Here is a 72,089-nt window from a genome sequence, read left to right on the forward strand (position 1 = left end):
GTTTGTTTTCATGTCTGTATTAAAGAGCACACATCACTTTACTATGTAAGTTTCTATTCCCTCGACTAAGTTATAAAGTTTTTAAAATGAGTAAGTGGCACATAATAGATTATCTGATGGATTTCTTGATGCACTAAATCAAAGAACACAACCTTGCCTAAAAGAAAAAGTCTATGTGATTGCTCAGCCTATGTTAGAAAATTGAGAGTGAGAGAAACAAAATTAATAAAGTAGGTGGTTGCCTTCAATAACCAATATTTGACATGTAAAACAGCACTAATACATTTCACTTGGAAGAGAAACCAGTTTTGATGGAAGGCCCTTGACTTCATTATTTGTGGAGCTCAGCTCAAAATAAAATGTGCAGCCCTTTATTCACCAGCAAGAAAAAAGTGCCACTAAAGGTACTAAAATATAAAGATTTTTCTTTTCTTCTGCAGACTCTTTTCTTTATTCAGCATGGTGTATTTTATTTACTTTTTAATATAATTATAAATAAGGAAAAATTAAAATCTTTGACTACTATGAAAAATTGTACCATTTATCAATATATTGTGCAAGCCTAGTTTTAAATGCAGATATAAAATATTTAACCAAAGGTCCAGGACCAGATGGCTTCACAGGAGAATTCTATCAAACATTTAGAGAAGAGCTAACACCTATCCTCCTGAAACTATTCCAAAAAATTGCAGAGGAAGGAACACTCCCAAACTCATTCTATGAGGCCATCATCACCCTGATACCAAAACCAGACAAAGACTCCACAAAAAAAGAAAATTACAGGTCAATATCATTGATGAACATAGATGCAGAAATCCTCAATAAAATGCTAGCAAACCAAATCCAACAATACGTTAAAAGGATTGTTCATCATAATCAAGCGGGATTTATCCCAGGGATGCAAGGATTCTTCAATATCCACAAATCAATCAGTGTGATACACCACGTTAACAAACTGAAGAATAAAAACCATATGATCCTCCTCAATAGATGCAAAAAAAAGCTTTTGACAAAATCCAACACCCATTTCTGAAAAAAATCCCTCCAGAAAGTGGCATACAGGGAACCTACCTCAACATAATAAAGGCCATCTATGACAAACCCACAGCTAACATCATTCTCAACAGTGAAAAGCTGAATGAATTCCCATTGAGATCAGCAACAAGACAAGGATGTCCACTCTTGCCACTGCTATTCAACATAGTTTTGGAAGTCCTAGCCATGGCGATTAGAGAAGAAAAAGAAATAAAAGGAATCCAAACTGGAAAGGAAGAAGTAGAACTATCACTATTTTCAGCTGACATGATACTATACCTAGAAAATCCTAAAGACACAACCAGAAAATTGTTAGAGCTCATAAATGAATTTGGCAAAGTCACAGGATACAAAATTAATACATAGAGTATGACTGGGTCACTTTGCTATACAGTAGAAAATTGACAGAACACTGTAAACCAGCTATAGTGGAAAAAATAGAAATCATAATAAATAAAAAAAATTAATACATAGAAAGAGACTGCATTTCTATACACTAACAATGGAAGACCAGAAAGAGAAATTAAGGAAATAATCCCATCTACCATCACAGCAAAAAGAATAAAATACTTAGGAATAAACCTACCTAAAGAGACAAAAGACCTGTACTCTGAAAACTAAAAGTTGCTGATGAAGAAATCAAAGATGACACAAATAGATGGAAAGACAAACCATGGATTTGAAGAATCAATATTCTTGGATTAGAAGAATCAATATTATCAAAATGGCGACACTATCCAAGGCAATCTATAGATTCAATGCATTCCCTATCAAATCACCAAGGACATTTTCACAGCACTATAGCAAAATATTTTAAAGTTTGTTTGGAAAAAAAAAAGTTTGTTTGAAAGCACAAAAGACCGAGAATAGCCAAAGCCATTCTGAGAAAGAAAAATGGAGCTGGAGGAATCAGGCTCTCTGACTTCAGACTATACTGCAAAGCTACAGTCATCAAAAACTATATGGTACTGCCAGAAAAAAAAAAAGAAGTTTAGATCAGTAGGACAAGATAGAGAGCCCAGAATTAAACCCACACACCCATAGTCAACTAATATATGGCAAAGGAAGCAAGAATATACAACGGAGAAAAGATAGTGCCTCCAATAAGCGGTGCTGGAAAAACTGGACAGCCACATGTAAAAGAATGACATAAGAGGACTTCCTAACACCATACACAAAAATAAACTCAAAATGGATTAAAGACATAAATATAAGACCAGATGCTATAAAAATCTTAGAGGAAAACATAGGCTGAACACACTCTGACATAAACCACAGCAATATCTTCTTAGATCCATCTCCTAAACTAATGATAACAAAAACAAAAATAAACAAATGGGACTTAATTAAACTTAAAAGTTCCTGCACAGCAAAGGAAATCCTAAACAAAATGAAAAGACAACCCACAGAATGGGAGAAAATATTTGCTAATGAAGCAACTGACAAGGGATTAAACTCCAAAATTTAGAAACACCTCCTGCAGCTCAAAAGCAAAAAAACAAACAACCCCATCAAAACATGGGCAGAAGATCTAAACAGACAATTCTCCAAATAAGACATACAGATGGCAAAAAAAACACATGAAAAGACATTCAACATCACTCATTATTAGAGAAATGAACATCAAAACTTCTATGAGATACCACCTTACACCAGCCAGAATGACTGTCATCAAAGAGTCTATAAATGCTGGACAGCATGTGGAGAAAAGGGAACCCTATTACACTGTTGGTGGGAATGTAAATTGGTGCAACAACTATGGAAAACAGTATGGAGACTCCTCAGAAAACTAAAAATAGAATTACCACTGGATCAAACAATCCCACTTTTGGGTATCTATCCAGGGAAAAAGATACATGTACTCCAATGTTCATTGCAGCACTATATATAACATCCAAGACATGGAAACAACCTAAATGTCCATTGACATAGGAGTGGATAAAGAATATGTGATACTTATACACAATGTAATATTACTCATCTATTAAAAAAGAAAGAAAAAATGGCATTTGCAGCAACATGGATGGACCTAGAAATTATCACGCTAAGTGAAGTTAGACAGTGACAACAACGTCATATGCTATCACTTACATGTGAAATCTAAAAAAAAAGAACACAATGAACTTCTTTGCAAAACAGATACTGACTCACAGACTTTGAAAAACTTAATGGTTTCCAAAGGATACAGGTTGGCGGTGGAGGATTGGGCTGGGGGTTTGGGATGGAAATGCTACAAAATTGGGTTGCAATGATCATTGTACAACTATAAATGTAATAAAATTCACTGAGTTATAAAAAGCATTTAACACAGAAGCAAAATAACCAAAGTTAAACAATTTGTATTTTGTAACTCATACATGTGTGTGTATTTCATTCTTACCAAAACTGGAAACAATGAACAAAACTAACTCATTTCATTTCAATTTTTGCTATGTACAGATTCTCCTAACCTTATCTTCAGCTTACTGATGAATAGTGAAAGACTTAAAGATTAACTATGAGTTGCCCTATCTTTTCCTTTCCCTCCTAAGTCACCATTTTCGGCTTCAGTGTTTGGCTGATACGAGGAAGTAACACAAGTAAGAAAGAATATGGTAAGATTCCTTGGTTGTTCCTCTTTCTTAGAAGGTCATTGCCTTTTTGCTACATTTGAAGCAAATGAAAAACACTGTCTCTCAGCACTGCCCATGGACTTGCTTATTCAGTCTTAGGCAAAACATACTTACTTTGTACTGTACTCACTGTAAGTCTGGCTGAACTCCAGGGCATTAAGGGTCCACTACAATTCTGTGTTCATGGGTCACTGCATACATTATACATGAATGGGGTGGCAACAAATGGCAGATGTGCATTTCACATGTGCTTCATTGTCCCATTGAGTTTCATTTATGAAACATAAGTTCAAAGATAAAATTATCAGTAAGTTCAAGACAGTAACATCAGAATATTCAACGAAGCAGAGACCCATCTGAATTGCACACCCCTGGACCAGATTGACTGATTAAAGCTCTACATAATATGAGCTCATGCCTTGGTAGTCAAGTACTCTGAACCATGCTGATTTCCCACATTTCTATCAAAATAGAATTTCATGCTACCTCCTCATGTTTGCTTTCAGGTGAAAATGTCATCCTCCACTCACACTGGACTTCTGGCATTTTGGCACAAATAAGGGCTGAGAAGCATTTGGGCCATGCTGAGCATATTCCTAGTTCCAAAGTTCTCACTGCCTTCAGCAGCCTGCCTTGCTAAGCAGAACATTCCACAGCAGAGTGCGGTGAGAAGGAGCGCAGGCTGCATGAAGCCCACGCTGGGATTCTGCCTCCCTAAGCCCTGTTGAATTCTCATTGTGAGCAGGAGACTGCAAGCCCCAAGTTGTTAAGCACGGTTAAAGAAGAAATCTGGAGGTGGAAACCTTGTCAATCACTGACAATGGCGCTTGCTCAGCTGATAATAGAACTACTGCTGCTGCCTAGGAAAGATTACTGTTAGCATTTTGGAAAAGGCAGCAGTGACCTTTCTTTCTAAGAGCCAATGACCCAAAGTGTCTGACAGCTTTGCTGATGGATTTTTTTCTTCTTCTTCCTCTTTCTTTCCACACCTGGGATTCAAGAGGCTTTAAAGCACTTTTAAGCCAAGGGATCTGTCCTCATCTCCATGGAGCTTTTCACATTGCATTCTACCACTTAGCAATTAATTAGGTTATGACTGATTATTATTTACTTTTCCTGTCACTTCATTCTACCAATAGAGGTTTATACCACCCTCCCAAAGAGTGTTTATGTTTACAAATATGCTTCGCTTCACTTTGGGGGAATGTTAGATTTCAACAAAATGTGATGAATAAGATGTAACACCAGCATTAATGTCAGTTAAAACAAAGAAAGACAAAATAATGAAGACTATTTTTTGCTTCCGAAAAAAGTTAACCCAGTATGGGTGGCTGATTTTTTTGTCAGTTTTGTTGAGGTATAATTTGTAATAAGATCCACCAATTTGAAATACACATTTCAATGAGTTTTGACAAATATATAGCAACACCACAAGCATGGTACAGAACACGTATTCTACACACACTTCACTCCTTTGAAGTAAATACATCTGATTGCTACCACTATAGTTTTGCACTTTCTTTCATACAAATGGATTCATACAGCATATATTCTTTTATGACTGGCCTCTTACATTTGACAAAGAGGTTTTAAGCATCATCCATGTTGTATGTGTTAGTTTATCCCTTTCTATTAATGAGCGCATCAACTGTCTGGTTATAGCGCAATTTGTTTATCCATTTGCCTGTTGATGAAAATTGGATTTATGCCCAATTTGAAACCATTATAAATAAAACTGATATGAACGTTTCTGTTTTTTTGAAGAGATGTATGTTTTTATTTCTTTTAGGTAAAAATATAGGAGGAGATTTGCTGAGTCATTTGTTTAACTTTATAAGAAACTGTTTTCCAAGCAACTGTATCATTTTTCATTCCCATCAGCAGTATATGAAGTTGTTACACTTCCCCACCAAAAGTTGGCACTTCCAATTTTTTGGATAAAAGCCATTCTGGTAAGTGTGCACAGGTAGTTCATGGTGATTTTTATGTGCATTTTCTTAATGATTTACTATGTTGAGCATGCTTTTATATGTTTATTGGCCACCTATGAAATGTCAGAGTAAATTTTTGCCCAATTGTTCTTTTAGTAAGCTATCTTCTTATTATGAAGTTATAAGAGTTCTTTATATACTCTAGATATAAGCTTATATCAGATGTATGTTTTGCAATATTCTCTTTCAGCCAGTGCCTTGACATTTTATTTTTGTAGAGTCTTTTGAAGAGCAAAGACTTGTAGTTTTTATGAAGCACAATTCACTCATTTTTTAATACTTTATACTTTTAATGTTCAATGTAAGAAATATTTGCCTAACACAAGGTTATAAATATTTTCTCTTATTTAAAAAAAGTTTTAAATTTTTATATTATTATTATTTTTCTTTTTAGGGCCACACCCATGGCATACGGAAGTTCCCAGGCTGGGGGTTGAATGGGAGCTGCAGCTGCTGGCCTAGGCCACAGCCACAGCAACTGAGGATCCAAGCCATACCTGCAACCTACACCACAGCTCAAGGCAATGCTAGATCCTTAACCCACTGAGCAAAACCAGGGATCAAACCTGCAGCCTCATGGTTACTAGTCGGATTCGTTTCTGCTGCCCTACAATGAGAACTCTCTAGAAAGTTTTATATTTTTAGATTTTACGCCTAGGTTCTTGATCATTTTTTAGTTAATTTTTACTTATACAAAATTGCACAGAGGCGTCTGAAGAAACATTAATATTTTGGGGGTCTTTTTTAGCCTATGGGTAACAGATTATTCCACCATCATCCATATTATGCACTTGGTATATTTTATAATATAATCAATCAATGCTATAAAATTTTCCTTCTAAGCACTACTTTACCCATATGCCATGCATTTTGATGTTGTACTATTTTAATATTTATTAAGTTCAAAATGTTTGTATGTTCTCTTTTAAGTCCATCTTTGATTCATGGGTTAATCAGAAGAGAATTATTAACTCTCAAAGTATTTGGGACTTTCCAAATATCAGTAATTCATTTCTAACTTATTTATTTTAATAAGAGAAATATTTTGTATGATTTCAATCCATGCCTTTATTGAAAACATGCTTTATGGTCTAGAATATTTTATACCTTGGTAAGTGTTATATATGCACTTCAAAAGAACTTGATTTCTGTTGTTTGAGAACACAGTGTTAAGTAAATGTCAATTAGATTAGGTTAGTTGATAACCTTGTTCAAGGTTTCTATATTTCACAGATTTTCTTTGTGTTGGTTAACTCAGTTACTAAAAAAGAAATGTTAAAATATTCAACAATAATTGTACATTTATCCATTTCTCCTTTCAATTCTGTCAGTTAATTTCATGTATTTTGAAACTCTGTAATTGGATGCATATATAAATTCTCTCTTTTTCCCTGGTAATATTCTCTACTTTGAAATTTGTTACAAATATAGCCAGTCTAATTTTCATTTGACTGTTTGTATAGCTCCTACTGCTTTTTGACTTCAATCCTTTCCAGGTCTTTATATTTAAAATGGGCTAGCCTTTAGACAGAATATGGGAGAATCTTACATTCATACAGCAATCTCTGCCTTTTTATTGGAATGTCTAGACCATTTATATGTAATGTGATCATCAATATGATTGTGTTTTAATCCACCACAGTGCTATTGTTTTTTATTCACCCCATCTGTTTGTCATTCTTTTTTTAATGTTTTTTGTTCTTTTGTCTGCCTTCTATGTAATCAACTATGTAATTTTGTTTTTCTGTTTTATCTCTATTATTTTCTATTATACATTTTGTTTGATTTTTTAAATGACTCTCTATGGTTTAGAAACATTACAAGTTAAATGTATTCTTAACTTATCAGAGTCTATCTTCAACTAATATAGCACATCACATAGTATAAGAAGTTTAGGAGTTCCCGTCGTGGCGCAGTGGTTAATGAATCCGACTAGGAACCATGAGGTTGCGGGTTTGGTCCCTGCCCTTGCTCAGTGGGTTGACGATCCGGCGTTGCCGTGAGCTGTGGTGTAGGGTGCAGACGCGGCTCAGATCCCGCGTTGCTGTGGCTCTGGCGTAGGCCGGCAGCTACAGCTCTGATTCGACCCCTAGCCTGGGAACCTCCATATGCCGCGGGAGCGGCCCAAGAAATAGCAACAACAACAACAACAACAAAAGACAAAAAAAAAAGAAGTTTAGAACAGTGTGTATTTTATCCCACATCCTTCCTTGTGTTATTGTAGTCACACACTTTTACTCTACATATTTTATAATCTTCATATTATTTTTGCTTTAAAAACTCAATAATCTTTTAAGGATTTTTGAACCAAAGAGGAAAAAAAAAGCTTTCATATTTGCCCTCATATTTACTGGTTCCAATATACCTCATCTTTTATATGGATCAAAATTTCAATATAGTATTTTTTTTCCTTCTGTCTGAAAAACTTCTCTCAATGTTTTTTAATTGAAGTATAACTGATGTACATTATATGTTACATGTATACAATATAGTGATTCCACAAGTTTTAAAGGTTATTTTCCATTTATAGTTAGTACAAAATATTGGCTATAGTCCCTTGTTGTACCATGTTTTATGAGAAACTTCCATACCATATTCCACAATGGCTGCATCAATTTGCCTTCCCACCAACAGTGGACAAGGGTTCCCTTTCCTACATATCCTAGCTAACATTTGCTATCTGTGGTCTTTTTGATGACAGCCATTCTGACAGTTGTGAGGTGACAGCTTATTGTGGCTGTGATTTGCATTTTCCTAATGATTAATGATGTTGAGTATCTTTTCAAGTTCTTGTTGGCCATCTGCATTTTCTATCTGGAAAACTCTGTTCAGTTCTTCTGCCCATTTTTCAATTAGGTTGTTTGGTTTTTGTTCTTGTTTTTGTTTTTGATGTTGAGTTGCATGAGCTGTTTAATTCATGTTGGATATTAACCCCTTATCTAGCATTTCACTTGCAAATATTTTCTCACATTCAGCAGGTTTTCTTTTTGTTTAGTTGACTGTTTCCTTTGATGTGCAAAAGTTTAATTAGGTACAATTTATTTTTTATTTTCTTTGTTTTAGCATACAGATCAAAAAAATATTGCTATGATTTATGTCAGAGAGTGTTTTGCTTGTTTTCCCCTGAGAGATTTATGGCTTCCAGTCTTACATTTAGAACTTTCATTTTGAGTTTATTTTGATTTTGGTGTTAGGGAAAATTCTAATTTCATTCTTTTACATGTAGCTCTCCAGTTTTCTCAGCATCACTCTCTTTTACTCATTGTATATGCTTGCCTCCTTTTTTGTAAATTAATTGACCAAAAGTATGTGAGTTTATTTCTGGGCTCTCCATTCTCTTTCGTTGGTGTGTGTGTCTGGTTTTGTGCCAATACCAAACTGTTTTGATTACTGTAAATTTTGTAGTAAAGTATAAAGCCAGGGAGTGTGTTTTTATACTGTACATATCTGCTGGCAAAGGATTATATCAGATATTGCTAGTTTGGGAAAGTCTTTTACTTCTTTTTTTTTTCATTTTTCTTTTTTCTTTTTATAGCTGCCCCTGAGGCATACAGAGGTTCATGGACTAGGGGTCAAATAGGAGCTGCAGCTGCAGGCCTATGCCATAGCCACGGCAACACCAGACCTGAGCTGTATCTGCAAACTATGCTACAGCTTACATCAATGTCAGATCCTTAACCCATTGAACCAGGCGAGGGATTGAACCTGTAACCCTGTAGATACTATGTTGGGTTCTGAACCCACTGATCCACAACAGGAGTTCTTGCTTCATTTTTTCCAAGTTCTTTTTGCTGAATATAGATTTCAAAGTCTATATGATTTTCTGTCAATAGTTTGAAGATGCTGCTCCAATGTCTTCTGGCATGCATGGGTATTTAAAGGAAATATGATGTCATTTTTATCATTGCTGACTAATAAGTAATAAGACTTTTCTCTCAGGCTAATTATTAAATTTTTTCTTATCATAGGTTTACAGAAATTTCAGTATGATGTGCCTTGGCATGGTTTACTTCATGCTTTTTTTTTATTATTTTGTTTTTTTCCTGTTTGGTTGTCAGTGAGATTATTGGATCTGTGAATGTGTAATTTTCAACACATTTGGATAAATTTTGGCCATTAGATTTTTACATGGTTTTTCTGTCACTTATTCTCTCTCATCTTTTCTGATAACCTAGATTAAACCAAACAGTTGGGCCATTTATATGCTCGCATTCTTCTCCCTTTAAATCTCTTTTATCTCCCTATTGCTGATTTTCCTCCTTTTTTTTCTGTTTTCAAGTTTACTACTCTTTTCTTCTGTGGAGTCTAATCTGATGTTAATTCTGTCTAGTTTATTTCTGGTTTGGATCCTGTATTTTTATCTCTAGAAGTTTCATTTGGAAGTTTTTTTATATCTTCCATATCTCAACTCAGCATTATAAGGTTTTTTGTCATGTCTTAAAATATGGATTACATTTATGATAGATCTTCTTAAGTTCTTATGTATTCATTCTATCATCTCTGTCAATTCTGACACTTTTTTCCTTCAGGATTATTGATAGTATTTTCCTGCTTCTTTAAATGCCTGGTAATTTATTACTAAATGATTAACATTGTGAAATTTTTGTTGATTGGTACTAGATTTTGTTGTATGCATTTAAGTACTATTGGTCTTTGGGGATTCAGTTGAGCTACTAGAAATCACTTTGATTATTTTTAGGCTTACTTTTAAGATTTGTTAAAGTGAATCCAAGCTGCTTCCAGTTTATAGCTAATTTGGCCCTACTACTGAGAAAATATCCTGAGTACCCTACATAATGAACTATGTATCACAGGTTTTTCTATTTTATTAGAATAAAAACCATTCCCAGTCCTGTGTGAACTCTGGCTTTTTCCACCAACTTTCTAGTTCTTTTCCCTCTAAACTTGGGTAGTTTCCTCCCATGCATGCCCAGATCAATATTCAGCCAAAGACTCAGGGGATTACCTTTGCAAATCCTCTCTGCATCCACTTTCTGGACCCCAAACTCTACCCACTATGTACAAACTACAAACTCTGACTCTTCAACTCAGTGAAGCTCCTAGGTTCTTTTGAAGTCCTACTTCCCAGCACAATATACTAAAAACCCTTTGGTTAGTTAAACTGGCACAATCGCAGGGTTTGCTTCATTTGTTTTATTTCCCTCCATTATCACTGAGGGGTGTCATTTGTTTTCTAAAATGTTAAGATTGTTTTTCATGTTTTCCCTGTTTTTTTTTTTGTTTTTTTTTTAGTTATTCAAGGTAGAAAGGTAAATATTATCCCTGGTATTCCTTTACACCAGGAGCAGAAGTCTTGATGAGTCTGTTTTTAATATAGGGAAAAGTTTAACAGCAATGTTTAGCATACCTAATGGGAAAACTGTATGTCTGCACTCAGGTATATTTAATAGACAGTCAAGAATGTTAACTCAAGATGCAGTTCATATGGCTGAGTTTTTAATTTGATACAAATACACAGGACTGATGTATGTCCAGGCAAAGTTGCCTAAGTGACATTAAAAGGAGGAAGGATTGAAATTTTCTCTAATGCTCCTTTGCTTCCTTTTGCTAAGGTTTTGATGCCAAGTAAGTCATAGCAATTTAGTTCAAATCGACATGTTATCTATAGTGTCATCTCTAATTTTTATTTACTATTTCCTTATCTAAAAATGGTTCATTAAGTATCACCTATGTGGAATGAAATATATTAACAGCTGGGAGAAGACAAGAGATAAATTAAACATAACCTCAACCAAAAGAGACCTATGGCATAATATTACTCTAACATAGGATAGAAAATAGTAAATCCTATGATGTAAATTGAGGAAATTTATAATGGGTATACAAAGAAAACAAATATTACTCTAAATTAGACCTGTTAATTTGCACTGAATGTTTTCTTGGCTAGGCATTTGGAATGCCCCATATGTATTATCACATTTAATCATCAAATCTATGAAGTAGATGCTACTAATATCCCCATTTTATGCACAAAGAAACTCAAACCCAGAGAGGGTAACTTTCCCCAAATCACAAATCCAGTAAATGAAAAATTAAGAATTTGAACTTAGAAAATCAATTCCAATGCCCTTGTTCTTAAACATTAATTATAGTCAGAAATACTTCATATACATCGTCATTGAAGCTTGAGAGATGGGCTTGGATTGTGTAGGTGGAAAAGTAAAGGGAAATATTTCAGGTTTAGGGAACAGCATGAGCAAAAAAGAAAATGTGATGTAGTAAATATGACTGAAGTTCAAGAAACAGGACTCTTGGGGAAGTAATGTTGGAAAAATAGCATAGTGACCATCAAATACCAGACAAAGGGAATTAATTCTCTTGGAAAATTTTTTTTACATTTTATTGAAGTATAGTTAATTTACAATTTTGTGATAATTTCTGTTATACAGCAAAGTGATTCATATGCTTATACACACATCCATGATTTTCAGATTCTTTTCCCATACAGATCATCACAGAATATTGGATAGTGTTCCCTGTGCAATACCAAAGTTCCCTGTTGGGCAATAATTTCATATACCACAGAGTATACATGGCAATCAAATATCGCCAATCTATCCCTCCACCACCTGACCAATCTAGTAACTGTAAGTAACGGATATTGCAGAAACACACACACACAAAAATAATAATAATAATAAGAGAATACTATGAACAATCATATGCCAACAAATTTGATAACCTAGAAGAAATGGACAACTTTCTAGAGACTTACAGACTGCCAAAGCTGAATCAGGAAGAAATAGATCAACTGAACAGACTGATCACTAGAAAGGAAACTGAATGTATAATAAAAACACTCCCTATAAATAAAAGTCTGGGACAAGATGGCTTCACAAGTGAAGTCTAACAAACACACAAAGAGGAATTGTACCCATCCTCCTTAAACTTCTCCAAAAGGTTGAAGAAGAAGGACCCCTCCCAAAGACATTCTATGACACCACCATCACCCTAATTCTAAAACCAGACAAAGATAACACCAAAAAAAGAAAACTATACGCCAATATCTCTGATGAATACAGACGCAAAGATTCTCAACAAAATTGTAGCCAACCAAAACCAACAACACCCTGCATATATCAAAAAGATCACACACCACGACCAAGGGGGATTCATCCCACGCTCACAAGGATGGGTCAACGATCACAAATCAATCAGTGTCGTACACCACATTGACAAAAGAAAAGTCAAAAACCACATGATCGTCTCAACAGATGCAAAAAAAAAAGCATGTGACAAAGTCCCACATCCACTCATGATGAAATAAAAACTCTCACCAAAGTGGGTATAGAGGGAACATCCCTTAACATAATCAAAGCCATTTATGACAAACCCACAGCAAATATAATACTCAACGGACAAAAGCTGAAAGCCTTCCCACTAAAATCTGCAACAAGACAAGGATCCCCACTCTCACCAATCTTATTCAACATAGTATTGGAAGTCCTAGCCACAGCAATCAGGCAGACGAAAGAAATAAAAGGCATCCAAACAGGAAGAGAAGACAAGACCTAAAACTGTCACTGTATGCAGATGACAGGATACCATACATAGAAAACTCTAAGGACTCAATCCAAAAGCTACTCAACCTGATCAGCAAATTCAGCAAAGTAGCAGGGTATAAGATTAACATTCGGAAATCAATCACATTTCTGTATACGAACAATGAAATATTAGAAAAGGAGTGTAAAAATACAATAACTTTTAAAATTGCACCCCCAAAAAGCAAATACCTGGAAATACACCTGACCAGGGAGGTGAAAGACTTATTACATGGGAGGTGAGAACTATAAAACATTCATCAAGGAAATAAAAGAAGATACAAAGAAATGGAAAGACAGTCCATTCTCGTGGGTTGGAAAAATTAATATTGTGAAAATGGCCATGCTACCCAAAGCAATCCACAGATTCAGTGCAATCCCTATCAAATTACCCATGACTTTCTTCACAGAGCTAGAACAAACAATCCAAAATTTTATACGGAACCACAAAAGACCCAGAATCGCCAAAGCAATTCTGAGGAACGAAAACCAAGCAGGAGGCATGACTCTCCCAGGCTTCAGGTAATATTACAGAGCCACAGTCATCAAGACAGTGTGGTACTAGTACCAAAACAGACATACATATAATGGAACAGAATAGAAAGCCCAGAAATAAACCCAGACACCTAGGGTCAATTAATCTTCAACAAAGGAGGCAAGAACACAAAATGGGGGAAAGACCGTCTTTTCAGCAAGTATTGCTGGGAAACCGGGACAGCTGCATGCAAATCAATGAAACTAGAACACACCCTCACACCATGCACAAAAATTAACTCAAAATGGCTGAAAGACTTAAACATAAGACCAGACACCATCAAACTCCTGGAAGAGAACATAGGCAAAACATTCTCTGACATCAACCTTACAAATGTTTTCTCAGTTCAGTCTCCCAAAGCAACAGAAATAAAAGCAAAAATAAACCAGTGGGACCTAATCAAACTGACAAGCTTTTTCACAGCAAAGGAAACCAAAAAGACAACTTACAGAATGGAAGAAAATAGTTTCAAATGATGCAACTGACAAGGGCTTAATCTCTAAAATATACAAACATGTTATACAACTCAACAGTAAAAAAGCCAACAACCCAACTGAAAAATGCGCAAAAGACCTGAATAGACATTTCTCCAATGCAGATATACAGGTGGCCAACAAGCACATGAAAAAAAAACTGTTCAACATCAAAGAAATGCAAATCAAATTACTATGAGGTAACACCTCACACCAGTCAGAATGGCCATCATTAGTAAGTCCACAAATAATACATACTGGAGAGGGTGAGGAGAATAGGGAACCCTCCTGCACTGTTGGTGGGAATGTAAGCTGGTACAACCACTGTGGAGAATGGGATAGAGGTACCTTAGAAAGCTATACATAGAACTACCATATGACCCAGCAATCCCACTCTTGGGTATATACTTAGACAAAAATTTCCTTGAAAAAGACACATGCACCCACATGTTCACTGCAGCACTATTCATGATAGCCAAAACATGGAAACGACCTAAATATCCATCAACAGATGATTGGATTAGGAAGATGTGGTATATACATTTACACAATGTAATACTACTCAGCCAGAAAAAAAAGAATAAAATAATGCCATTTGCAGCAATATGGATGGAACTAGAGACTCTCACACTGAGTGAAGTAAGTTAGAAAGAGAAAGACAAATACCATATGATATCGCTTATATCTGGAATCTAATACAGGGCATAAATGAACCTTTCCACAGAAAAGAAAATCACAGACATGGAGAACAGATTTGTGGTTGCCAAGAGGGAGGGGGGAAGAAGTAGGAGGGACTGGGAATTTGGGGTTAATAGATGCAAACTACAGCTTTTGGAATGAAGAAGAAATGGGATTCTGCTGTATAGCACTGGGAACTATGTCTGATCACTTGTGATGGAGCATGATAATGTGAGAAAAAAGACTGTATACATGTATGTGTGACTGGGTCACCTTTCTGTGCAGGAGAAAATTGACAGAATACTGCAAATCAGCTATAATGGAAAAAATAATTATTACCAAAAAAGTCTATGAGTATGTTTCCATTCTGTGAATAAAGTTCATTTAATTATTTTTTTAGATTCCACTTATAAGTGATATCATATGATGTTTGTCTTTGTCTGACTTACAGTTATGCATTGACCTAGGTTTCTATACTTTATAAGTTTAAAAAATCTCTAACCACAGCTTGATAAACAAAAAAAGCAACATACTGTGTAGAAAAATGTACTATTATTGCTTTCTCTGGATGTACTGAGTGGAGAACTAAGAATCTTGACATTTTTCCAGCTTTAAGCAACCTCAATAAGTGTACAAAGAATATAGGAATGATAAAGTTATCTTAATCCACCTAAGAGAGATGATGTGTAAAAAGCAGAAGAATTATAAACAAAGGCAACTACTGATGAAACAGTAGAATAATAAACCAGAAATGATTTATTATATTGGGAATTAAGGTGGCACTTTTTAATGTTTTGAGTAAGTTTTTAGTTTTTCCTTTGTGATTTGGCATTTTTCCTTATCTTCTATTTAGGAAATATGTCACCTTGTATTTGAACTGTTATTCAACAAGAAATAGATACAAATACTTCTGACATTGAAAAAATTTAAAGTGTTTTACTTCTGAGTGAACTTTTTCCTGTAAAGACTAATCCTAATAATAGTAACAATTACTTGTATTTGAATAGAGCTTCACAATTTACATTTAACTGAGTTATTTCCTATTTAATTCTTAAAAAGAATCTGTAAATCCCCATTTCTTAGGTGAAAGAATAGTTGAAGTGACTTACCTGGTTTTCCTTAGCTGGCAAATAGCAAAGATGGAGCACAAATATAAAAAATTTGTCTCTATATTCTGTTCTTTCTATATCATATCATAATCTTCCTTCACACCTTCCCTAACAGGAGATAACTCAGGAATTAGCAATCTAAAATTTTTGAGATAACAAAATCTGGTCAAGGCAGAGAACAGAGAGTTTTGCTTTCCACTAGTTTCCACACAACAAGAATAGAGTCAAGTAAGTACTCTGGAAGATATTTGAGGCCTGAAATTTGACGGAGAATTTCTTTTTCCTATTGGACATGGCATGAACATCACCAAGAGCAACTGATATATTCATTGGGACTAGGAGGGTCTAAGAAATACAGTTTCCCTGACCACACTAGATAAAAATGATGTGAAAAGTCAATTTAGTCCCAAATAACTGTTACTCACAGTTAAAGATTTATTACTAGCTTGGCTATGATTTAAACCTTCCATCCAAGCAAAGCATTACTTTTTTATAATTTAACAATTTGTTTGGGAAATATTATTTACTAATATTAAGTAAATCTTATGATAGGCACTGGTATAAAAAAAGTACAGGAAAAAATTCTTTTCCAAATAAAGTTTCAAACTAGTAAAGGAGTTAAGATATATACACAAAGAACTATCATGCCATATAATATGTCACCCACATGATAGGAATGGCTCAAAATAAACCCAGAGAGAGGACTAATATCTTCTAGCTGACATAGTTAAATAAGGTGAAATGAAAATGGTAGCCTTTTACTGTGCCTTGAGATACAGTAAGATATAGACAGAAATGGAAGGAATGGGTAAGAGGTCTGTTTGAACAAAGACAGAATACAAAATGTGGTCCAGGAAGAACATGATGCTGCTCTCAGATGAGGAAGCAAAAATCAGAGTTCAGTATCGCTGAAGTATCTGGAACCTATAGTAACAAGTACCAGAGAAGAATCTACAGAGAGGCAGGTTTCATATGTCTGTGAGTCCTTGCATCAAGATGCCTTCTATCTGTGTGTAAAGCCTAATTCTGTGAGGCCTGAAATAGAACAGTTCCTACAGGAATGAGAAAAAAAGCAGCAATGCTAGAGGTTTCTCTGTGGTTGGTGATGATGGAGCTCTGGCACATCAAAACATCATGTCTTAGGGCAAAAGGCCATAGTCTAGAATACAGGTTACTGTACTTCCAACTTAATAAACTCTAAACTTAAATAAGATCAGGGAGAACTGTCAATATATATGCTTTCCAGAGCAAAATTAAACACTCTTTAAAGAGAAGAAAACCTATAATACGTACTTCTTAGAAGTATTATCTATAATGACCAGCAAGTAATTAAAAATTATAGGAGATGATAAAAAAATGTGAAAATGTAAACCATAATCAAGAAAAAAAGCATGTATTAAAAACAGACACTGAAATGAACCAGAAGTTGGAATTAGCAGATAAGGATTTCAAAATAATTCCATTTATGATCAAGTACATAAAGGAAAAGGTGGATTAATAAATGAACATATGGGAAAATGACAGAAAAATGAAACATTCAAACTGGAAATTCTAGATGTGTAAAGAACAATTCTTAAAATGAAAATAAGGAGTTCCCCTTGTGGTGCGGTGGAAAAGAATCCAACTAGGAACCATGAGGTGGCGGGCTCGATCCCTCGTCTCAATCAGTGGGTTAAGGATCCAGTGTTGCCATGAGCTGTGGTGTAGGTTGCAGATGTGGCTTGGATCCTGTGTTGCTGTGACTGTGGTGTAGGCTGGTAGCTGTAGCTCCAATTAGCCCTAGCCTGGGAACCTCCATATGCCCCAAGTACGGTCCTAAAGTAAATAAATAAATAAATAAATAAATAAATAAATAAATAAATAAAATGAAAAGAAGTTTTGATGTGCTAACAACTTATTGGAGATAAAAGAGAGTAAGCTTAATTGAAGAAATATTCCTAGCTATTATTCAATCAGAAACAAATGATAGATTAAAAAAAATGTTTAAGATAAAAAGACCATTAATCTTGAATTGGAAGAATTAATATTGTTAAAATGGCCATAATATCCAAGGCAATTTACAGATTTAATGTGATCCCTATCAAATTATCCATGATATTTTTGAAATAATTAGAATAAAAAATTGTAAAATTTATATGGGAACCACAAAGATCCAGAATTGCAAAAGCAATCCTGAGGAAAAAGAGCAAAGCTGGCAGAATAATGTTCCCAGTCTTCAAACAATACTATAAAACTATAGTAATGAGAACAGCATAGTACTAGCACAAAAAGGGACATATAGATAAATAGAATAGAGATCTCAGAAATAAACCCACACACCTACAATCAATTAATCTTCAACAAAGGAGGCAAGAATATACAATGGAGAAAAGACAGTCTCTTCAGTAAGTAGTGCTGGAAAAGCTGGGAGAGCCACATGTAAATCAATGAAGTTAGAACACACATTTACATCATACACAAAAATAAACTCAAAATGGCTTATAGGCTTAAATATAAAATGACGTCATAAAACTCCTAGTAGAGAACATAGGCAAAACATTCTCTGATATAAATCATAACAATTTTTTCTTAGTGTCCTAAGGCAAGAGAAACAAAAGCAAAATAAGCCATGGAACTTAATCAAACTTGTAAGCTTTTGCACACAAAGGAAACCATAAACAAACCAAAAAGACAACTTATGGACAGGAAAAATATATTTTCAAACAATGTGACCAACAAAGATTTAATCTGCATAAGATACTAACAGCTCATATCACTCAATAACAAAACAAACAAACAAAAAATTTTAAATGGACAGAAGACCTAAACAGACATTTCTCCAAAGAATACACACAGATGTCCAATAAGCTCATGAAAATATGCTCTCAAAATTACTAGTTATTAGATAAATGCAAGTCAAAACTGCAATGAGGTATCACCTTACACCAGTCAGAATGGTCATCATCAAAAAGTCTACAAACAATAAATGCCAGAGAGGGTGTAGAGAAAAGGGAATCCTCCTACACTGTTGGTGGGAGTGTAAATTGGTACAACCACTGCGGAGAACAGAATGGAGGTTTCTTATAAAACTAAAAACAGAGCTACCCTATGATATGGCAATTCTACTCCTAGGCATGTATCTGGAGAAAACTATAATTTGAAAAGATGTATGCACCCCAATGTTCAATGCAGTACAATATACAACAGCCAAGACATGGAAGCAATCTAAATATTCATTAACAGAGGACTAGGTAAGAAGATATGGTACATATATACAATGGAATATTACTCAGCCATAAAAAAGGAATGCAATAATGCCATTTGCAGCAACATGGATGGACCTAGAAATTATCATACTAAGTGAAGTAAGTTAGACAAAGACAAATATCACATGAGATCACAAATCTAATAACTAGAATCTAAAAAAAAGCAATACAAAATAATTGCCAAAACAGAAACAGATTCAAAGATCTTGAAACCAAATTTATGGTTACCAAAGGTGAGATGCGGGGTGGGAGGGATAAATGAGGGGGTTGAGAGTGTCATATGCGCACTACTATATATAAAATAGATAGGTAACAGGGACCTACTTATAACAGTTGATCTACTCGATACTGTGTAAAAACCTAAATGGGAAAACAATCTGAAACGGAATGGATATATGTACATGTATAACTGATTTGCTTTGCTGTACACTTGACAGTAATACAATTTTCTAAGTCAACTATACTCCAATAAAATGTATAAACAAAACTTAAAATAATCTGAAAAAAGCATACAACTAATAAATGTTGAAGAGGATGTGGAGAAAAGGGAACCCTCCTACACTGTTGAGGAAAACTGGTGTTGCCACTGTGGAGAACAGTATGGAGGTTCCTCAAAAAAATAAAAATAGAGTTACCGTATAATCCTCCAATACCACTCCTGCACATCTATTTGGAGAAAAATATAATTTGAGAAGATATATGCACCCCAAGATTCCCTGCAGAACTCTATACAACAGCCAAGACACAGAAAGAACATAAATGGGTAAAGAAGCTGTTGTACATAAACACATATACACATACACACACACACACACACACACACACAATGGACCACTCCTCAGCCATTAAAAAAGGATGAAATAATGCCATTTATAGCAACATGGATGGACCTACAGATCATCACACTAAGTGAAATAAGTCAGATAAAGAAAAATATTATATCACTTGTATGTAGAATCTTTAAAAATGATACAAATGAACTTATTTACAAAATAGAAACAGATCCACAGACACAGAAAATAAACTTATGGGAGTCCCTGTCATGGCTCAGTAGTTAGCGAACCCAACTAGCATCCATGAGGATACAGGTTTGATCCCTAGCCTCAACTCAGTGGGTTAAGGATTCAGTGTTACCATAAGCTGTGGTTTAGGTCGCAGATGTGGCTCAGATCCCATATTGGTGTGGCTTGGGTGTAGGCTGGCAGCTACAGTTCTGTTTGGACCCCTAGCCTGGGAACCTCCATATGCTGTGGGTGAAGCCCTAAAAGACGGGGGGGGGGGGGGGGGGGGAAGAAAAAAGAAAAAAGAAAACAAACTTATGGTTACCAAAGGGGAAAGGGGCAGGGAGGGACAAACTAGGAGTTTGGGATTAGCATATACAAACTACTATATGTGAAATACATAAATAACAAGGTCCTACTGTATAGCACAGGAACTATATTCAATGTCGAAATAAAGCATAATGAAAAATATCTGGAAAAAATATATATTAACATAATCACTTTGCTGCATACCAGACACAACACTGTACATCAATTATACTTCAATTTCAAAAAAGAGAAAGCACTTGTGGAACAATTTCAAGCAATCTAATACATGTATTATCAGATTATCAGTAGGAGAACAGAAACAAAAAGTGGGGGGAGGGAAATTTTGTAGAAGAAATAATTAGTGAAAATTTCCAGTACCTGTTGTAGAAACATCAACCTGCAGATCCAAGAATCTCAGAAAAATACAAATAGGTTAAATACAAACTACACTTAGCATACTGTGTTAGAAGTTCCCAAGGCTACCTGTAGGCTCAATGATTTGCGAGAGGATTCACAAGGCTCAGCAAAGCTGTTATACCCATGGTCAGCTATAGTTTATTATTGCTAAAAGATATAGATTAAAGTCAGCAAAGGGAAAAAGGTAGATGGAGTGAAGACCAGAAGAGCCCAGAGGCAACTTCCTGGTGTCCTCTCTCAATGGAGTCATGTATCACTTGCACTATAAATCATATTGTTAACATACACTATCAAATGAAACTAGTATCATGTGGCCCAAGGCTGAGGGCATATAAAAACACAGAACACTTTGTTCCTATCAAGCCAAAAATCCAAGGACTCAGAGCTTATCTCCTATGTGCCAACCAAGGCCAGTCCTGAAGATAGGCCTTCCCTGGGAATGTGCAGGATATAGGCAGACCAGCTTGCTGAGTTAACCTCTTCTGGCACAGTTGACCTCCCATCTGACCCCTACCCATTGGTCTATGCTCTCTTACAATAAAATGTGCAGGATATGGGCAGACCAGCTTGCTGAGTTAACCTCTTCTGGCACAGTTGACCTCCCATCTGACCCCTACCCATTGGTCTATGCTCTCTTACAATAAATTAATCTGAATATCTACATTTAGCATTGCACATACATAACAGATATAATAGTATTAGCATAATATGCCTAACATTAAACAAGTCAGGGCAGTGTAGGGATATATTTAAAGAAATAACTAATCCACCTGGATAAAGCCATTTAATATACTTTCCTATTTTTGCACTAATTTCATTACTCATTTTCCCCTGATCTGCCATTATTTCTACTTTGTGATAAATTTGTGTATAATTATTATTTAGCGTAGAAATGAGCAGATAAATGAATCCAATTCTTACTCAGATCAGTCATTTTCCATCAGTATTATATCCTAACAAGGCTTTAATTTGATCTCTCAATACCTTTGATCATCATTGTCAATATTACGGTATTACTTGTTTGCATAAGGGTAATTGAATCTCACCAACAATGTGTGTTACACCATATTGCAGTATAGTTATGATATAATTTAGTTCTATCATAGAAAAAATCACTAAGAATCACAAAGATATTTGCTTTGGCTCCCCAACAAAATTGGCACATCCTCATGTACAATGTGTTATCATGAACAGGTTTTATTACAAGTGGACATGACTAATTTCTGGGTTCCAAGTCAGTTGGGACCAAAACCATTCCTCCTGTCTTACATCACAGGCTTATAATGAGACTGGTTTCCATGGGGTACTATTATATAGCAAGACCCATCTCCTTTCTACAAGGAGGATGGGGAGGTAATCAAAATAGTTTCTATCCATGATAACTGTACTACAGGTTATGTCTTATTCTGACCTATCCTTAGAGGGCAGTCATAGTGCATCAATATAAATTATACTTACTAAATACAAGTAAATTATACTAATAACTTTCTTAAGGTTAGAAGTCCATAAGATTTCCTAAAATTGTGCCTTTTCAGCCTCAGGAGCAAGGATGGAGGGACACTGTCTCACGGCTACTTTGGCCTCTATATGTATTAAAACAATCAGGAGGCCTATTTGGGTCAAGCCCTTTCACAATGCTGGGTTCTAATAGTATCCATTATTATTTGTTGAGTTCTCCTGACCACTTCACTGAAACCTCATCTTCTTTCAGGCTGACTCCCATCCCTTACCTTCATCCTGGAAGATAATTTATTCTAATCTGCTTGTTCTGGTTCATAACTCTTTTTCCTATGAAAGCCATTCCTCATTCAAAGTGAATTCAACTTATCCCATAGTATCTAGGCTCTCATCTCCCCAAAATTCTTTTGTGTCTTGATAGCCCGTGTTTCTTCAACCATTCATGTTGTTGCTGCTGGTACAGAGTGGTCAGACTCCAGTTAGGATCCCTGTAGTGTACCCATAAATGTTAGGTTCACTATAATAGAGCTAGGTTAGTTGTAGTTACACCTAGATATAATTTAGTCTGAATATGCCATAAGGTTTCCCATAACCTTTATCTCAGTGCAGAGCTGTATCCCAGGAGAATTAGGACTCAAATATGTGACGTCTACTGCTTTAATTTCACAATATCTTTTCCCTTTCTGAATAAAACAGCATTCAAGCCACATAAAAGGTCACTATATAATTGTGCAAGTGCACTGTGTCATACTGAGTTTGCAACTGCTATTTTTTGTCTCTTATAACCATGGACATTTCTAAGCATCTGGTCATCAAATATAAAGTTACACAGTGATTAGTCTGGTAGTAGTTTTATATCAAATCATCTTGATGAAGAGTAGTTACTGGAAATTTCTTCCCAAATGATACCCTTTGTAATTAGAAAAAAAATACTCAAACGATACTAGCACGTTACTAGAATTCCACCATGCCATCAAAAATTGGTCCATTTCAACATCACATTGTATGACGAAAAAGTCTCGCAGAGGAGTGCCACTCAGGTTAGCAGGGTTTCATTCCATCTGATAAAGTTTCAAAAGCAAGAGTAGTCTTGCCAACTATACAGAATCAGCATTTTGAATATTTGATATAATTATGCCAAGAGACAATATCATTCTCTAGTTTTCTTCATTAGAGTGCTTCCCTGACATTACCTAAGACATTTTGGGTATTTCAGGTCTCAATTTATTTTATGTTTCAATATTGTTTTATGTCCAATTTTATTTATTTGGACAGGGAGATGATATCAATTAACCTTAACCCCAATAATTGTCTCTCAAATGACACCTATTTTAAAATAATGTCTGTAAATTTTCTAGTCCAAATCCCAGTTGTCCCTGCTATGTGGCATTCATGGGCTTTTGCCAAAGATTCCAATGTGTGTAAGTGTGAGTTGCAGATAACATCACAACCATCTGAGTGTGGATTATAAGGACCCAAAGGCATTGATTAAGCCACTGTTTCTTGGCAACTCAGACATATCCTGATGTTCAGGCCGCCATTCAAATATGGAAGTTTTATGGATAGGAGCTATCAATATCCCCAAATGTGGGATATGCATCCTCCAAAATACAAACAACCCAATCAAGGGTTCTTGTTCTTATTTACTTCCAGGGATAGGAATGACAGAAATTTATTTTTAATATATAAATTAAAGTCACAAGTGGCTCCTGACTAGATTATACCCAAGAATTTCACCTTTAGATAGGCACTTTGATTTTTGATGGATTTATCAATTAGCTTCTGTTAGTCATGTGTGGTAACATTGCATTTAAGTCAGTCATAGCCTGGTATTCAGTGTCTAATACTACCATAATATCAGCATATGGTGTATTATCATATTCAGGACCTGCATCAAGTCCAAACTGTTAGAAACAAATTATGAAAGTGTGTTGTTGACAATACAATAAAGTGAATTGAGATCATTCTCATGTGCAGACAAATTTAAATTGGCTCTTTTCTTATCTTGCAGATTGAAAATAAATCATTTACAAGATCACTAGTTTCCTATTTAGCATTTCCAATAATATTGTAAGTTCACTGACAGGTAAACTCACAAGCCTTTAGGTAGGGCAAGTGTTCCCTAGTCATACAGAATAACCATTCCAAAAATACATTCAGGTAAAGGACATGCAACTATTTTACATAAAGTATGTTCAAACATTTCAATTTTCATTCAAATTTGATTAATCAAATCAACTATTGCTTTATCATATTCTCAATTTATGTAGCCCCCATTAAAACTTGACCAACAGGAGTTCCTGTCGTAGCTCAGTGGTTAAGGAATCCAACTAGGAACCTTGAGGTTGTAGGTTTGATCCCTGGCCTTGCTCAGTAGGTTAAGGATCCAGTGTTGCCGTGAGCTGTGGTATAGGTCACAGAAGTGGCTGGGATCCCGCATTGCTGTGACGTAAGCCAGCAGCTACAGCTCCAATTAGATCCCTAGCCTTGGAACCTCCACATGCCACGGGTGCGGCCCTAGAAAAGGCAAAAAAAAAAGACAAAAAAAAAAAACTTGACCAACATGTTTTGGAATCACAGTGGAATGGACTCCATGTCCAAAAGCCCATGTCAAAGATTTCTTCCCTACCCTCTGGTCAATTTACATATACATGTGTATATGGCCTTGGGTCCCCATCCAGGTATTGAGCCAAGATACTTTGGCCCCTTTTCCAATTCTTATCTTGATTAATTTGTTAGACCATTAAACCTAGTGAAGGCCAGGTTTCTCAATATCATCTTGTGGCTTCTTAAATTCTTCCAATCTAGAGTAAATGGAACAGAGTTTTTAGAGTCTTTCAATAGGATGACCAGCAGAGGCTCCCATCATTCGCCCAACATCTGATAGTGTTTCATTAAGATCTTTGTTGACCCAACAATGTCTACTTTATTCACACCATTTAATGTAACAATTTAAATACCTGTACTTCCTGGGATGGATTACTTGACTATCTTCTTTGTCTTTCCTCATTCTCTTCTGAATTATTCTAATTATTTAGCATATGTACCCATAGGGAAAGCTGAAACAACAAATCTGATACAGCCCCTCAGGTTGTGATTTCATTTTGCAGCAGAATTACATGAAAAGCCCATGCAAAAGGGAGCCCCTTAATCACCTGAGTAAGGTGAGTCCACAAGTCTTCATAACTTGAGTAAGGGGCATGTAAAGTGGATGAACATCTCTATCACTGTAAAGCCAATCTGGCATGGCTTACAAATGCAGAAGTTTTCACAGGGGATTTTTCACTTGAGGAGAAAGACAACTCACTTCCTAAGAGTAAACAAACTTTATAGTAACCTTGACACTATTCACCAGGCTAGCTGTTCCCTCAGGAACAACCTGTTGTGTGTTAGGTTTATGCATTCTCTCTATGATTATTCAATAATAATCTATGGGTTTTGCATCTACCCAAACTTGTTCCTCCATTCTGCAGCATTTTAAATCAAGGAGACTGCTTCTAGCTTAGTTACTGCCACAGTCCATTTTATTAAGAGACCTTTATTTTTTTCTGTTTATGGGCTGTGGCCTTTTTTCTTAGTTAAAAGACCTTTAGAAAACTGATCAGGAGTTCCTGTCATGGCTCAGTGGTTAACAAATCCAACTAGGAATGATGAGGTTGAGGGTTCGATCCCTGGCCTCACTCAGTGGGTTAAGGATCCAGTGTTGCCGTGAGCTGTGGTGTAGGTCGCAGACACGGCTCAGATTCCCCATTGCTGTGGCTGTGGTACAGGCCGGTGGCTCAACTCCAACTTGACCCCTAGCCTGGGAACCTCCATATGCCATGGGTGCAGACCCAGAAAAGGCAAAAAGACAAAAAAAAAAGCAAGCAAGCTAATCATATTAGTTCACCAAGTGAGACAACTGGTTCATACTCTATTCCCCAGTTTCAACAGTTTCTTGGTTTTTTCTTGGACTACCTTTTTGGTGCTATGTGTTATCCCAGAATATTTCCCCTCTTGGTAGCAGCCCTGAGACTAGGTGCTGTAGTTCAGACCAGCCAAAATCTGACAGTAGCACAGTGCTAGAATCTACGCTGATACTCCCTTTCAATTTCATCTTAGTAATAAAAAAACCATCAAGATAAAAATAATTCAGGGATTGAGTATTTACCTTACCTCTCATTATTCTGTATTTCCTTAAGTTTTCAGTAAGCCAATTCCTCAGTAATTGGGTTAATTACTTCTAAACTTCACTGCTAACTTTTACCTCCAGTAGCTGATTGCAGTATAGTTTCTGTCTCATATAATGGGTGACTTGATATCCACATAACCATCAAAATTTTGTCATTCTTCCTTTTCTCAAACAATGCTTTCTCCTTGTTTTAGTGCATGAGAGAATATTCTAGCAAATCTACTTTGGGCGCTGAATGTGTTGCAAGTTCTCCAGACCACTCTCGGGCTCAACAATTCCCTGAGTCAGACTCATGGACTCAGGAAAAATTGTCATACTCATGGACACAGTTTAGTACAGTGAAAGGATACAGATTAAAATCTGCAAAAGGGAAAAGGTACACAGGGAAAGTCTAGGAGAAACTGGGCACAAGCATCCAGGTGTCCCCTCCCAATAGAGTCAACATAGACACACTTATACTCCCAGTAATGATGTGTGACAACACATGCAAAGTGTTGTCAACCAGGGAAACACACCAGAACCTTAGTGTTCGGGGCTTTTCTTGTAGGTCATTCAAGTAGGCAAGCAGTATCTACATAACTGATCTCAGCTACTGACTTTAGTCTCCCAGAACAAAAACAGGAATTCACCACAAATAATTTTATTCATTAATACAAACCATTAGGTCAAACTAGTACTGTGTAGCTCAAGGCCTCAGGCATATAGAAACCTTCTTATTAGGCAGATTATTTCAAGGTTTCAGAGCTTATCTCTCAGAAACTAGCCAAGGGCCAGTTCTGAAATAGGCCTTCCTTGGGAATAGGCGGGGTTTGAGCAGCCTAGGCCTGCTAAGCCGACCATTTCCTACACACATCTTAGTCTTCTCATCAGACACAATGGAATTCAGACCACAAAAGAAATTGTTTTTAAAATGCTGAAATAAAAACTGCCAGCCTAAAACTTTTAATCCAGTACATCATCTTTCAGAAAGGATGGTGAATAAAGGCATTTTTGGGAAAATGACATCTGTTAAAATTTGCCACAGTTTCAAAGGAAGAACTTCAGGTTGAAGGCGAATGATACCAGACAGATACTTGAATACATAGAAAGGAATAAAAGGAATTATAAATAGCAAATATGAGGGCAACTATAAAAGACATGATTTTTTTTGAGTAAATAATCCAATGAAGAAGCCCTATCACAGCCAATCAACCAATACTCAAGCATCACTAATAGCGTTACTATCCTTCCCAGCAGACACTTGAAAAGGATTAAAAGCAGAATTTCCAAAGAATTTATACAGAATATGTTGAAAAGTGGGCAATTATAACTAATGGGGATGAACAATTAGTTTACTAACATCCCTAAAATACAACTTTCAGTCCTGGATTGAGCAATAACCAATGTGTAAGCCTTCAGGCAAATAAGTCAGCCTGACACCTGATGACTGAAAATAGAACATTTCTCTTCACATTGAGTATAGCAACTGTACGGCAAAGACACAATCTGGCAAACTGTACTAACTGCTAGTCCCCATACATATAAGCATGTACATATTATTATTAATATTACATAGTACATATTATTATTGATCGTACATAGTACATTATGTTAGGTAAATTCCAGTCAACATGCGTATCACCACCATTAGATCACGAGCTTAATTACCATGCCGCGTGAAACCAGCAACCCGCTTGGCAAGGGTTAAACAATAATTTCTTCCAAATGATAATTCAAGGGCCCTTAATTAATAACAAATCAAATTAAAGCACAAAAAGCAGTTCTAGCCTAAATCATTCCAAATGCAACTAAAACTATAGTAATAATCTTATAAAACACATGTTCCAAAGTCCATACTCTAAAAACTTGAGATAACTCTTTCCACTTTTTTTCAGAGAAATAAGTTTAATTTTACGCACAATTCTAACCTTGCCCCCAGAAAAATAAATGCAACAAATCAGGAGGAGAAAAAGCTACCATTAGTAGGTTGTACCTCCTGGGGAAAAATAGGCACTTAGAGCCTGAGCAAAGTCAGAAAAATACTTGAAAAACTCAAATTTAAGAACTCCCCCAAGAAAGAACTATTGAAGGGATAAAACCCTTTATTGAGGGAATAACACATTTACACATACAGAAAATGCTGAAATTTCAAAAAAGAGTAAAACTTCCAGTTTAATATTTCAGTTAAAGAAATTCAAATCAAAAGTGTGATGCATTTGAGACAATCAATGCCTTTACATGTCCCAAACTTTGGCATTTAAGTATATAAGCTTTGGTTACTTTGAGAATGTACTCATGTGCATTTCCCCACAGCTAGATCACCCTGTGCTACCACAATTACACATGCCTATTTGGCTCACACCTGCCATATGCATGCATTCTCACAATACACAGATTCAGAAAAATTCACTGGCTATCACACTATAATAAGGAAATTCATTCTTAAGTTGTAAATATCAATTACTTTCTGGACCATGAAAATATTTTTTTCCCTTTCAGAAAACTATGTCAAACACACCTTTACATTATATATTATGGAAAATATGGCAAGTGTCCTACAATTAAAGAAAAAGAGAATGAATTTTTAAATAAACTGATTATTTTTAACACTTAGAAACTTAATGACCATTTCAGTTTACATGGCAGAAGAAAAATGTATCAGGCAATCCAGCCATGAGAGAAATATTAATAATTTATAGCTTATAAATCTTTTAACAGGTCTTTTGCCATGACACATGAGGGCACACACAGCTGATTTTTATGTAAAGATCATTAAATGCTTACAACTAGACCCAGAAATAAATATTTGCATATGTGGTCAAATTATTTTTGACAAGGGTGCCAATCCATTCAAGGTAGGAAAAGAACAGTCTTGAATAACAAGAAATTAAATTCAAATGTGATGCACTTAAGACAATAAATGGATATCCACATGCAAAAGGATGAAATTGTCCTTTACCCAATACCATATACAAAAATTAACTAAAAATGGATCAAAGGCCTAAACATAAGAGATAAAACTATAAAATACTTAGAAGGATACTTAAGGTAAGTGCTTCAGAATATTAGATTTAGGAATGATTTCTTGAATGTGATATCGAAAGCACAGGCAACAAAGAAAAAATAGACAAACTAAAATATTGAATTATTTTATTTGTGCACTCAGAGGACACTACCAATAGAGTGAAAAAGTAATCTGTAGAAGGGGAGAACATATTTGCAGGTATAAGAGATTAATAACCAGACTATATTAAGAACTCCTAAAAATCACCCCAAAAAAATTTCAAAAATGGGCAAAGAATTTAAAGGTCATTTCTCTAAAGAAGATACATGAAAAGAGAATGAGCACATGAAAACATATTCAAGTCATTAATCATTAGGAAAATCAAATCAAAACCATAATAAGGAGTTCCTGTCGTGGCTCAATGGAAACCAATCTGACTAGCATCCATTAGGACGCAGGCTTAATCCCTGGCCTTGCTCAGTGGGTTAAGGATCCGGTGTTTCTGTAAGCTGTAGTGTAGGTCACAGATGTGGCTCAGATCTGGTGTTTCTGTGGCTGTGGTGTATGGCTAGAGCTCCAATTTGACCCGTAACCTGGGAACCTCCATATGCTGCAGGTGCAGCCCTAAAAGGACAGGAAATAAAATAAAATTTTAAAAAATTAAAAATTAAAAAAACCCACAATAAGATACCACCTCACAGCAATTAGGATGGCTACTTTAAACACACACACACACACACACACACACACACACCCCAGAAATAAAAAACGTTGGCAAAGATATGGAGAAACTGGAACCACTGAACATGCGTGTTAAGAATGTAACATAATACGGTTGCTATATATACCAATTTCTCAAAAAAGCTGAAAATACAATCTACCAATTCCACTTCTCAGCACATACCCAAATTTGAAAGATGAGGTCTAAAAGATGAGATATTTGTAGGCCCATATTCACAGCAGCATTATTTACAACAGTTGAAATACCTTAAGTTACTAAATGTTCACTGACAGATGAATAGATAAGCAAAATATTGTATTACATAATATAAAATATATCATATATTATATAAAATATATATTGTTTTATATTATACAAAATAGAATATATCAGCATATATGTATATGTGTGATAAAAAGGAAGGAAGCTCTGACATATGCTATGTATGGACGAACTCTGAGGATTTTATGCTACTTGAAATAAGCCATTGCAAAAAGAATAGTATTTTATGATTCTACATATATGAAATACTTGAGTAGTCAAAATTACAAAGACAAAATAGAAGGGTAGAATGCAGGGGTTGGAAGAGGATGAGGACGGCAAGTTATCGTTAATGGCTATAGATTTTCAGTTTTGCAGAGTGAAAAAACTTCTAGAGAAGGATAATGGTGATGGCTGCACAAAAATATGAATGGACTCACTGAACTTGAAAACAGAACAATGGAGGGGCAGAGCAAGATGGCAGAGGAGTAAGAGGTTGCACGCATCCTCTCCCACAAACACATTAAAAAACACGTCTACATGTAAAACAATTCACAGAGAACATCAACTGAATGCTGGCAGAAGAACTTAAACCTCCAAAAAGGGCAAGAAACTCTTAAAATAACTGGGTAGAACAAAAGAAAAAAAAGAGAGATAAAGATAAAAGGAATCAGGACTAGCATTCCCGAAAGGTAGCTGTGAAGGAGAAAAGGAACCCACATCCCAGGAAGCCACCTAACTGATGGAAAGATCAGCTGAGCCAGAGGGACTTCCCAGTTGACAAAAAAAAAAGTGCAGCAGTAGATCTGAGAAGGGAAAAGCAGAGTGAGAGCCCCACAGATCATCTGAACCACCTGCACAGACACCACAGCCTGAAATGCTCAGGTGGGGGCTAGGCACTGAGACTCAGGCTCCAGAGGTCAGTCCCCAGGAAAAGGCTGGAGTTGGCAGTGTGGACAGAGTCTAAGGGGCTACGGAGCAGTGTGCCATGGGCAGGGGAGTGGTACGCTACTGGTGGGGGAGTAGAAAGCCACAACAGAGGGAACCCAGGAGAAGGTCTGGACTTGCAGGAGAGGCAAGATGCCAGTGATGGGGAGGACGAGAGGAGGAGGGGCAGAGTGCCATAGGAAACTCCTTGAGCCCAAGTGCGCACCTGCTGGTGGGCTCGCAGAAGGTGGGGTGGGGCAGCACTGGCACAGGCTGCCCGCTGAAAGATGCCCTTGCTAGACTGTAGTGAACTGGGCGGTGCTGGCCACCCTCAGAGAGAAGTCTCTTGCCTATATATGGGAGATTGGGCACTTCTTGTGGAGGCTACTGGTGGCTAGGCATCTCTAGCGTGGGCTAAGGGCACCAAGGGGCTAAGTGAAACATGGTACCTGCCAAGCACCATATGCTGTTGCTCTTACTCCCCTGGGAACACACCCACCCTGTAGCTGCCAGTGCCAACTGCTCTGGGCAGTGCCCAGACACTTGGTCATTGTCCCTTCCAAAGACCATACAACTAGGAACAGCTGGTGCAGCACCCCCTGCATGGTCTAGGTAGGACAGGGTGTTTCTTGCATGGCCTGTAGGTGGTGAAAGCAAGCCACCACAGTTATCCCTACTCCAAAGGTTGGCATGGCCCGCCACCACTGGGGATACCTGCACAAAAATCACTTGCAGCCCCAACCACCTTAGAGGGCACCACAGACAAGGACATTATGATGGAACACCTCCTGATATTGCTCTCACTCCCCTGGGAGCACACCCGGCCTGCAGCTGCCACTGCCAAATGTTCTGGGCAGTGCCCAGACACTTGATCACTACCCCTTCCCATGAACCTGAAACTAAGAGCACCTTGTGCAGCACATCCTTTGGGGGCTAAGCAGGACAAGGTGCTTCTTGCAAGGTTTACAGGTGGCGGGGGCAAACCTCTGCAGTTATCTCTGGCTCCAGAGGTGGGAGTGGCCCACCACCACTAAAGGTCTGTGAACAGGCACCACTTGCAGCCCCACTCACCTCAAGGTCACCACAGAAGAGGGCATTGTGACCGAAAGCCACCTGTTGGCGCTCTCTCGCCCCTGGGAACACACCATTCCTGCTGCTGCCACAGCTGAATGCTCATGGCAGTACCCATATGGTTGATCTCTGTCACTTCCCAGGATCTTGCGATGAGGAAGAGGCTGTGCAGCACCTCCTATGTGGGCTAAGTGAGACAGATCACTTCATGCATGGTCTACAGGTAGTGGGGGCAAACCACCGCAATTATCACTGACTATAGAGATGGTCATGGCCCGCTACCACTAGGGGTCCCTGAACAGGCACCACTTGCAATTCCAATCACCTCAGAGGAGGGCATTGCAATTGAATACTAGCCTTTGTGGCTCTCACTCTCCTGGGAACTCAAGTACTCTTGCTGCTGCCACTGCCAAATGCTTTGGACACCTTGTAGATTTGCCTAGAGTTCATGACCACTTCCCAGGGAGTAGCCACTGTCACCTTCCTACAGGTCCTTGCTGCTGTTGAGAGCCCAGCAACCAGACACTGACTGCTGGCCCAACCCACTGCCTCCTTCTCCCCGAAAACACACTGAGCAGCCTGGGAACAACAACGTGCTCACACCAAATAAAGAGACACCAAATGTTCAAACTCCCACACCAAAAACAAATAGTGACACCACCAAAAAATTACAAAGGGGTGTTCCTGCCTAGAAGTAGGCTTATAAGACTACAGTTTGGCTTCCCCAAACACACAGAAAAACATAAGCAAGATGAAGAGGCTCAGAAACCACTCCCAGTTAAAGCAACAGGAGAATTCACCTAAAGCAGTCAACAATGAAACAGACCTCTGCAGTCTGACAGACTTTGAGTTCAAAAGGGAGATACTGAAGAATTAAGGATGAATATCAAGGAATTAAGAGAAGACATGAACAGCAATGCAGATTCCCTTAGAAAGGAACTAGAAAATATGAAGAGCCAAGAAAAGCTAGAAAGCTCATTTGCAGACATGCCAACTGAGCTAAAGGCAATAAAGAGCAGAATGAATAATGCAGAGGAATGAATTAGCGACGTGGAAGACAGAATAATGGAAATCACCCAATAAGGACAACAAACAGAAAACCAAATGCAAAAAGATGAAAGAAATATGAGACCTATGGGATAATATAAAGCAGGACAATTTACACATAATAGAAATTCCAGAAGGAGTAGAAAAAGAAAAGGGGACTGAAAATATATTTGAAGAAATTACGTCTGAAAACTTTCCAAATCTAAAGGATACTGATATCAGGATACAGTAAGCACAGAGGGCCCCAAACAAGTTGAACCCAAACAGGCCCACACCAAGACATATCGTAATAAAAATGTCAAAAATTAAAGATAAAGAGAGGATTCTAAAGGCAGCAAGAGAAAAGCAAAGAGTTAATTTTAAGGGAAACCCCAAAAGGCTATTCACTGATTTCTCTACAGAAACACAACAGGCCAGAACGGAGTGGCAAGATATATTTAAAGCACCGAAAGGAAAAAATTTGCAACCTAGAATACTCTAACCAGCAAGAATATCATTTAAAATAGAAGGGGAAATAAGGAATTTCTCCAACAAACAAAAGCTAAAGAGTACAGCAATACTAAATTCTTTCTAAAAGAAATACTGAAAGGGCTCCTCTAAATTAAAAAAAAAAAAAAAGGTAAGAAGAAATAGAATGGAGGAAACCACAATATGAAAGCAATCACTCAAATAAGCCAGCATAGAGATCTAAACATGAAGATGTTTAAAAAAAATTAAAAAGACAACAAAATCATACAATATGGGGAGGGAAAATAAGAAAATATAGATTCTTTTTTAAATTAAAAAAAAAATTTTAATGATGTGTTTGAGCCTGTATGGCTATCAGGCTAAAGCAAGCAGATATAAGAAGGTGTTAACATACTTAAAAAAGAGGGCAACAACAAATCAAAATGGAACATCACATTCACAAAAACTGAAAAGAAAAGTACTCAAGCATAAAATAAATGGAAACCATCCAACTAAAAAAAGAAAGGAAGAGAATCGTAGAATCAACTAGAAAACAAAGTCTAAAATGGCAATAAATACATATCTATCAATAATCACCTTTGGGATTATCAGACATAACTTAAAATAGATTTACAAGGAGATCCTGCTGAGTAGCATTGAGAATTATGTCTAGATACTCATGTTGCCACAGAACAAAGGGTGGGGAAAAAATGTATACATTTAAGGATAACTTGCTGTACAGTGGGAAAATAAAAATAATAATAATAATAATCACTTTTAATGTCAATTGACTGAATGCTCCAATCAAAAGAAAAAGAGTGGCAGACTGAATAAAAAAGCAAAAACCTACAATCTTCTGTCTACTAGAGATTCACTTTAGAACAAAGGACACACATAGATTGAAAGTGAGGGGATGGGAAAAGATATTTCATGCCAATGGAAAACAGGAAAGCGGGAGTTGCAATACTCATATCAGACAAAATAGACTTTAAAATGTAGGCCATAAAGAAACACAAAGAAGGACACTATATAATGATTAAAGGATCCATTCAAGAAGAAGATATAAGAGTCATCAATATATATACCCCTAATATAGGAGCACCCAATTACCTACAACAATTACTAACAGACATAGACAGAGAAATAGATCACAATACAATAACAGTAGGAGATTTTAACACCCCACTCACATCAAAGGACAGATCCTCTAGAGAGAAAATCAATAAGGCAACAGAGATCCTAAAGGACACAATAGAACAGGTAGACCTAAGAGACATTTTCAGGATATTACATCCAAAAAATCAGAATAAACATTCTTCTCAAGTGCACATGGAACATTCTCAAGGAGGGATCACATACTGGGTCACAAGGCTAACCTCAACAAATTTAAGAATATAGAAATTATTTCAAGTATCTTCTCTGACCACAATGGCATGAAACTAGAAATCAACCACAGGAAAAGAAATGGAGAATAAACAACATGCTAGTAAAAAGCATGTCTCATGTTGTACCTTGAGACAAATGATAATGAAGATACAACCACACCAAATTTATGGAATGCTAGAAAAGCAGTGCTCAGGTGAAATTCATAGCAATACAGGCTTTCCTCAAAAAAGAAGAAACATCTCAAATCAATAACTTAACACACCACCTAAATGAATTAGAAAAAGAAGAACAAACAAAACCTAAAGTCAGCAAAAGGAAGGAAATCATAAACATCAGAGAGAAAATCAGTAAAATAGAGATTCAAAAAACAATAGACAAAATCAATCAAACCAAGATCTGGTTCTTTGAAAAGGTAAACACAACTGACAAACCTCTGGCTAGACTCACCAAGAAGAGGAGAGAAAAAACCCAAGTAAACAAAATAAGAAGTGAAAAAGGAGATGTCACAAGAGAAACTAGAGAAATACAAAAAAACACAAGAGAACACTATCAACAACTGTATTCCAACAAATTTGACAACCTGGAAGAAGTGGACAACTTTCTAGAGACTTACAGACTGCCAAAGCTGAATCAGGAAGAAATAGATCAACTGAACAGACTGATCACTAGAAAGGAAACTGAATGTATAATAAAAACACTCCCTATAAATAAAAGTCTGGGACAAGATGGCTTCACAAGTGAAGTCTAACAAACACACAAAGAGGAATTGTACCCATCCTCCTTAAACTTCTCCAAAAGGTTGAAGAAGAAGGACCCCTCCCAAAGACATTCTATGACACCACCATCACCCTAATTCTAAAACCAGACAAAGATAACACCAAAAAAAGAAAACTATACGCCAATATCTCTGATGAATACAGACGCAAAGATTCTCAACAAAATTGTAGCCAACCAAAACCAACAACACCCTGCATATATCAAAAAGATCACACACCACGACCAAGGGGGATTCATCCCACGCTCACAAGGATGGGTCAACGATCACAAATCAATCAGTGTCGTACACCACATTGACAAAAGAAAAGTCAAAAACCACATGATCGTCTCAACAGATGCAAAAAAAAAAGCATGTGACAAAGTCCCACATCCACTCATGATGAAATAAAAACTCTCACCAAAGTGGGTATAGAGGGAACATCCCTTAACATAATCAAAGCCATTTATGACAAACCCACAGCAAATATAATACTCAACGGACAAAAGCTGAAAGCCTTCCCACTAAAATCTGCAACAAGACAAGGATCCCCACTCTCACCAATCTTATTCAACATAGTATTGGAAGTCCTAGCCACAGCAATCAGGCAGACAAAAGAAATAAAAGGCATCCAAACAGGAAGAGAAGACAAGACCTAAAACTGTCACTGTATGCAGATGACAGGATACCATACATAGAAAACTCTAAGGACTCAATCCAAAAGCTACTCAACCTGATCAGCAAATTCAGCAAAGTAGCAGGGTATAAGATTAACATTCGGAAATCAATCACATTTCTGTATACGAACAATGAAATATTAGAAAAGGAGTGTAAAAATACAATAACTTTTAAAATTGCACCCCCAAAAAGCAAATACCTGGAAATACACCTGACCAGGGAGGTGAAAGACTTATTACATGGGAGGTGAGAACTATAAAACATTCATCAAGGAAATAAAAGAAGATACAAAGAAATGGAAAGACAGTCCATTCTCGTGGGTTGGAAAAATTAATATTGTGAAAATGGCCATGCTACCCAAAGCAATCCACAGATTCAGTGCAATCCCTATCAAATTACCCATGACTTTCTTCACAGAGCTAGAACAAACAATCCAAAATTTTATACGGAACCACAAAAGACCCAGAATCGCCAAAGCAATTCTGAGGAACGAAAACCAAGCAGGAGGCATGACTCTCCCAGGCTTCAGGTAATATTACAGAGCCACAGTCATCAAGACAGTGTGGTACTAGTACCAAAACAGACATACATATAATGGAACAGAATAGAAAGCCCAGAAATAAACCCAGACACCTAGGGTCAATTAATCTTCAACAAAGGAGGCAAGAACACAAAATGGGGGAAAGACCGTCTTTTCAGCAAGTATTGCTGGGAAACCGGGACAGCTGCATGCAAATCAATGAAACTAGAACACACCCTCACACCATGCACAAAAATTAACTCAAAATGGCTGAAAGACTTAAACATAAGACCAGACACCATCAAACTCCTGGAAGAGAACATAGGCAAAACATTCTCTGACATCAACCTTACAAATGTTTTCTCAGTTCAGTCTCCCAAAGCAACAGAAATAAAAGCAAAAATAAACCAGTGGGACCTAATCAAACTGACAAGCTTTTTCACAGCAAAGGAAACCAAAAAGACAACTTACAGAATGGAAGAAAATAGTTTCAAATGATGCAACTGACAAGGGCTTAATCTCTAAAATATACAAACATGTTATACAACTCAACAGTAAAAAAGCCAACAACCCAACTGAAAAATGCGCAAAAGACCTGAATAGACATTTCTCCAATGCAGATATACAGGTGGCCAACAAGCACATGAAAAACATGCTCTACATCCCTTATTATTAGAGAAATGCAAATCAAACTACTATGAGGTACCACCTCACACTAGTCAGAATGGCCATCATTAGTAAGTCCACAAATAACAAATGCTGGAGAGGGAACCCTCCTGCACTGTTGGTGGGAATGTAAGCTGGTACAACCACTGTGGAGAATGGGATAGAGGTACCTTAGAAAGCTATACATAGAACTACCATATGACCCAGCAACCCCACTTTTGGGCATATATCCAGACAAAAATTTCCATGAAAAAGACACATGCACTCACATGTTCATTGCAGCACTATTCACAATAGCCAAGGCATGGAAACAACACAAATGTCTATCAACAGATGATTGGATTAGGAAGATATGGTGTATATATATATATATACACACAATGGAATACTACTCAGCCACAAAAGAAGAATAAAATAATGCCATTTGCAGCAACAGGGATGGAACTAGAGACTCTCATACTGAGTGAAGTTAGTCAGAAAAAGACAAATACCATATGATATCGCTTATATCTGGAATCTAATACAGGGCATAAATGAACCTTTCCACAGAAAAGAAAATCATGCACTTGGAGAACAGACTTGTGGTTGTCAAGAGGGAGGGGGAAGGAGTGGGATGGTCTGGGAGTCTGGAGTCAATAGATGCACACTATTGCCTTTGGAATGGATAGGCAATGATATCCTGCTGTATAGCACTAGGAACTATGTCTAATCACTTGTGTGGAATCTACACATGTATGTGTAATCGGATCACCACACTGTACAGTAGAAAATTGACAGAACACTCTAAACCAGCTATAATGGAAAAAATTAAAATCATTATATAAAAAAGGAAAATGGTTACAATGGTAAATTTTATATTATATGTATTTTATGACAATTAAAATATGGGGAAAAAAGTAAATTGTGCTCTCCAAAAATATTTAAAACTCAAATTCAGCAATAGAGCTGTGAATTTACCATCTCTTAGTGAAATTATTACCTACTTGTAATTGGGCTCCAGCTGCTCCCTTTTCCTTCCTCTTAGTTCTACCAAAACTTTAATCTCTCATCTCTCTACCCTTTGCACAAAGTTCAAACACAGGCAAGATATATAAGAAGTCAAAGAAAATCAAGCACATTTTGGCCTCAGCCCTCAGACTTTCTAGTCCTCCATGTCTATTTTTTTGATGAGCAAAAATATTAATGTGGAGACATGTTATCTACCCTATATAGGTTAGATTTGAGCAAAGAGAAAGTTTCAAGTTCAATTCCTATTCTTTCTGATGAACTTAGAGTTTTGTTTCATTTTGGATCTAGACTGAAAATAGAGTGGATGTTGAACTTTGTTATGAATTTCTCAACACAGTGCATTCTAGGACCTCCACGTGCAGACACAGAAGTGTTATTTAATAGAATAGATTCATGGAAAGCAGGGGAAGCTGGGGAGGAAAATGGAAGACTGAAAACAAGTTTGCAAAGCTTTATAGTACTTTGAATTTATGCTCATTTCTAACTGTAAGGTAAAATTACTATAGGGCAGTATATCCTTTGCTGTCTTTCAAAACATATCATGCTAAACTGAATGGCAATTCACAGACAAAGAACTACAGGTGGCCAATATCCTGAAAAAAGGTGCAAATTCATCTGTGATAACAAAGTATACAGAAGAAAATCATCTATCACATTTCATCTCTCAAACTGACAAAAGAATCTGTTCAATGATAATCCTAAATTCTGGCAAGAATACAGAAAAACGTATACTCTCCCACTTTACTTGTGATGAGTGCAATTTATACTCCTGATGTACAGTGATTAGGCAGTAGACAAGAAAAACCTTAGAAATGCTCTATTCAGTCACCCAGTAGATGTCATTCTATAAATTTAATCTAAAGGATTAATCCGAAATATGCTCAGAAACTAATTTAAATTAAAGGGGGGAATGACAGCATATAGGGAATTTGAATAAGAGAACACAGGTACAGTAAACTTTTATATGATAGAAGCCATGGAAAAATCTAATGCATCAAAAATTTTCAGATGTGCATGGATAAAATTTGAATACAGATTGCTTTAGGTCTCTATTAAAGTTTCTGGTCATCTAGTGTGACTTGATATACTTTTTTAAAAATGATAGTTCAGAAATGGAGGTGAGTTCATGGATTTCTTTTTCTTTTTTTTTTTTTTTGTCTTTTGTCTTTGTTGTTGTTGTTGCTATTTCTTGGGCCGCTCCCGCGGCATATGGAGGTTCCCAGGCTAGGGCTTGAATCGGTGCTGTAGCCACCGGCCTACGCCAGAGCCACAGCAACGCGGGATCCGAGCCGCGTCTGCAACCTACACCACAGCTCATGGCAACGCTGGATCGTCAACCCACTGAGCAAGGGCAGGGACCGAACCCGCAACCTCATGGTTCCCAGTCGGATTCATTAACCACTGCGCCACGACGGGAACTCCGAGTTCATGGATTTCTTGAATCATTTGTTAGAGTACTGCTACTTGCTCTTCCAAACACTTCTGAGATCTGGACCACTGAAATTTACTTATTTTGATCTTAATTTATTTAGAATGGGACATTATTTAGGGGGAAATGTGCACATACTAAAATCACATGAAACTACACCATAACTAATTCTAATTGTGGTCATTTGGCAAAAAACAAAACAACCAAAATATCCATCAGTTGTTAGGTTGCCATAAATTGATGCTTTGAAAAAAAAAAAAGTTTTCTCTAACACTGTTATAGGTTGAATTGTCTTGCCAATTCATATGGTGAAGCCCTAATGCCTAGTATCACAGTATGTATCTCTATTAGGAACTAGGACCTTTGAAGAGGTAAGTTAAAATGAGTCCATTAAGGTGGGCCCAAACCCCATCCTACTGGGATCCTTAGAATAAGAGATGAGAACACGGAGTGGCACTAGGGGTGCACAGGCACAGTGGAAAGACCACGTGAAGACATAGCAAGAAGGCTACCACTTGTAAGCCAGGGACAGAGATCTCGAGAGGAACCAGACCTTCTGACACCTCAGACCTGCTGACACCTCAGTCTTGAACTTTTAGCCTCCAGAACTGTGAGAAAAGAAATTTCTATGTTTAAGGCACAAGTTTGTGGTACTTTTTGTTATGGCAGCCCTAGCAAGCTAATAATATAAGGATGAATCAGACCTATCCAGAGCCCAGGAAGTTTGAATCACTGAAAATATGTAATCGCACTTTTAAAGTTGTGAACACCTGATAACAATGACTCTCAAGTTATCCTCAGTGATGGACATGTTTTTTTTCCCCTTTATTTAAATCTCAAGTTCACAGTAGACCAGTACTTTATAAAATATAAAATCACAAGCTTAAATGTTGCAGCAATCTAAAATTGCTATAGCATTCCTAAAAAATGTCAAATTCCTAAACATTCTCAGTCTGTATTAATTTCTTCACAAACTAGTAACTAATAGTACAGGGACCTGATGGGCCGTGGGTCACACTTTGAATAAAGCTGCCTTAAAGTTCATTTTGTCCAACCCCTTCAAATTTATAGCTAAGAAAACTAAGGTCTTGAGTTCAACAACCTACACAATATTCCCTACAGCAATCATGTGTCATTAGGCCTTAAATAAGTCACTGAAATCATCAATCCACTTCCTCTCCAGCTATGTTAAAACCGGCCAGATTTCTCTGTTTTTCCTCCTAGGTATGTCCATTCCTAACATCACAAATGCTTAGGAAAACTGAGTCATTTAATTATCTTGTTCAGAAATTCTACCTCTTCTCTCAATAAATTACCTTTGCCATCTGTAAGAGACTCTTGCCTTCTGTACAGACACCTTGTTTTCATGTACTTGAAACACATCTTATTATCAATCCTCTTGTGCAATCTTTGCTTCTTTTTCTACCTTTGATTTGCCTGAGCTTTTGTACACTCTAAATTTATTCTGTAATCTTTTCCAGACTCTTCTGTCCCAAATGTTTTATATCTTACATGTGTCTCTTGCGCAACCTTGATTACTCTCAGCTCAGCTCCCTCATTTACATGGTCTCTGTACAGCCTGTATTGTGTTTATCATAAAATGGTTTGCATAGCCCCTGAGCATATATTAATTTTTGTTCAAATGCTTGCCATTTCCCTCTGCATCCTTTACTTCTATCAAATGTCTTTCTTGTTCTCAATCATCAAGCCCATATTCTTCAAAAGATTTACTCCGCAGGCAGTGTTTTCTTAAATATTTTTCCTTAAAGTTGTAAAAATATTCTTGATGAGAATTTATTCATAATCCTAAAATTATCTCCATTTTTTTTTGCTTGTGCATAGTGATGGTAACTTATCTTTTTTCTAGCAGTTTTGTAACTAACTAATTTTATTATGTTGGACTAGTCATTTAAATCCTGTGGGCTTCTTTCCTTATCTGCAATATCAAATCATTGAACTAAATATTTTACAGACCCCATCTGGAAAAAACATTCTAAATTCTAAATATTTACTATGTCATTCATCCATCTCTGAAAGAGAACATTTAACTAATCATAACTTCTGAAATACTCCATTGCTTTTCAGTCATCTAAACCTACCCAAAGTTTAAGGTCAATATCAGATCTCCAGAGTTCCCATTGTGGCTCAGCAGCAATGAACCCAATTAGTGTACATGAGGATGTGGATTCGATCCCTGGCCTCACTCAGTGGATTAAGGATCCAGCATCACTGTGAGCTGTGGTGTAGGTTGCAGGTACAGCCTGGATCACGAGATGCTGTGGCTGTGGTATAAGCCAGCAGCTGCAGCTCTGATTCGACCCTTAGTCCAGGAACGTCCATATGCAGCCCTAAAATGAAAAAAAAATCGGAAAATCAGATCTCATGCCTCCATTAACTCATCTCTATTTCAGCCAACATTCATTTCTCCATATTCTAGTTCCTCATAGAGTCATATCTTGTATTGATCATTTAGCCTTTAAATAGCCATTCGAGAATGTATCTAAGTTGTTGTATCATGAATGAATATTCTCTGAAGAGAATGACTATGAAGTATTAGATTGTGTGTGTTTGTGTGTGTGAGTGTGTGTGTATTAGGTTTAACTGTACGATATTGCCTTTTTTTGTAAGTTAAAAAAAAATCAACAACTTCATTTTCCAACCTAATATATGAATATTAATCAAAACTCTATTGAACACCTACAATTTGATGTTGTGCTGACCAATATCATATATAGTGTTTCATTTAATAGTGAAGATCACCTAATAAGTTAAGGATTATTGTCTCCATTTTACAAACAAGGGAACTGAGGCTAAAATGGTTTAAATAATTTGCCAAGATCATGTAGTTCAAAATAGAAAGAACCAGGATTTACAGTCAGATGTAGTCTGACTACAAAGTTCCAAACTTCTTTCTCAAATTTTTTTAGAACATTGCACAATGGAAGTAAATATTGATCTCTCAATTTAGAATATAAAACATGAATTTTTAAAAAACATACAAATAAACCAACTCTTTTGAATGACGTTTTGTGCTCTGGAGCAAAGAACAACATTTATGAGTTGCGTTGGGTATTTGGCTTCTTTGCTGACCCTCTCTAAAAATATGACTAAGACTTGAAGTTAGCCAATACCCACTTTCCTATTGCCAAAGACCTTCAGAGAAATATAAATCAGTACTTCTCCTTCCAAATGGTTAAATATTGGTACATTATTCTATAATACCATTCACAGCCATTTAAAATATAAGCCGGTAGCTCTGTATGTACTAACATATGAGGACACGGATGATACAGTTTTGAGTAAAGAAAGAACAAAATTACCATGGTTCTATTTAGAGGTTTAGAAAAATCTAGAAATGTGCCTTTGTGCTAATATGAAAATATATACATATAATTATATATTGAAAAGATATATAAAGTACTGCAAATGGTGCTTATCTCTGGAAAATTAGAGTAGGGATAGGAAATAAAGGGAAGAAATTTTATTTTACTTTTTATTCTTCTAAATTGTTTGCATCTTTCTTTAAAACAAATCTGCTTTTTTGTCTAATAAGGGAAAAAAGGAACATTCCTTCAATCATCCACTTTAATTATAATCTTTCTTATTGGGAGCATATTCATATAGTTTAAGTTTCTTGTGTTTTAAAAAGTACATGTTCCAACACTGACTATAACACTGAAAACTACATTTGTCCATGTGAAAACTGTTACTTAACCGACAAACTTTTTTCATGTCATATTTCTTATTCCTATTGTGATCACTGCAGTTTTCCACTGAACATCCAGCAGTAACTAAGCAATGTTCCATGTGACTTAAAAAAAGCCAGCTGTAAGAGACTGATGGAAAACCCCACCTAGCCCTCACCTGGGAGCAATATTACCTTTATCACACAGTGAGCATTAATCTGCCCTCATTCCTCTTTAACTATATTCTCTTGTGACTTTTAAGAATACTTTTCTTTTTAAAAAATTTTTATGAATCATATACTTATGTCATCAACCATTTTGTGGACTTACCAAAGCATATAGTAGGTAGCTCTAGAAAGATAAGTAGGATCAGCAACAAGTTCCCTGAGAATTATCTCCTACACTGTCTAAAAATGTTCAGTCTATTACTATAATAAATGAAATTTCACCAATTAGGAATCAACATTTGCTGATAAGGGACTTCTTTCAAAGTGGATATGACTTTAGAGACATGTGAGCTCTCAGACATTTATGTGACATCCCTTTACTGAGATAAATAATCTGAAAAGACCAGCTGAACCACAGAATTGCTTAGACTGCAGTTCTCTGGAAACAGGTGACAGCGTCAGACACACATGACTTAGTGAGGATTGCTTCTCAGGAGAGCCCTACAAAGGAGTGAGAGGAGCAGAATAAGCAAGAAATGAACAGCTTTCAGGTAATGACTAGTCATGACCAAATACAGCACTGACCTGCCCTTAAGGCAAGGAGGAGAGGTTTGTACCTGCTATTAGTCATCAGCAGCAGGAGATGAGGGTGTCAACCACAGGATTCTCTGGCTACAGAGCCAGCATCTCCCCAGAACAGGTTGGCTGATGTTAACATTAGTCTGGGCACTCGAAGAAGCAGGGAATATGCATATACTGACTGAAAATGTGCCCAGAACATCTATTGCCAGAGCTCAGTGAAGAAGAGTGAGAACACATCAATGTAACTGTGGATTTGGGCACTAAAGAAAGCAGGAGGCAGCTGGTTTGGTTTCCTTCTCATTAAGAAAGCAATGAAAGGTAAGACAAAAAAAAGGGCTGGAAAGAGGAAAAAACAGTTAAAGAAAAATTTTAGAGTTCTAAAAAGACAGTGTTACTTATTTCTTAGTTAATTTGAAAATGTACACAGAGAACTTCATTCTGTCACCAACAAGATTCTTTTTTTTTTCCTTTCAGAAATGAAAACCTAAGAACACTGAAGATTGAAGTACTGCATACTTTCTGTCATCTATTTTCTAAGGATTACCTTAAAAAACAACCTGGGGAGGCTTTGTGTAGTTAGGATTCACCAGACATTGCAGGTTCCTTTTCTTTTCTTTTTTTTTAGGGCCACACCCAAGGCACATGGAAGTTCCCAGGCTAGGAACACCACAGCCATAGCAACACCTGATACATAACCCACTGAGGGAGGCCAGGATCGAACCCGCATCCTCATGGATACTAGTCGAGTTTGTTTCCGGTGAGCCACAATGGGAACTTCCAACAATGTGTGTCTGTTATGACCAGGATTTTACCAGAGTGGAGAGAACAGGCCTGTAACTGAATGTGGATGTGGATGTGCAATGACCCTGCTTGATTAATGGGACATCATCAAGCACCACCTGGCAAGAACACCTCAGCCCACTAAAACCTCCTGAAAAAAACATCTTTTCCAGAAATATGCTCACTCCTTTCATACTCTGTGCTTTTCAGAGTGATGTCAATTTCTAACAGCTTCTTGACATTAATTACCATGCCATCCCGTAAGTTTAGCTCTGAAAAACAGCCTGAAGCTGTCAGGTAGGGTCACATATTTTAATATCCACTTCTTAACACCAGAGTAATTTGAAAGATACTCACTTTCAGCTCCTCATTCCTTTTCAAACATTAGGAGGCAAGTGACCCACCATCCATTCCACAAATCTTGATTAATTCCTTCCACTTAGCATGTCCCAATTTCTGCCAAGGTATGTGGTCTGCAGATGGACAGCCCCATTAAGAGCTTATTCAGGGGCTTGATTATACAGTTTTGGAAGTTTCTTGAGTCTGAGGAGTGGAATCTGCCTTCCCCCGCCCATTGCATTAGCCTTTCTAATACCCAGAGGTGAAGAGATTTTAGATTTAAGGACAGTCAGTTCTTAGCCTCTGCACACAGGTTCTAGAAACAGCAATTTCTGCCCTTAAGCTTCCTCTCCAGGAGCACCTGGGTGTCTGCCCAGTTTCTCTCTCTGCAAGGGCTTCTGAGGGCTAGATGGAAGAGACAGATTCCATGGAGAAACCTGCAAAGGAACCATGTGCTCAGAATCCTTGTCTGGAAACCCAGGCATGCTCCTAATTATTAGTCAAAGTCAAAGATCAAAAACAGAGGATAAATATAATTCAACTTGTTATGAATTTTATTTTTGGTCTTTTTACGGCCACACCCACGACACATGGAAGTTCCCAGGCTAGGAGTCGAATCTGCCAGCCTATGCCACAGTCACAGCAACACAGGATCTGAGCCGTGTCTGTAACCCACATCATAGCTCACGGCAATGCCAGATCTTTAGCTCACTGAGCGAACTCACATCATCGTGGATACTAGTCAGGTTCATTACTGCTGAGCCACAACAAGAACTTCTGGTTATGAGTTCTCAAACAGGGTAAATGAGGACAGAGGCCTATAAGATAAATACTATATTCCTATTTACAAAATATACCTTGTATCCCACTGACAAACTTCCTCTTCAGGAGGAGCCAGAAAATGATGGCAATAAATTTGACACTGCTAAAATGAAATTGTAGCCTCCCTCTTAAGTAGTCTGTGTCCCCCCATGTTTCTTGTGGGTCAGTTATTTGGAAATTGGAAAGTACTTTTCCAGTGAAGGCCTGTCGGTATGTTAGTTAATGTCTTAAAACAACCTACCATCATCAATTTAACCATAGCATTGTAAATGCTATCAAGGTTTTAAGATTAATCTTCAATCCCAGTAACAGATTATTACCTACATTTTCAGATTTAAAAAAAAAATAAACAAATGCTGAGACATAAAGGACAAATTTTCCCAAAGTCGCAGAGCTAAAAAAATTTCTAAAAGACTAAGCCAACACTGAAGCAGTTTGTCTGATTCTGTAGCAGTACAAATAACCAGCATGCTCTACCATCTCTTAGAATTACTGCTAAGAAAATGACCCTACCAACAGGACTAGAGTGTCTACCACACATAAAGATGTTTGATGAAAAATGAATGAGATTTCCAAATCGAAATGCCCAAACCCCATGTTTTTCTGATGTCATCTCTAAAGTGTTAATAAAACCTCTCTTCCAAATTCCTCACAGTCCAATCCATCCCAGTCTCAACTCAGGACCCATCTCTTTCTAGCAGACTCCCTAACCCTGTGCTCATCAGATTCGGTCACAGGGCCCACATTTGTTCTTGACAGCTCTCTGGGTTTAACTCCGTTGCAATATTTACCTCACCGTTCAGTAAGCATCTCCCCCCTTTTTGTCTCTTCCATTGGATGGTGTGTTTCCTGATGGCAGCAGGGCTCTGTGCTGTTCATTCTTTGATTCCCAGTGACCTGTCTAGCAATGTACCACCCATAGTTGAGTGGTCTGAACAAGGGGAAGGCTCTAGGGAGGTATGGACACTAGAATCTCCTGGAAGCCTTCTTCCCTAAGGACCCTTCTTGGTCCTAGAGAGGCAGACACCTTCTTTTCCACTCAGCCCTGAAGATGTCTACATCCTTTTCATTGGTATCTCTATACTAGCAAGGTTTTTCTGTTCCCCTTTAGTATCTTATGTATGGGTCCTTACAGCAGAGGAAAAGAGAGCAGAAGGTGGCACATTGTCTCTTAAATGTCTACATGTCATTTGTTGGAATTAGTCACCTCACCCTGCCTAGGCACCAAGGGAGCTGGGAAGTCTAGCCTTCTCATGCACTGACAAAGAAGAGAACTGGAAATGAGTAACCAGCATTAATGAACCCCACCACAATCCAGAACACAGACTTTTTCTTGCTTTGTTCCTTTTAACTGTGCATCCTAATCTTTAGTTTACTTTTCAGAAAGCTAGGCAGCCACAAGCTGAAGAAAGATTCATTGATTATTTGTTGGAAAATTTTAAAGTGTCTTTTATCAACTTCCCTTCCTTCTTGGAAAAACTACTACGATGAATGTTTCCTCATAGGACTAAAGAGAAAAATCTTTTGCTTTAAAGACTGGAATTGATCCTTGATTGGGGCATTGAGAGATTATGAGAAAATATCATGGAGAAATGAAATGCTTGGAGCCATGTGACCAGGACAGCCTGGTCACATGAAAACAAAACAAAAATGAAAGAAAAACAAAAATGGTAGTCTAATCTCATATAGCACTTTAGCACTTACAAAACTTTTTTTTAAAAGGAATAAGGAATAAGGGCATTAGGTGTTCTTTTTCATTGTGATAAAATAGAAATAACATAAAATTTATCATTTTGACCATTTTAAAGTGTGCAATGTGGTAGCATTAAGTATCTTCAAGATAGGAGTTCCCACTATGGCACAGTAGGTTAAGAATCTGACTGCAGTTGCTCAGATCACTGCATATACATTGAGTTTGATTCCCAGACTGGTGCAGTGGATTAAAGGATCCAGCATAGTTGCAGCTGCTGCACAGGCTGCAGCTGCAGCTTGAATTCAATCACTGGCCTGGGAAATTCTATATGCTGTGGTGTGGCCATTTTAAAAAGCTTTAAAAAAAAAAGCATATTAGGGATACTCAACAATCTTACCATTTTCTAGTTTCAGAACTTTTTCTTCTTCTTTTTTTTTTTAAGGGCCAAAGGTATGCATATAGAAGTTCCCAGGCTACGGGTCAAATCAGAGCTGCAGCTGCCCTCCTAAGCCACAGCAGCCACAGCAATGCCAGATCCAGGCCAGGTCTGTGACCTACACCACTGCTCATGGCAACACCAGATCCTTAACCAACTAAGCGGGGCCAGAGATCAAACCCACATTCTCATGAATACTAGTTGTGTTCTTAACCCACTGAGCCACAGTAGGAACATCTAGTTTCAGAACTTTTTCATCAACCCAAATGGAAACCTCTATTCATTAAGCAGTCACTGCCCATTCCTACCCATCCCTCGGCTTTTGAAATCCCCTAATCTTCTGTCTATCCTATGGATTTGCCTAATCTGGATATTTCACAGAATGGGAGGATATAAGATATGGCATTTTGTTTCTAGCTTCTTTCATTTGGCATGTTTTCAAGATTTATCCATGTCACAGCATATATTAGTATTTTATTTCTTTCCATGGATGAACAATATTCTACTGTGTAGATATATCATATTTTATTTACTTATTTATCACTTGGACATTTGGGTAGTTTCTACCTTTTAGCTATTATGAATAGTGTTGTTACAAATATTCACACACAAGTTTCTGTTTGAACACCTGTTATTGTAGGTACATGTCTAGGAGTGGAATTGCTGGGTCATATGGTAATGCTATGCTTAATTTGCTGAAGACTGTACAAAACTTTTTGTTTTGCTGTTTTGTTTTTTTTTTTTTTCTGGCTGCACCCGTGGCATGTGGAAGTTTCTGGGCCAGGGACTGAATTTGTGCCATAGCAGCAACCCAAGCTGCTGCAGTGACAATGCTAGATCCCCAACCCACTTCACCACAAGAGAACATTCTACAAAGCTTTTTAACATGCATTATTACATTTAATCTTCCCAGCATCCCTGAGCAATGTATTATTATTCCCATTTTACAAATGAGAGAGGCTCAAAGGCATTAGGTGAATCACCAAATTGAGCCTTGATTCACCACCCTACAGTAAGTGCTTCATAAGGCCATAGTGAAAATAGAAATGAGATAGATTTATATCTAGATATATTTTCCCCCACCTTAAAAATAAGATGAATCCTAAAATAGAACATTCCATCAACTGATAGAATACCATGGACTCCAGGATAAGAGGAATCCTTCCTAGCTTCTCCATTTTCTTGCATGTTTCATTAATTTAATATTTAGGTCACTGCTTTTATTGTCTTGAAGGAGTTGGTCCTGTAGAAGATGAGAATTCTAAATAAAAACTAGGCTTGTTAATGTTTATATACATGGAAATGACTCTTTCTGTCCTAAGAAAGAGAAGTGGCAGTATAACTAGCTGAGTTGGAGTGTACAAAATGTCACAAAGTGACAAATGCGAAGACATAGGTGATAAAGGGGAGAAATAGAGATATTTGAGCTCAGCCAAGAGGACTTTACCTCTTGCCTTCTTGCAGTGGACAGTCTGTGGCTAAAAAGTCCTGAGTCACCCCAGAAACCAGCCATTTTAACATTTGGATAGTTTTGGTGGTCCAGCTCAAAACCATCCATTTCTGAACACTGTCTCCTTCTTCCACAGGGTCACAGTGGTGCTGAGTTGGGGATCTAGAAGCCAGCTCTGCACTTTGGGCCCCCGACTGCTGCCCTCAGATGGCTGGAACTGAGGCCGCCTGGGCCAATCAAATTCTCTTGCCTAGAAATTTGGAATGAGAATTCAGAAAGTAATTAAGCTCTGCAAGCATTCAAAACCATAATGTGAAAACTAGGCTGTGGAACAGCCATATTCTGCCTCGTGGATAAAGGAATAGCCCTTTTAAAAGTGGAGAGAGAGAAAGGGGGTTGGGGGTGGGGAATGAAACAGTGGCACAAAAATAAAAAGCGATCAAAAGAAAAGGAGAGAGACAGAGACAGAGAATACTGTCCTATTTCTAGGCACACTCCCTTCCTAAAGACTTAGGATTCTATGGCAATCCCTATTGTCTTGTCATAAATGCCTTTTGGTTATGGTAGGTGGCAGACAGGCCAGCTGTTTACCAAATCATTCCTTTTCATTTGGGGCACATAGCCAAACTATATTCCCAGCCTCCTTTGTAGTTAGCTATGGCCATGTGACTGGGTCCTGACCAATACAATGTGAGAGGAAGTGACAGTCTCCACATTCAGGCATGGCAAGAAAATCTCCCCCATGATTCTCCAGTAGCTCTCCTTCCTCATAGGCCAGTTAGGGTCAACACCTGGGACAATGGTGAAAGTCACATGTTGAAGATGTTAGCACCTCCTTACCCTAAGTTCCTGGAAGAATGCTTGAAGTAGCCATGCAACCTTCACCAAGTAGACTTTACGAGCTCCAGGAATAAGTTTCTCTTATGTTGAAATCTTAGAGATTTCAGGCTTTAAGTGACAGAACAGCAACCTTTATTGTAACTAATACAAGGGAGTTTCAGGAGGTTTTTTTTGAAACCTACCATCTAAGAGTCTTAAAATACCACACCTCCAGAAGTATCTCTTCTCATTCAGTTTCAACTTGTTAAAAAGGCTGAAGATTTGGGGCCAAACACCTTGTGTGCCAAGGTGTGCTCTGGAGCCTGCAGCAGATGGCAGAGGTAAAGGATTCAATCTCCAGGAGGCTAAACAAGGCTACCCCAGGTGACATCACACACCCAAACACACTGCCTTTTTTTGACAGATATCCTTTGAATGTTCTACTAGATCTGAGAGTAATCGGCCACCTTCTCAGTCTCCATGTGGTTGTGCAAGCTAAAAGCAAAAGTCTTTCATGTGGAAACTTTGTGTTTCTATTGAATTCAGCAGTGAAACGTGTTTCCTTTCCAAATGATTCAAGTAGATTTTCAAGAAAGCCCACTAACACCCTGTTCAATTATTAGAGTTCTAGAAAGGAAAGGACTACCAAAGAAAATAGCTTTATCAAAGAGCTATATTGACAGATGCTACACCTTTAAGTATTCTGGAAGGCAGGCTTGAGAGCAACAGTTCTATATGTGCAATACAGAAATTTCCTGTTCTCTCCATGTAAGCAGTAACTTCTGTGTAAAAGAAAATTTAATGGAGTAGTAGGGCTATTAACAGAGAACATATAAGGCAGATTGTCTTGACATTACTTTACAAACCTAATTGGCTATCTGCTCAATAAAACTGTCTCTGGAAAAGATGCATTAAATGCAAAGGAGCTCATTTCAAGCCCAAATGCTTGCTTTAAATAGCATGTAGTTTTTGTAACATTTAAACTAGTGGCCTTTGTTGTCTATAGTCTATAACATGTACAAGATTGAAGGTGTGAGAGCACCAATTCAATGAAAACGTTTCACCTTGAGGTAATTTTATCAGTCTTTCAAAAACAGAAGAGGCCTCCAAAATGTGGGAAAAATTAGGTCCTCACCTTAGGATCTGTTTTTCAGTGGGTGAACCAAGATCCTGGGAGATTCTAAGCATATAAAATTTACCACCATCATTCCAACTGCAGCCCCTTTTTCTATGACATCCCACTTCACCAAAACACACCATTTTGCTCAATTTATAAGCTAAATATATGAAAGACCAAATAATTAAATGGAATGTGGCCTTCCCCATCCTGGAAGAATCCATGTCCTTGGAGATATGTGGTGGAGACACATAATTTCTTCAACACCTTTTCTCACCTCTCAATATTATAGTCCACAAAAGAGGACTATAAAAGCCTCAGCAAGACCATGCTCAATTTCTTCAGTTTCCTACTGTAATATTCTACTTTAGAAGATACAAATAACATCATAGAATTATCTCATTTAATATTACAAGAAGACTTTGAACTTAGAATGGTAATTCTTGGTTTACATATTTAAAATTAAACTGCAAGAGGGAATAAAAGGTCAACTATCCAATAAGTGTCAGAGAGAGAGAGACTTTTGATTTTAAGAACCAGGCTCATTCTGGTTCTTTCTGAGGCTCACACCTGTTACTCTAACATCAGTTTTTCCCTTCACAGGATTTGAAGACTAGGAGAAAATTACTGGCCATAATTATAGCTTGCTTGCTTGCTTGCTTGCTTTCTTTATTTATTTATCTATTTGCTGTTTTAGGGCTGCACCTACAGCATATGGAGGTTTCCAGGCTAGGGGTCCAATCAGAGCTGTAGCTAATGACCTACACCACAGCATCATCATATTCGAGCCACACCTGTGACCTACACCACAGCTCACGGCAACGCTGGATTCTTAACCCCCTGAGTGAAGCCAGGAATTGAACCAGCATCCTCATGGATACTAGTCAGATTCAAATCCACTGAGGCACAGGGGAACTCCCATTAGAGCTTTATAAACAAAGTGTAAATATGTGGGTAAGGATACAGATAGTATAATTAATAGCTGAATCTACAGCCCCCTCCATAGATTATTGATTCAGCGCAACCAGTTATAATCAATGACAAACAAGAAGGCCCACTCTCTGCCAAAGTCCTGATTCATACTCCTCAAATGCTTGTGATAAACATACAAGATGCATGTTCACTGAATTTCTTCACTAACAAAACAGTGTCAGTGGTTAACAAAATGGATGATAAAACCAGAACGGATATAGCATTCAAATTCCCTTCCTATCTACTCTGCTCAAACTGACTGGGAACTGGCCCCAGGGCTATTCAAGTATCTTCACCCTACCTGCTGCTGGTTGGAGCAAGGAGAGACAACTGATTCAAGTTGTGTCAGTCAACTTCCTATATTCAGACCTTGGAATTGTAGTAGAGACCATAGTTGGTTAGCTGAGTGTCCCTGGTCTGGAAGTAACACTGACCCAGAAGCTGAAGATAGTCTGAAGATGGCCAGGATGGGTCTTTGGAAAGGGAAATGAAACACCTATTCTATATGGGAGAAAAAAAAGTAAAATATGAAACATACTTCAAGGAAGGATAGGCAAGAGGTCGTATGATACAGGATCAAGAGAGATGAGAATGCCTTGGTCGCAGGTTACACTTGAGCCTCAGCTGTGATTTCTGCCCTTGAATTGTGTGAAATATCTTATTTCCTGAACACAAATCTTCCTTCAGCTAAACTGACTGAGGAGGTTCTGTTCCTCGTAAACAACTAAAGGATTCATGAATATTTTTAAATCCTGCTCCCTTTGTAGGATGAAACAAACAGGAGCCCAGTAGCCTACACTCTTCAGAACCCCATCCTGGCCATAGGCTTCTCAACTTCTGTGTCCTGGCTGCTTCTCAGTGGAGTTAGTCTTTATCTAGGAGATTAAATTATTCCCACTGCTGGAATACTGTCCCTACCAAGTGACTTTTTCATACAAAGTTCTGTTGGGACTCTTACAAGAAGTGAGAGCCAGGAAAATATTGAGTTTAAAAAACAAGTGTTTGTACTTCTGAATCTCTCATCGTAATGAAGCTGTAGGGGATGAACTATCATCACTTCCTCTTATTACTCAAGGTTGTCAGTATCAACAACAGTTAATCACTGTGAATAACTAAGTGGGCTTGGTTAAATGTGAACTCTGGATGTATCATACAAATGAGAGGAGATTGGGAGGGTGGACCTGTCTTCCCTTGAGTTTCCTCAAGGGACAAATCTGTAACTACTTGGGAGCAGCTGATTTTTATCTCCAAATAGTAAAAATCCTTTGAAATGAACAGAGCAGTCTAGATACAAAATGGCCTCCAAGTGAATTCTCATCACTGTAAATACGGAAGCCAAAAATCATCTGATAAGACAGATGGCAAAGGAGATCCTTGCAAGAATAGGATCCCTAAATTTATCCCACCCTTGCAATTTTGGAAACCCTAAATTATCTTGGAAATCCATCCTCATTCTTTTTATTTTTGACTGCCTATCATCAAGTATGATTAAGTATTTAAACATCACAACAATCTTCTGAGGTGGATATTGTTATTATTTCCATCTTATGGGTAAGTAATATAAGGCTTCCATATGTTAAGTAACTTACACAGAATCATCCAACCACCAAGTAACAGCACCAGAACTTTAACCCATATTCCTTCCCATTGTTCATTCAATCACTTATAACTTTGCCATGTAATGGGTTACCCTATACCAGCAGCACTGTAGCTTATTAGAAATGCAAATACTCAGGCCCCAGTCCAGACCTACTAAATATGAATCCTGCATTTTATCAAGATCCCTGGTCATTTGTATGCATAGGAAAGTTTCAGAAACCCTAACTTATAAAAATCTATTTTTTTAATTATTTCAAAATAAGCCTACTTCCCATTAAATCTGCTCCATGGTCCATTTTATCCCTGGGCATAGTTTAAATCTTGGGCAATATATATGACTCATCTTCCTAGTTACTGAATTGGTCAAGGTTTTTATTTTCTGCATTTCCTGGTGCTTTGACATTTTGAGGTCTTGCTGATACAGGAAGGGACTAACCCTCCCAGTATTGGCTAATTCCTAGAAATTGCCAATGCTTGCCCAAGAGTATGCTCTTCAAAAGCAAACCAGCTGTCAATCCAGAGCCCCTACCCCCACCAAATGCCTCCTTCATCAGGCCCTCACAGGGCTCTCATATACCAAGCCACACTCCACCTGTCTTAATTACCCCTGTGCCAGATACCAGAGAAGCAGCAGCACTTGGGGACTGCTGAGATTATTCAAACTAGCTAACCCTAAACCTGCCTTGTCTGCCTCATCTTGCTTTGCCCATGGAAACCACCAAAAAGGCTCTTCCCCACATTCCCTCCCACCCACCGCCAAACTCTCTCTGCTTCCTCACCAACTCTGTTGCTTTCCCATATCACCCTGTGTGGTATGCAATGCTTTCTGTTTCCAGGGATCTATGAGTACAGAAATTTCTCCTTTCATGACAACAATTTCCTTCTGCAAGACTTATCATGCCTGATTAAAACAAATCCTTGGGAAATTTTTTAAACAGTTAATACAGGCATACCTCAGAGATATTTCAAGTTTGCTTCCAAACAACCACAACATAGCAAATACCATAGTAAAGAGAGTCACATGACATTTTTGATTTCCCAGTGTATTTAAAAATTAGGTTTATACTATGCTGTAGTCTATTAAGGGTGCAATAGCATTTTCTCTTTAAAAAGATACAAATCTTAAATTAAAAATATTTTATTACTAAAAAAAATGCTAAACATTATCTGTAAACCAATCCTTTTGCAAGAGCAATATCTAAAAATCACTGCTCACCATAACAAGTGCAATAATGGAAAAATGTGAAATATTGTCAGAATTATCAAAATGTGACAAAAAGACATAAAGTGAGCAAATGCTGTTAGAAAATGGTGCTTGATGTAGGGTTGCCCCAAACCTTGCATTTGTGAAAAACCCAATTATGTGAAAAATGCAGTAATAGGAAGTACAATCAAATGAGGTATGCCCGTATAAATTCAGGTCACTTTGGTCTCAGTGTTTCTGATGAGTAAATAGCATGTTCCTTCTAACATAATAATAAAAGTCGGTACTAGTTTTCTCAGTCCCCTTGGGTATGAGAGCCCTCTCTTCTGCTGTCTCTCACTCAGGAGGTTCCACTGAGGCTTCTTTAGAGACTTGCATTTCACAGGAGACAGGAGTGACGAGCAGTTCAGATGGCCACTTAGGGTTCTTTCTTCAGCCTCTGCTTCTCAGTGGTCCACCTCTGCACCTCTATGTTAGATTGAGTCCCTCTCACCCTATAAGACAACCTTGTCGGTAAGTATGCTACAAGTTGGACCCAAACAAAATGCATAATTTTGACCCCAAGTAGGCAGCAAGGCAGTTACTTAATGAAACTCTGCCTCTCCCTCTGCCACACTCCAAATCATTCAGCCAATCTCTCATCTTTGAGATGTTGGAGATGTGAGTCAGAAACCAATCCAAAGTAGCCCCTAAAATTCAAGAGTCATATATAAAGCTCTCCAAATTATTTTTTGATGGTCCTCTTAAGTGGATGATGAGGCCGTTCTCACCCTGTCTCAATAGAGAAGGGGCATTCTGAGCACATTCAGAAGTTATAAAGAACTCCTCTTTTTATTTCCAAATTTTTTGAACATTTTAAATTTCCTGAATAGGCTGAAGGAGGTCATCATTTAAAGCCGTTAAAAAAACAACTTTACTGAGGTATAACTGGCATATAATAAATTGCACATAAAGTACACACTGTGCAATGTTTTGACATATGTATGTACCCATGAGGCTACAATCAACATAATGATCATATCTATCACTCCCTAAAATTTTCTCATCTCTCTTTGTAATCCCTTCTCCTTCCTGGTCCCTTCAGAAAACAATGATCTGCTTTCTGTCACTACAGATTAGTTGATTCTCTAGACTTTCATAAAAAAGGATCGCAGGGGATGTACTCCTTTTACTGAGGCAAAATATACATGACATAAAATGTACCATTTTAACCCTCTGAGTGTAAATTCATATTGTTGTATAAGTATGTAGTCCTTTTTTTGTTTGACTTCTTTCATTGAGCATAGTATTTTGAGATTCATTCATGTTCAGTAGTTCACTCCTTTTTATCACTGAACAGTATTGCATTGTATGGCTATACTATATATTTTTTTGTCTTTAAGCCATTTCTTGGGCCGCTCCCATGGTATATGGAGGTTCCCAGGATAGGGGTCAAATTGGAGCTATCGCCACAGGCCTACACCAGAGCCACAGCAACGCGGGATCCGAGCCGCATCTGCGACCTACACCACAGCTCACGGCAATGCCAGATCGTTAACCCACTGAGCAAGGGCAGGGATCGAACCCGCAACCTCATGGTTCTTAGTTGGATTCATTAACCACTGAGCCACGATGGGAACTCCTATAATTTGTTTCTTTATTCACCTACTGACAGACATTTTGTTCTCAGTTTGAGGCTGTTTGTAAATAAAGAACATTCATGCAGAAATCTTTGTAAAGACCATTTTTCATTTCTTCTGTGCAAGTACCTAGTAGTGGGATGGAATGGTTAAGGCATATTTAACTTTAGAAGAAACTATCTGCTTTTCAAAGTAGGTATAGCATCTTACATTCCCATCTATGGTATATGAGAGTCCCAATCCCTACACATCCTTGCTTATACTTGGTATGGTCAAATGTTTCTTCTAGACATTCAAAAAGTTGTATGGGGCATCTCATTGTGCTTAAAAAACTTGGAAACATATTGACATTTTCAGGTCTTGCTTTGAACATTTGTTAGGTGGGTCCAGAGTAGTGGTCAGTCTAGAGCTAATCATTCCCCAATACTAAGACTGAACCCTTCTGAATGCTTTATGTAAGTGTCATATATTATGGGGTTTTCTAGGCTTGTTGGTGGGAATCTGTGCTATTCCCAGTCTTCCAGGAGGAAGAGTATAACCAATCCCAGTTATTCCATCTTGGCAAGAAGTTGAAGACTTCAAGTGGTTTTTTGATCTTCTTCTTTAGTAGTTCAGGCCAAGTAAATTCAAACTTCACTTTGGAAAATGAGAACTAGAGCCATTATTTTCTTGGATTTGACCAAAACAAAACAGATAATTTCATTTAACATGTCACTGCATGGACAATGGATGGCTCCCTCTGGGTTTTGTTTGGCTAAGTTTCCGTAAATAACTGTCTGACTACAGCACAGGGTGATGGCTCTCTAGCTAATGATGATGAGTCATGTATAACCAGTTTATTCTGGCCCATAACTTCCTATGGTATGTTCTTATTTATACAGTGACTCCAATATATTTGTAAAATTTACAGTTCAAACTTGGATTGAATAAGTGTAATAAAAAGTAAATCTTGAATAGGGGTAGAAGCAAGGCACAGTGAAGGCCATATTCTTTTGGAGTCATTCAGGCTTGAATTTGCATTCTGTTTCATCACTTACTAGTGTCTCCAGTTGAGCAACTTAACCTCTCTGAGCTTCTAAGAAAGCAAACTGCATTCAAACAAGGGAAACAGGTTCACAATTAGCTAGTAAAGTATGATGATATACTGTAATGCACTGTTTCCATGTAATGTATATAATGCATTTCCACATAGTGTATATAACAATATTGCAAGTTACTAAGAAATAAAATAATTATAATGTATTTTAAGAAGAATTATAATATATTTTAAGAATTATGATGATGATGATGACGATACAGTGGAGTAGCATCTTATCATAGAGTTTTGTCTTTGTTTTGGGTACTGGGTACTGCAGCTTGATGTGGGATCTCAGTTCCAGACCAGGGGTTGAACCCAGGCCATAGTGGTGAAAGAGCCAGAGTCCTATTTGGGAGACTACCAAGGAACTCCCTATTCTCTCTTTTAATGATGAACAAATGAAAGATTTTTAGATAAAATGATAATAAGAAATTGCCATTACTATAAACTCTCTGTACTTGAGTAATTTGAGAGCACATTTCCTCAAGCCTTTTTGCTCCTAACATGACTGTCAGATTTCCTTTCCTAACTTTCCCATCTGTAGAGTGGGAACAATAGTGGTACAGAATATAGGTCAAATAAGACAATTCTTATGAAGCACTTAGCATGGTACTCAAATCTTTGCTGTAATTATTTTTTATACACTGAGACATTCACACAATAGTGCTTTGGATCAAGGCAAGTTAAGGACTTAAAAATTCTTTTACTGGGATCGCCACAAGTTGTAGACCAATTTAATTGTTTCAAATAAAATAAGAATCACAGATAGTATAGTATAGAGTATATACCTTAAAGGATGTACACCATGTTGCTGGGGCAATTAATTAAAACTCTTAATTAAAACTGTGGAGCAAAATCTGCCTGTTTCAAATGAAAATGTATTTGGGAGCCATTATAAAAATAGTGGGTTTAATTTTGCTTATTATACTTACTAAGAAAAGTCTAAAAAAAATATTAAGAGAACCAAAAGTTGTTAAGAATCTTTATATTTTAAATTCTTCGGGTACAGCTGAAGTCATAATTCCTTAATCAGAACCTAAATTTCTTAACAATAAGGACTGTTTATTGTTCATCATTATCTATTATTTCTAAGTAACACATAAGTGTATGGTGAATTGACCAGATAATGGATACCTTTTTTTCCCCTCCATCTTAAAAAATCACATGTAAGTAGAAAATTATTGATTACCTAAATAGGGAGTTCCCATCATGGAGCAGCAGAAACGAATCCAACCAGGAACCATGAGGTTGCGGGTTCCATCCCTGGCCTCGCTCAGCGGGTTAAGGATCTGGCATTGCCATAAGCTATGGGGTAGGTTGCAGAGTGGCTTGAATCTGGCGTTGCTGTGGCTGTGGCCTAAGCCAGCAGCTATAGCTCTGATTAGACCCCTAGCCTGGGAACCTCCATATTGTGAGGGTGCGGCCTAAAAAAAAGACAAAAAATAATAATAATAAAAACATTACCTAAATAAACACATCTATTTTTAAAACTAGATTTTAAGTCATAGAAATTACTACATTAGCAATTCGCTCTTTGTGCTTCAAACTAATACCCATTCTTCTAGAAACATCTGGGTGAAGCTAATATTAACCACTTTGATTCTACTTCACTCAACTCACATCTTACCCTTCCTTTGACAGACTGTCTATGCAAGGAGTTTTCTTTGTGTTCTCCAGCCCTTACTGATCTGCCTCACTTCCAGGCTCACAAAACAATTGTAATCTATTATACAGTTTTAAAAAAAGACCAAAAGTCTCCACTCTCTAGGCTTTTCTAATACTTCCGAGTATCTACTCCAGGGAGAGAATAGCCCTAGAAGTAGAGTTTGAAACCCTGGGTTCAAATCCTGGTCTCTCTACCTACAGGCTCTGAGCACTTGTTACTTAACATCTCCAAAACTCAAAAATATGTTTTTCTTCAAGGGTGAAACAAGGATCAGGTTTTTTGTATTTTGTTTGTTTGATTGATTTTTAGGGCTGCACCTGAGGCATATGGAAGTGCCCAGGCTAGGAGTTGAAAAACGGAGCTACAGCAACTGGCCTACACCATGGCCATGGCAACAAAGGATCCTGTTTTAAAACTTCATATCTTTCCACAGTGCTTGGGAAATGGTTTTTCTATTACTCCTTGATTTGACTGATTCATTGAATGATTGATAAAATTCTCGGCAATAGTAAAAATGGTGCAGACCCCACAAAATTCCCCATACAAAGCAGATGTGTGTCTTTATGTGGCTACTGTTCTGGCATGTGTCTTCTAGATACAGTTTCCTGTCCGAATGTTGTGGACTTCAAAAGAGCTGCACGTGGCCTGAGATGGTAAGGAAAATTACATGTGCACTTGCATGTGCATTTGAAGGAGAGGAAAGATGACTAAAGGTGTTGAGAACCACTGTTCTTCTCAGACAACATGAAAGCAGAAGAGAGAGAGGGGAAGAGCAAATAGGAATAAGCAATTCAAGATGTTGAAGGAGTTGGTAAAGGTTGGAGGCAAGACCAATGGTCAAAGTAACTGCAGGTTGGGTGCTAGTCTAGCTCTGGTCTGCACTAAATAATCCACGACTTTTCTCTAACTGGTCTAACTAGTCAACCTTGCCCTGTAGTCCATAATATTCCCAGTTCCTACCACAGTGCCGGGGATATAACAGGCATGCAACAATTACCTATTAAAAATCATTTTTTTCTTACTGGTAAAATGAAGGACATTGAATAAAACTATTGGAGGTTCCTTCCAATTATAAAACTCTATTACATTTGAAGCTAATGATTTTATGAAAGAAAACTATTGGAATTGCCTCCCCCAACTGGCGAGAATCAAAACTCAGCATCCCATTCAAGCATGACATTTAACAAATTCATTTCACAGAAAGATGACTTTTATTATTTTTGTTACTATTCTCTTAAGCAAGCTACTAATATTTCCTTAAGATTTCTGCTTTCTTGGGGCTTCTAACAAAGGGCAGGTAACGGATACAGTACCTTAATAAATCAGTATTTGAACAGTTAGTCTTCTCACAATCAGGCTTTTAACAGGCCCAAATTTATTTATTTATTTATTTATTTGTTTGTTTGTTTTAGGGCTGCACCTGTAGCATATGGAAGTTCCCAGGCAAGGGGTTGAATCAGAGCTGCAGCTGCAGGCCCACACCACAGCCGCAGCAACACCAGATCCAAACCGCATCTGCAACCTACACTGCAGCTTGTGGCAATACCAGATCCTTAACCTTCTGAGTGAGGCCAAGGATTGAACCCACATCCTCACAGAGACTACATTGGGTTCTTAACCCACCCACTAAATTACAATGGGAAATCCAAGAGACCCAGTTTTAAATACTATTTTTTTCAAAAACAATTCCTTTATTAGTATCTGAAGTTTCAAAGAGTAATCAATGTCAAGGACCTAAATGTCGAAATCAGCAGAGCTTTGGAAATGTAACTATCATATTCTCCTACAGATACTCAGCTGAAAAAAAAAAAAGTTACCTCTACTGAGGTCTTCTGAGAAAATATTGCTGAATTTTAGGTGTTTTGAAAGAATTAGGTGTTCAAGTTACCAAGTTGGCTGCCTGGGCTTTGTTCTGCTGTTCCAACAGTGGTGACAACTTTGTACTGAATGAGCTTTCCAGTGCTACCTCTTTATCCCCCTGCCTCATTTTCATACCCACATTAAATGTAAAATACTCCATACAACACTGTTGCTCACAGCAACAGCCCAAAGTCATAGAAGAGTTCTTTCTGGTGCACACAAAGGGGTATTAGAGGAATTAAGTCTACAAATATTCACTGGGTACTCTTCTAAAGAAATACAATACAGTTGAGGCAACAAAAGCAAAAATAAACAAATGGCACTACATCAAACTAAAAATATTCTGCATAGCAAAGGAAATCATCAACAAAAAAGAAAAGGCAACCTACAGAATGCAAGAAAATATTTGCAAGTTATATATCTCATTAATATGTTAAAATACATAGAGGGCATACAACTCAACAGCAAAAAACCAGACAAACAAAAGCGAATAATCTTGAGTGAAAAATGGGCAGAGCAAAAGAACAGACATTTTTCCAAGGAAAAAATATAGCCATGAAAAGGGATCAGGGTACATGAAAAAGTGCTCATCAGGATCAGGGTACATGAAAAAGTGCATTTCATAAGGGAAATGCAAATCAGAACTGCAAGGAACATGCATATGCTGCAGGTACAGCTATAAAAACAAACAAACAACACCTCAATGAGCTATCACCTCACACTTGTTGAAATGGCTATTATCAAAACACAAGAAATAACAAGTGTTGATGAGGGTGTGGAAAAAAGAGGAACACCTGTGCACTGTTTGTAGGAATGTAAACTGGTATAGCCACTATAGACAAATGAGTGAAGGCTCCTCAAAAAATTAAAGATAGAACTATCATATAATTCGGCAATTCCACTTCTGGGTATTTGTCACGTGAAAATGAAATCACTATCTCAAAAAAATACATGCACCCCAATGTTCATTGCAACAATATTTACAACAGCCAAATATACAAAGAACTTAAGTGTCTATGAAAGAACGGCTAAAGAAAATGTGATATACACAGACACATATACACACACATCACACATATGTAATATATACACACATATCACATATAATACATACATATATCATATATATCACACATGCATATATGGAATATTATTATTTAGTCATAGAAAGGAAAGGAACTCTGCTGTTTGTGACATGAATGGACTTTGAGGGCATTAAGTGAAATAAGTCAGATATAGAAAGACGAATTCTATATGATATCATTTGTATATGGAATCTAAAAAAATGAGTGCATGGACACAAAGAACAGACTGGTGGTTGCCAGAAGTGACAAGTGGAGAGTGGGCAAAATGGGTGAAAGTGGTCCAAACTTCTGGATACAAACTTCTGGGTACACAATAAATAAGTTCTGGGGATATAACATACAGCTTAGTGAATTTAGTTAATAATACTATATTTTATATTTTTAAGTTGCTAAGAGAGTAGATTTTTAAAGTTCTCATCACAAGAAGAAACCTGTTAAGAATGTGAGCTGATGAATATTAACTAAGCCTACTGTATTAATCATTTATAAACATATTATATATTAATATAAATAATATTCATTATGTTGTACACCTTAAGCTAATGCAAGGTTATAAGTCAATTTTATCTCAATAAAACCTGGGGAAAAACAGAAATACAAGACAAACGAAATTGACTTTAGTGTTGAAATGATAAACATTGCAGCACAAAAGCATTGGGTCTGACTAAATATAAAGGAATTTCTAATAGTTACAGCTGTTCAGAAATGAAACAGGATGGCTTAAGGGTGCTTTACTCCTTGCAACCAAATTTATTCAAGCTAATCCATTGGGTATGCTATAGATAGGATTCCCTTGTAAAGGGAGGGCATTTGTTCGGGTCTTATGAAGTTTTGCGTTTCTTCTTTTCTCTGAATCAGGTCTTTCTTTGATTTAATTGGAAATTTTTAAAAACAAAGAGACAGAGAATTTCACATAGCATTTAGTCTCTAAAATTTAATACTAGTGTACCAATATAGCTACATTTAGCCTGGCCTACTTTCACCCTCCATGGGATTCTTCCATGGTCTAACCATCCCTGAGCCCCATAGTATGTGTCATTCCCTACATGAATGCACAGATGGAAGAGGCATCATAGCATTGGTCCCACCAATTCCCCAAAAAGGAAAAAAAAAAAAAGTGTTACACTGTCCTACTGGGGCATCACAAGTCCATTCAAGAATTTTCCCAAACTTCTTTCATAACTATCTTGTCTTCCTCTTAAGGAAGGACAATGAGCAGTATTTGTTGAGTACCAGTCAATAGACTAAAAGCTCTGCACACCTTTATTTCATTCATTCATTTCATTCATAATAACACCTAGAAGTAGCTTCAGTATGTTCACTTGACAAATAAAAAGTCTGAGACCCAGAGAGTCTTATGTCAAATACACCAGGTTGCACCACAACCAACTACAAAAGCTAGGATTCAGACCTGGATGCATATGACTGAAAAATTAGACCTATTCATATATTCTGATGAATTTCTCTCCTCTGAAAGATCTTTGCTCAACTCCAGACCAAATGCATTTAAACCACTTCACACAAATAGATAGTTATTCTACTATTAAATCACTCTAAGCAACGGTGTTTTTAACTGTCCTTGAAAAATATCCCTAAAAACTCTTAGTGCCAGAACCTGAGGTTTTTACTGAACCTCCACATAAACTGCAGGATGTGGCCTGAAAGTATATTAAATGAAGGCTAAATCTTCTGGATGATTTTACACTTATTTTATCCCTTAAGGTACCAAATGCCTATGACTTGTCTTCAAAATGTTCCCCCAGAACTATTGAGAACTCTGGCCTATTAAAGAGTATATATAACCAGTAAACAAAACTGTGTTTCAAATTAAAAAGTGCATCTTTATTCTAACCTTGAAATTATTTTTTCAATAGACTTCACCAGAAAGAAACCATTGGAGGGCAAATAAGCCCAAGGAAGAAAAATCTTTTCCCCTAAAAACAAGCGAAAAAAATGTGGTAGAGCTGAGTAGCAAATTGTTAGCATTTCGACTGCAGAAGACTTGTCCACATCAATCAGCTCTTGGAGTCTGTGCCCTAAGAGAGAACTGACAGAAAATTATACAAGTTATGAGGCTCAAGACACTGAAGTTCTTCTTGGGAAGAAAATCATCTTTCATCTTCAGCTGACCCCATGAAGAGAAGGGGTGGAATAAACCTAGGAGATGACAACCTGAGGAATTGAGGCAGGGTCTTGGTGCAGCAGGAGTGAGAGGAAGATGTATGTTAAAAATGGAGCACCTGCATAGATTCTGCTGAAGTTAAAATGAATGCCTCTGGTTCAACTAATATTTCAGGAGCTCGTACATGCTCCTCATAGGGGAAATGGTGCCCAGATCAAGATTCAGCATCAGAGAAGCTAGTGGTAGAATAGACACTACAAAGCAAGACTCACTGTCAAACAAGACTCACAGATGGTTTTGAACATAAGACCTCTGTTCTTATGTGGGCTGAAGAATCATGAATTTAACAGAACTAGTAATGACAACTGAGAACCAGAGGAAAAAGAATGGAGAATATGCAGCCTTTGGTGATAAGCTCTTGACGGTGGTCAGAAGAGCATTTTTTATATTCTCAAGGCACTGAGGGAAAAAGTACACCTTGGACTCTAACTCACACCATACCCAAAAGTTAAGAAACTGTGATTTTTAAAAAGAAAATAGAGTATTTCATGAAAAATTAAAATTTTTCTTGGACTGGAGACCAAAAGTAGAAAGGATAAAAGCACGGGTCATAGACTCAAAACTATGAATATTTTCTCCAACACAATGTCCAATCCAAGCTCTCCTCTTCTCCATGAAGTCTTTTTTGGGGACACACTCATATATACATGCAAATATACAAGTGATATTTCTCTTCTCTCAATTCCTACTGAGTTATTACCTGAAGTCTTTAAAATTATCACACAGTGCTATCATATTTATTGTACACAGTTATTTATCGGCTGCCTTCAGTGATCTACTGGTAACTGGGTAGCTAACATCAGTCTAGAGGATAAAGCCCTGATATGTAACATTTTCCAATTTCTGTGGTATAAATACTTCACCATGGCCTATGTCAAGCTAGCAACATGAAGTGACTAGATGTAGTGTTAGGAAGAGATTGATACAACAGGAGTGCGTGTGAGCCAACACAAGTTGGTGTTAGTGCATCCATAGTTACCTGTCTCACCCTTGAGTCTGTAAGCAATCCCTGGTGCTATAACTGAATTAACATGATTCCTTATTTTCCTCATTTGGGAAAGGTGGGTAAACACACTCAACAGAGTAACTTCCTTAGAGGAAAATTAATTCTAGAGCTCTACTTAAGGTTCAAGAAATTACAGTGGACATTTGTAGAGCCTGTCTCCAATATCCATATCCTCCTCTACAAATAGCCTCTGTTTTCTGTTTGGGCTCCATTTCTCATTTTTAGTTCACAGTCCTCAAGTTTAGCTCCTCGCCCAGCTCAGAAGCAGATCATAATACCAAGACCATTCTGCATATTTTATGCTCTGGCATCAGTAATTGGTTCACAGGATTGACATGTGATGCAATGGCAACAATAAGAATCTGTAAGACCTTTGTTGAAAACACTGAGACATAACTGGGCATTCATTCCTTGGGACTTGAGCCAAAGAAAATATAAGATCTGGAGCTACTGTCATCTCCTTGCCCCTTCATGCAGCAGTGTAAAACCAACAGAGAGAGAAAAGCTAAATGATGATGACAGTGTTTGAGTCCTGAATTAAAAATGTCAAGAGCAAAATTTCAGCCTTAGACCTTTTATTTACATAAGCCAATAACTTTCCTTTTTCTGCAAGCCAATTTGTGTTGGGTTTTCTCTGACATACTGCAAAAAATTTCAAGCTGATGCAGAAACATACCTTGATTAACAAGCCCACTATATTATTAACACACCTGGAAATGTTAGCAAAAATGTATAGCATGATAATATTTTTAAAGCATCATTTTGATACTTTCTTATAAAGTTACATGTACATTTGTTACATGTCCCTGTTGCAGCAGGCAGAATAATGGCCCCACCAAAGACATCCACATCTTAGTTCTCAAAACCCCTTTTATTTGGAAAAGGGAACTTGAAGCTGTGATTAAGTTAAGGATCTTGAGATGGAGAGATGATCCTGAATTATCCACATGGGCCCAATGTAATTATGAGGGAGGCAAGGACAGAGTTGTAGAAGGAGATGTAACCACAGAAGCAGAAGATAGAATGATGCCCAAGGAAGATGATTGGCTTCTGGTAGCTGGAACATGCAAAGAAGTGGATTCTTCCCTAAAGCCTCCAGAAAGAACACTGCCCTGATAAGCCAGTTTAGACTGCTGACCTCTAAAACGGTAAAAGAGTTAAGTTTTTACGTTATGTTAAGTGACTAATTTTGTAGTAATGAGTAACAGTAGTAATAAAAATCTAATAACCTAGCAATCCCACTCTCAGATATTTTATCCAAGAGGAATTAAAACTGATACACAAAAAATGCTGTGCAAATGTTTATGGCTGGTTTAGTCATAATTATAATGCCTGAAACATTCCAAATGTTTAACTGAAAAATGGATACATGAACTGGGTAGTGTTCAACTCAAAATATGGCTCATCAAAAAAAAAAAAAATGACCTATTGATGTATGCAACAAATGGGTGAACTGCAAATGTATTGTGTTAAGTGAAAGAAGCTAGATTTGAAATGTTACATACTTTACAATTATGCTTATATGACATTTTGGAAAAGGCAAAACTACAGGGACAGGAAAAAGATCACTAATGGCTAATGGTGGGGGTAGGGAAAGGACTGACTACCAAGGGGCAGCACAAGGAAATTTTAGGGGTGAGAAAAGAGTTCTCTACCTAGGTCGCAGTGGTAGTTTCACAACTCTGAATTTGTCAAAATCTGGACACCAAAAAGAGTGAACATTATTGCACACAAGTTAAAAAGTAACGTGGTCAGCAGTTCAACATAAATAAATAAATAAGCATCTGTATGAAATCAAGTTTGAGATGCTGGCATGAAAATATCTGCTTATAGGAACTGCTTTTCTGTTAGTCTCAATCACATTCAGTCAGGCTTTCACATTCAACCTCCTTTCTTTCCTTTCAGCCATCATTTCTACAGTAACTAAACAATAGGATAAAAAATGTGCTATACTAAAAATTCAGAGTGTCAAGAGGCAAGTCCCTAAAGGACACAACGCCTCTAAAAACTCAGTCAACAGCAGCCTGCTCTTCCTTTAAAAACACAATGCTTAACCAAACTCTGACCCTTGGTTGTTGCCTGAGTTTTCATCCCTATCATTCCCTTATTAATTTTTAAAAAAGCAAGAAATTCCACAGTTACATTGGGTTTAAAATAAAAAAAAAAAAACACCTTTTTTGGTTTTAAGATTTCACATCTTTGACCCTAAGTGCATCACGAGAGAAAAACACTCGATCTATCTTTAAAAAGAGAAATAGGGAGAGAAGAAGAGCAGCCTGCTAAAAATGAATACTGTAAGAAGTGGGGGGCAGCAGGTGGCATATTTCCAGGAAAAGTAGATAGATGCATGGAGTGTTAGTGGGGGTCCTCAGGCATGGAGAGAGCCAAGTTCCTCCTTCATGACCCAACTTCATCTTCTATTTTTCTATAAGAGTACAGTGCCTCATTTCCTCCATGGTACAGGGTCACAAGGAGACAAAAACAAAGGAAAAATAAAAACAAGGCAGAAAGAGCCATTTTTCCAGGGCTAAGCATGTCTGTTAACACCTCAGAGGGAATAGAAGGAGATATACCAGGCCTAATGTTTTCTAGTGCCTATAAATGTTTTCCATATTACTTCTGTCACAAGCCAAGGAATTAAAGGCACTGTCATTATTCTAATGCCACTTGATAAAGAATGTGAAGTCCATCAGATACTTAGAGGATCCCAAGGTGCTCTAGGAGCGATCCAAACTGGGACTATCTTAAGGTCAATGAGAGTTAAGGTTATGCCTCTATCATTACACTAATTCTTGGCTGAAAAATCCAAAATGGGGTTCCTTGTTCTAAATGGGTGATCTTGAAATCTTCAAACAGAACTCACTTCCCACTTGTGTATTTCTACAAACAAGATAGTACGTCTTCTTCTTCCCTACCCTATTAGTCCCCATCCTTTTCCTTTAGGAAAACAAACTCACAAATAAACAAAAACCTCATCTCCTCCCAGGATTTCTTTGCTAATTAATATCTCCCACAGGTACTTTACTCAACACCTACACAGTTTTATAGACAACGTCAATTCATCTTTATGGTGACCTAGAAAACAATAGGTCATGGAACTGAAATTTTTAAATTAATTCTTGTATTAAACAATTAGAAAATCACTTCTGTGCTGTACCAAGGGAACAAAGAAACCTAAAGGAATACACAAATCATAGCAAATCTATGCAGAAATTCAAGCAGAAATAAATGTCAGTAGTATTTTAATTTCTCGAGAAGAAAATGTCAGAGAGAAAAAACTGTGGCACTAGTCTATTCTGTTCACTGACAGGGGACCTGTGAATTAGACTAAAAAATGACAGATTAACAAGAGAAAAGGCCCACAATTTTTATTCATGTATTATATGTACAGGAGTCCACAGAAAGGAAATGAAACTCAAAGTGGCTAGTCTCAGAAGCTTCTATACCATTCTTACAAAGAAAGAGGTTTGGGGCTTTACAGAAAGTTAAAGCTTGGGGAAGTGGCTCGAAAATATAAGGAGGAAACTAATAGAAGACAGAGTTATTTTAGTAAAGTTTGTTTAGGTATACTCATCTCAGTGCTGCCTGTCTCTGGTGATAAGAGTCTGCTCCTCTTCTTGGTACAGGGGAGGAACACCTTCCCAAAGAAAAATTTATGCCCTACCTTTAGGCAGAAAGGTAGGGAGAGAGAACCCTTCCTGTATCCGTTGATTCTCAATTGCCTTCAACACAAAATAATGCTTATGCCAAAGTGGCCTATTTGGGATGGCACATCCTGATCCCCTTCAAAAATATTTCCAAAGTATGCTATACTCATGGAAAATACAATTTAATCTTTTCCTAAAAACAAAGTCATCCCCAGGAATATGAATTAATGCGACAGTATAGATTACCTTCAACTACTTATTTAGTTCATTTTCAAAGAAACTATATTGGAAAACAGAAAGAATATAGGAATCAGAGTCTTACAGACCTGAGTAGCATCTGGAACTTCTTGTGGCTTTGTGACCCTGACTATGTTTCTTGACTCCTCTGAGGCTGGTATTTCCCTCCCGGGAATGTTTTCCTCCCAGGATGCTAATTAAGACTACTCCGGCAATGCTTGTATAATAAAAATGATGACTAGAGAACATATCATAATTGATTAGGTCTTAGTTACATGATCTACTCCTGTGCTAGGCCTATTTAAATTTAAGAGATGATCAATTAAAAACAGAAAGTATTATTGGAAGGTTTCAGATGCTTCTGAGGTATTCATAACTATGTATGTTTATACCAAATGGCTCTAGAATCTTCTTGGTTTGCTTTTTGGTGTGTTGTTTTTATTTTGTTGCTTTTTAGGTCTATACCTGTAGCAAACTGAATTTCCCAGGCTAAGGGTCAAACTGGAGCTACAGCTGCCAGCCATGGCCACATGGAATCCGAGCTGCATCTGTGGCCTACACTGCAGCTCACAGCAACATGGGATCCTTAGCCTAATGATCAAGGTCAGGGATCAAACCCACATCCTCATGGATATTAGTTGGGTTCGTAACCCACCGAGCCACAATGGGACCTCCCTGATGATGGTTTCTTAATGATTTTCTATTTCCTCTTTCAATGCCAGGTATCAGCTACCTGTTCATATATTGCTTTGTGGGTGCTTGTGGTAGATTATATTCTTTGTCTCAAGTCTTCACTAGAGGATATGCATACACATCCTTGCCACAGCCTCATGATGGAGAAAGTACTTTCCACCCCTTGACTTTCAGTGTGACCATATTGTCTGCTTTGCCTAATAGGATATTTGCAGAATTTTGCCAGCAGAAGTTTGAAATATACTAGTACATCTCAACATATTCACTGACCCCCTGAAAAGAAAAAGATTCAGGTAGCCACTAGTCCAATGGGGACAAGATAAACAAGGAGCAAACCTTTATCCAACCAGCCAAACCCAGCTTCAGTTAGCTGAACCCAAACCAAAAGGCAGACAGGTAAGTTAAACACAAATGATTCTATTTAGAAGCCACTGGATTAAGAGTTGTTAACACAATTTTACTGTAGCAGTAGCTAACACAGTGCCCTCAAATCTTTAGGTTTTATCTCATTGACTGATTATAAACCGAAGAACAATAAATTCTCCCCTCATTATAGTTATCCCAATACCATCTTCTTTTTTGATGATTCTAACTGCTGGGTGATTTTTAAGTATGTACAAGCATGTTAGTTGTGTGAATAATAAGGATTAAATAGGTCATAAGAGAATATCATATCTAGGAAAGACATGATATGAGCCAAATAAGGAATTTTACATTTTCTATAGCCATAAAAAATTAAAAGGAAACAGTAGAAATTTTAATCATTTATTTAACCCCAAATATCCCAAATTTTATCATTTCAACATAATCAACAGAAAACTTTTAATGAGATATCTACAGTTGTGACGTGGAGATC

This window comes from Phacochoerus africanus, chromosome 2 (assembly GCF_016906955.1).
Source record: "Phacochoerus africanus isolate WHEZ1 chromosome 2, ROS_Pafr_v1, whole genome shotgun sequence".
Taxonomy (NCBI): domain Eukaryota; kingdom Metazoa; phylum Chordata; class Mammalia; order Artiodactyla; family Suidae; genus Phacochoerus; species Phacochoerus africanus.